Source organism: Mandrillus leucophaeus, unplaced genomic scaffold (genome assembly GCF_000951045.1).
Source record: "Mandrillus leucophaeus isolate KB7577 unplaced genomic scaffold, Mleu.le_1.0 Scaffold566, whole genome shotgun sequence".
Classification (NCBI taxonomy): Eukaryota; Metazoa; Chordata; class Mammalia; order Primates; family Cercopithecidae; genus Mandrillus; species Mandrillus leucophaeus.
Window position 1 is genome coordinate 1,594,854 of NW_012106097.1, and position 58,891 is coordinate 1,653,744.

At 37.9% G+C, this 58,891-nt stretch overlaps 1 protein-coding gene across 1 annotated transcript; it reads left to right on the top strand.

Annotated features, from left to right (window-relative positions):
• The first annotated feature begins 3,830 nt into the window (after positions 1-3,830).
• Positions 3,831-33,482, top strand: SLC2A2 (solute carrier family 2 (facilitated glucose transporter), member 2). The gene is made up of 12 exons (XM_011998305.1): positions 3,831-3,928; positions 11,776-11,868; positions 15,686-15,948; positions 20,324-20,448; positions 23,144-23,259; positions 24,237-24,399; positions 24,885-25,072; positions 27,676-27,780; positions 31,411-31,512; positions 32,186-32,389; positions 32,479-33,001; positions 33,327-33,482. The coding sequence occupies exons 1-11, from the start codon at positions 3,914-3,916 to the stop codon at positions 32,677-32,679; spliced, it is 1,575 nt and encodes a 524-aa protein (XP_011853695.1). The 5' UTR covers positions 3,831-3,913; the 3' UTR covers positions 32,680-33,001; positions 33,327-33,482.
• Positions 33,483-58,891: the final 25,409 nt, after the last annotated feature.

The following is a 58,891-nucleotide window of genomic DNA, read 5'->3' on the forward strand; positions in this document are numbered from 1 at the left end:
AAGTCCTATCTACTTTACACACCGAAATATATTTTGAATGTGGACTTCACTTTCTCTGCTACCACTATTAGCCTTGGTGGTCAATAGCAAGCATGAATTGTTCCAATTGTACCTCTCCTCTTCCACAAATGCTCCCATCCAATCCACCTCTCACTCAATGGCATGAGTAATCTTAAGACATATATTGGATCATATGGGATCACTCCCATTCTTAGTTATCTCTGGTGACTTCCCATTGCCCTTCACCTGAAGCCCAACTTATTCCCACAGCCTACAAGGTCTTGAGGTCTCAACCAAAAAGGCACCTCTACAGAGAATATTTTTCTGAACATCTTTTCTAAAATGAGTGCCCCCTGTTCCCTTCCCCAGAACTCTTTAGTTTCTTTCATACAATGTAAGCCCCACAAGCGCAGAGACTCTACTCTGTTTTGTTCACTGTTATAACTGGTGCTTAGCAAAATGTTCAGCAAATACCACATTCACTGAATGTTAAATCAATAAATGTCCAAATCCCAGCCTGAAATACCCCTTCCCCCAACACAAGAAAGCACGTGACAACCTTTTTGGACTTAATTTATTAAATAAGTACTTGTTGAGTGTCTACTATGTACCAGGCACTATCTTAGGCACTGGGGATAACAACAAGGTCTCCACATTCGTGGAATTTAGCTTTGGCAGGAAAGTGGCAAACAATAATAGACAAGCAAATAATAAAATTTCAAGCATAAGCATTAAGAAGAAAGTAAAGCAGAGTAACAGGCCCAAGGATGAGTTAGAGAAGGTAAGTGGTATCTATCTTAAGAAGCCTGACTAGGGAATCCTCACTAAGCCGTCATCTGAATGAAGAGAAGGAGCCAGCTACATACAAATCTAGGGAGAAGCGCTATAGGCAGAGGCTCATTGAGTACAAAGGTGCTGAGCCATGGAACGTATTAGACAAGTCTGAGGCCAGTGTGGCTGGGCCCATGGAAGGGGAGAAGGTCACAGAGCCACGCAGGGCCTATGTCAAGTCAACCTCTTGGGCTGTGGTGAGAAACATGGATTTCTTGCTGAGGGTGACTGGGAAGCCTTATGGAGACTTTTAAGCAGGAGTGTATTATGCTCTAACTTTTAAAATTAGCTACTGTGTCAAGAAGGTACTGCAGGGTAAGATGGGAGCAGGGAAGCCAGGTAGGAGGCTGTGCGAACATACGTGGAAGAGATGCAGACCACAGAGATATCTACGGAGAGAGTGTGGAAAGGGCGAGAAGAGGATGTAAAGAGTTTGCCCTCTTTTTTGGCAAGCTACAATGGGGACAAATTTGGCTCAAAAATCTTAAAATACACTGACTGTCCTTCAGGGACTGGGACCTTCCGATATTCTCGTGTACTCCTGGCTTGGCCAAGTTTGACCTCATTTAATTTGTTCCCAGGAGGTGCCTTTGCACTTAACCACACCTGACCCAACTGGAGAGGAATGCAGCATGCTGGAATAGCTGGTTTTCCTCCCCACTCTCCCCTCCTCATTTATAGAAGAAGAAAAAAACAGAACTATTCTCATTGTACTGAAGGATAACAATGAAAATAAGGGGAGGGGGAGGGGGGCCTCTATTCAGTCCTGTCACCACTTAGAACTTTTGGCATCCAATAAGATTACATTAATCTGCGAAGTAATCCGAATGGGAACTAGGGGGTTTAAAGGTATGAAGCCTACAGCTGGTTTTGCCCCGCCCAGTGGAAATCTCCGGGTGATTGCGGGCACTCGTGCACGTTATTGAATAGCGCCCACTCCAATGGCAAAGTGCAAAAAGCCTGACTTCACCACAGCCAGGAGCGCAACGACGCCAGTGAGGGGACCTGCAGCTCCTCGGTGGGCGCCAAGACACGCTCTCCTGAAAGTCTGGAATCGCGTATCACTTCTCCGCAGGCAAAAGCAATCAGTGCAATCGATGTAACTGAATCGTACCCCTTCCCCGCACGGAGATCAAGTTTTAGCACATCCCAGATGGTGCAGAGATTACTCATTCATTTCTGAGAAAGAGCAGAACCATAGAGGCCTTGGCTGAACCTGAGGAAACTGATCAGAGTGCCCCCAAAGGCTCGCTAGTGAATGGCGGGTCGCGCTCCCAATGGGAGAAGAGAATGGTTTCCTGCCGCCGCGCTCCGCGCCGGCTGAGGCTGAGCACAAGAGTAAAGCCTCACTGGCCGCCCGCGCACTCAAGGTAAATTTCGTTTCTGAAAAGGCAGGTCCAAAAGACAAAGGTTGGTAAACCGCAGCAGGTATCATTTACGACGCGGCACAGAGACGCTTTCCTGCAGAATGTCATGTCACTGGCAAATGCCATGGAACCGCTCCTGACTGTGGACCGCTCTGGCAACTGGGCGTGCCCATCACCAGCAAAAACTGATGCGGAAAGTCAGTGTGGCTACCTGGGCGCTTTAAAGTCTGACTTCAAAGCTGCTCCCCAAAGCTTGGCACTATGACACTCAGCACCTCATATTATGACTAAACGAGTTAATCCATGTCAAGTGCTGAGAGCAGCACCTGGCACCCGGCAAGACCTCAGTAAAGATTAACCATCGTTACTATTAATATTTGCTCATGCTTTTCCACTAAGAAATTATTGTATCTGCATTACATATGTCTCATCTTATATGTTATAAACACCTAGCAAGAGGAAGCTGTGACTTATTTATCTCAGTCATCTCAGAGCATGGAACTGTGCAGGGCTCAGTAAAAGTGAGTGGTTTGAATTGAATTCTCTTCTCAAACCAAACATTTCAGGTGTGTCACCTTGCAGAGGTGACAGAAATGAAAACAGCGTGGCAAAATAAAAAGGTGAAATCTGAATCTCCTCTAATCCTTCATTTTCTCACCCTGCTTCTTCATAACAACCCTCATTTTGTTGCTGCTTGTTATATTTTTGTTCTGCTGGTGACTGGCTCCATTTGAGCCTCAGTGGAATCTGTGGCCCTAGCTGCCATGCACACTTAAAGCGCAATAAATTTGATATCTCCTGAACCCCCACGCAGTTTGGATATCATAAGGGATACTTAGAAAGGCCCAAGATCAAGCCATATGAGCAGATTTATTTGAGAACTCTGCGTTAAAGCCTCCAGCAAGTGCTTCTTGACATACATGAAGCAATAACAGTAATAACAATAACCACCGCCATTTGCTAAGTACTTATTATAAGTTAAGACTATGCCAAACACTTTCACATATTATCTCATTTAATCCACTCAACAAAACAAAATGTGTGTTATTTCTCTTCTGTCAGGCAAAAATTAAAAACTAATCAGAGAAAAGTCACAGCGAGCCACTTGCTTAAGGTTATACTCCCCAGTAAAATGTTGAGATTCAAACCCAAGTCTGTAACTATCCAAAGCTCATCCAGGTAACCATTCAAGTCAACAATGGTCTCGGGCCACACAGCCCAGCTCTAAACAGAAACACCACAGCACTAATTCTCTGTGGAGCAGAGTGCAGTGTGTCTCCCATGCTCCACAACACAGCACGGCAGCTCAACATATCTCCTCTTCTACAAAAGCCTCCAAAGATTCCTCTTTTCACCTGCTCCCAATTACTGCCACATAACACATGCCTTGAAATGTGATTGCCTCTGGTTTGTAACTCATGCCTAAGGGACCTGCTCCCATTTTCTTTCCTAGTGGAACAAAGGCATTGAAGCCACAGGTTGCTAAAGCAAAGCACTTATTGATTAGATTTCCATCAATATTCAGCTGCTGCTGAGAAGATTAGACTTGGACTCTTAGGTCTGGGTAGCCCAACTCCTCCCTCTCCTTGCTCCTCCTCCTGCAATGCATAACTAGGCCTAGGCAGAGCTGCGAATAAACAGGCAGGAGTTAGTCAGGTGCATGTGCCACACTCACAGAAGACCTGGAATTGACAGGAAGACTCCCAACTAGTACAATGACAGAAGATAAGGTAAAGCAGCATTATATTCATTTCAATTCTGGTTTTCAGGAGATAGGGGAATACATTCAAGTCATATAGAGGATTTAGGGGAGGTAGGGTATAGCTACTACAGATCAAAATTAATTCTCTTTACTTTGCCAATTGAAAAACTATTTCTTATTCAGTAATTGGGGTTTTAAGGATTTTTGCTCAGTTAACTGACTAGTCTGCATAAGTTTTTTCAAGTAATTGTGCATAACCATATTACTAAAGAAATATGTCCCCTCCTAACCAAAAAAAAAAAAACAAAAAAAGAAAAAGGCAGACTAACCTAAATCTAATCATGAAAACTCATCAGGAATCTTAAAAAATGTCAGTGCAGGAGAGACAAAAGAGGTAGAAGGGTTGTTCTAGATTAAAAGGGACTAAGAAAAACTGACAACGAAATGCAACAAATGATTTAGATTGTGGAAGGAAGAAAAAAACAGCAATAAGGGAACTTTGGAGACAGTTGGGAAATTTTAAATATGGGCTGCATCTTAAATAATATTACTGTATCAACGACACGCTCTTGGTTATAATAATGGTATCTAATTATGTAGGAGGATGTCTTTGCTCTTTGTACATGCTAAAGTATTTAGGAGTGAAATGACACAAACGTCTATAGCTTATTTGTAAATGGTTCAGCCAAAACAACACACACCCAAACACACACAGAGTGAGAGTTAAACAAACGTGGTGAATGTTAACCATTGGTGAATAAAGGCGAAGGTTATGGAATGATCACTGCACTACTGTTTCAACTTCTCTCTAGATATGATACTTAAAAAAAAAACTTAAAAATATAAAGGATACAGTGTCCTTGCTCCCTTATACATGGTTCCTAAATAAACTCACCCACCCCTGTACACACAATAATATAAGTTAATCAATCTGTGCCCTGTAGAGTCTCACCTTTAAGTTCTGATCTGGTGCAAGTTACTCTGTTGAACATTCCTTTATGTCATTAGATGGCATGGTTAGCAGCACTGGCTTTGGAGTCAGCCAGACTTGGATCTGGGTTCTAGCAATGCCAGTAACCTGCTGTGAGGCCTGGGTTACATTATTTAACTGAGCTTTGGGTTTTCTCTATTATGAGAAAACAAGAACATATTGGGATACAATATACCCTTTTTATAGGCAAAGAAACTTGGGCTCAGTGACATAATATGGGATATTCAGGGATTATACTAGTAGAGTTTGGGAGTAATTAAATAAGATGATATTAGAGAGGCTTAGACAACAAACATTTTAACGTTAATAGTTATATAATTATTAATAGTGTTAAATATATATTATTTAAATAGTATTTATATTACAAATTGATTATAAAATATAAATTATAAATATATAAATACTTTAAATACGTATTATATAAACACTATTTATATGTTTATGTTTATATATAATGTTTAAATAAACACTATAAAAAACTATTTATATAGTGTTTACATAATGTGCATTTAAAGAATAATTAGCACATCATGATTTCATGAGTATTATAGCCCAGGATAAAGCTAAAGTAGTTACAACTTTAAGGTCAATATAAAGACAAATATTAAGTTAACAGCTACAGAGGTGGCATGTAGATTTGGCAAAATTCATGAAGGTAGTAATCAAATAACTAAAGTTTGAAAGATACTGCAAAAAGGAAGGTAATGTGCTTAACACAGTGTCTGGCACATAGCAGATGTTCAAGCTTCATTCAAAACTATCATTAATTTTTTCAGGGGCTTTTGAAATTATGTTGTAGATCTTTTCTTGATAACTAAGGAACTGCCTAACAATGGAACCCAGAAAGAATGAGAACTGAGGTAAAGTGCAATGTTTTTCAGCTTTGTGAATCTATCCAGACTTTGAAAGAAGTAGGATAAGCAAGGAACTGGGGTTAAGAGACCTGAGTTGTCACTCTGAATATGCCCAAAATGTTCATAGAAATCAGACAAATAACATAAACAACTTGGCCTGTGAAACCTCAGTTTCTACAACTGAAGAATGGAGGAATCAGACAAGAATCCATTGCTCTCTAAGGTCTCTTTCAACTTAAAAATTCTGTGACTCGATAAGGCCCTGGCATTTTCCAAAGTTGCATGCAAGATCACCTTTGGTTTAGCTTTTGGAGACATGTAGTTTAAAGAAAAGGGTATAAGCTTCTCCTTCCTATCTAGTCAATCAGTAGTTGCTGCAAAAACCTGCTCTGTAGGTTAGCAGTGGGGTTTAAGATCATCAGCTCTGGGTTCCCACCCTAGAGTGTCTGTCACTAGCTGTGTGGTGTTAGGTATGCTCCTTAATCCTCTCTGATCCCTGGTTTCCTCATCTCTAAAACAGGAATGATTTCATGTACTTTGTGGTATTGCAAAGATTACTGGTAAAGTATGAAAAGTTGACACATGGTTGTTTGACAAAAGAAATGAATGTGATGATAAAGACATGATTAAAGATGCATTTGTCCTGTAGCCCTTTTACTGTTTATAGGAAGACCACATTATTTATCTTAGTCTTTACAGTAATCACATTAACTATTTTTATACCCATTTCTAGGCAAAGAAACTTAGACTCAGTGATGTTAGGAGCCTAGCTGGGACTCTTTTGGAGCTTTTCTGACTCCCACATCTATCTGTTTTTTCTAATAGACCCTATATGACTTACAAGCCACAATATAAACACTACATTCTGTTTTATGTTGAAGTTCAACCATTTGCTTATTCTGCCCTTCCACATTTATCCAGCAGCATATTTTAAAATGGATATGGAATCTAGTTTCTCTAACTTAAAGTTACGAGGCTCCTAATGAAGGCAGCATTTTTTAAAGTGCAAGCTGAACACTTTGTAGCCTATGAAGAAGTTAAGAGAAAAGGCTTGAAGATCTTCTGTACTTCCCGGGTATGCGGCCTTTGGACAAGTCATTTACTCTTTCCATGTGAGCTCCCCCATACACGAAACAATAATAATAACTCCTACCTACAGGGTTGCTGAGAAAACAGGCAAACCATTTAGAACCTCAGAACTTGGACAGGTTAAGATCCTCTCTAATTTCTTGCTATTTTCAGTGGCACTTATGTACTTTTTCTTATGTCAACTTCTTGGACATTATAGTGGATGAATGAAGGTTGACAGGGCTTATTAAGACTTGGTCGTTTTCGGAAATTTCCCCTCTTAGAAACAAAACCTCCTCTGACCAAGTCTAGAGCCAAGCCACATAGAAGGCTGACTATAAACATTACTTCTTTTCATTTCACAACATTGGAGAAAGAAGAGGGGGAGGGAGCCATTTTAACATGGAGTTCAGAGAGGGGAATTAAACCTGAAAATAAAAGATAAAGAAAAAGAAAGCAAAAGGAAATGCCATCAAACAGTTTCAGAGATTTTGATATTTGGGATAATCACTTTTGTTGGAAATTCTCAGAAATTCAAGTGACCTGCTTAAAATGGATGAGATTGCTCCTTATCTGACCAACCTGGTGAAATTTTCTTGGGGAGTTAAAGTAAGGAACTGCAGGCCCTGGGGTGGCAGGACCACAGCCAACCCTCAAAAAGAAACCAGGAAGGCCAGAGGACAAGGACTTTAATAACACGCTAAGATTTCTAAACGTTTAAAAACTCTCCTATCTCTTTCATAGTTGCTATTTTTGTTATTCTAATAAAATGAGAAATTGATCTTAGAGGCAGCTCCAGAATTTCTATAGCAAGGACTTAGAACAATTTGATTGGAAAGGAATAGGATGGGAGATCCAGCATCTTTAAAAATTAGCTTTCACTTTTGTCAAAGTAATGTGGGACTTTGTGACTTAGGCTGCGTATGTAAAGTGACAGGGGAGAACTAATGGAGACGATAGGGGAGTAAATCTGCTGCAGCTATTGCTATCACCCCAACTTCAATTTGTGTCGCCTCTGCTCACCATTAGCATGGCTGCTGATTGGACTCTTAAAATAAGGAGAAGTAAATTACATGTTTGTGTGGTAGAGGGACAGGGAGAGAACCCCCAGAGAGCAGAAACCCAGGGATGAAGTAGCAAGTGGCGGTCACTAAGAAACTAAGTGCCACAGAAGAAAAGAAAATGCAGGGATGACATTGGGGAAGTATACTGTGGTCTTGGGCTTGGTGGTGGGAAGACCTGAGGTTCCTCTTCAGCTCAGCTACAGATAAGCAACTGAGTAGGCTTTGCCTTTTTGGACTTTTGTCCAGATACCTCACCAAAAGTTTCTACTGGTAGGTAGGGGGAAAGGGATTTGTGTGGTAGGTGGTGGGAAAATGTGGTTGAGATTTCTGGGTGTTTGAAGCCAAACAGCAAAACACCCACAAGTGGTAAATTCTGTGGATATGTATGCTCTTAGCTTTTTTAATTTATAAAGATTATGGTCCTAGATTTTTCAGATGTGCTTGACTTTTGAATGTCTGTATCTGACTAATGAAGGATGCGAAATAACCAAGAAGTTAAAAGCATAAGATCTGGAATCAAGTCATTGTTCTTTTATTTACTAGCTGAGAGATGTTAAACTAATCTAGTTATCTATATAATGGGGACATGAATGGTGCTGCCATGAAGAATGTGGTAGGCAGGATAATCGTCCTCCAAAGATGTCCACAGCTTCATCGCCAGAACCTGGGAATATCTTGCTTTATGTGGCAAAATACTTTACAGATGAAATTAAGGTAATATTGTCAGTGCCAGAGAGATGTAACATGAGAAGGACTTGACGTTCTCATTACTGGCTATAAAGATGAAAGAAGAATACCAGTAGCCAAGGACATTTGGTGGCATCTAGAGCTGGGAATGGCCCTTAGTTTATAACCAGGGCAAAACAACAGACTTTAGACCTATAACCGTAAGGAACTGAATTCCACCATCAACCCAAATTTTCTCCAACAGCCTCCAGAAAGGAACACAGCCTACCAACAACCTGATTTTAGTCCAGTGATACTTGTACCAGACTTCCATCTACAGATGTTTTTTGTTGTTGTAGAGATGGGCATCTCGCTATGCTGCCCAGGCTGGTCTTGAACTCCTGGCCTCAAGCAATCCTCCAGCCTCAACCTCCCAAATGCTGGGATTATCGGCATGAGCTGCCCTGCCTGGCTAAACCTTAAGATAAATAAATTTGTGTTGTTTAAGCTGCTGCACTGGTGGTAATTTGTTATGGCAGCAATAGAAAACTAATAAAAGAAGTAAATGAGATAATCCACATAGTGAACAGGCATGCAGTAAGCATAAGTAGTATTAGGCTTTGAATCTGTTTGCATTGCATCTCACATCAGATAGTCCTGATTTTAGTGATGGAGAGTATGAAGGAGGTGGGTTAAAGCCCTCCCAGGGTACTCCTTATCCCCTCACGTCTGACAATGGTTACTACCTGTAAAAAGGATGAAAATCCCTATCCTTGGAAACAGCTTGAGGGGAAAAAGGATTTAAGGAGAAACCACCAACTAAGTAAATAAAACTCCATCTTAGCTTTGGCTATCTAAGCCACTCACTGAGTTTTAGATGTCGAGTTACATTTTAGAGGATAATTCTAATAATTTTTCATAATCACATAGACCATATATCATATACTGTGTGTATGCATTTTATGTGTAATATATATAATTCATATGTAATAAACATAAAATGTTAAGCTATATCTTATATATAAGATATAAATGATATATAAATATATATAAGATATGTGATAAATATCAGATGTAAATGATATATAAATATGTAAAATAAATATACATATATATTTTGAGACAGGGTCTTGCTTTGTCACCCAGGCTGGAATGCAGTGGTGCAACCATAGCTCACTGCGGCGTCGACCTCCTGGGCTCAAGCAATCCTCCCACCTCAGCCTCCCGAGTAGCTGGGACTATAGGCATACACCACCATGCCTTGCTAATCTTTGTATTTTTTTGTAGAGATGAGGTCTTGCTATGCTACCCAGGCTGGTCTCGAACTCTTGGGCTCAAGCCATCTGCCCACCTCAGTCCCTCAAAGTGCTGGGATTACAGGTGTGAGCCACTACGCCTGGCCAATTTATATCGCATAAACATATTATACAATATTATATATCACATATATATTATTCTTTTGGGCAATATATATGTATCATATAACCATATCTTTGGGGCCAACTTTGAAGTCCTTTCTTTCAGAGAAGGAAGTGTTAGGAGGGAAAGTCTGTACAGATATCTGCAATATTAGTGAAAGGGGTGGAAGCCTTGTAAACCTACAGATTCCTCATCCCTGCCCCAGAGATTCTAATCCAGTAGAAGGTCTGGGGCTGTCTCCAAGAAGCTACATGTGTAACAGGCTCTCCAAGTAGGGTCTGGTTTTAGAACTACTGGACTAAATAATTTCATGGACTCCCAGGGTGGTTCTGTGATAATACTTTGTAAAGCTTCTGATCTCCAGCTTTTCAGGGTAATGAGGGGTCCTGGCTAATTTGCTATTCTTTATACTGGGGCTTTATACCAGGATAGGGGGATTTAGTATCACCCTAAAATTTAGAGAAAAACTGAAGCTCCTATAAGGGAAGTGGCTTGGGTCATATACCCACTAAGAGAGTGAGAACTGGAATCCATGTTGATGTGACTCATTCATTTACACAACAAAGTTCCTGCTATATCCCAAGCTTTTAAAAAAAAATTAAATTATGTAAATGTACATGAAATATTTTCCTTACGAAATGTCTAATCATATGAATACAAGAAAAAATTTCCTTCACTCTCCTTCTCCAACCTCACATTCCTCCTCAAGGACCATCAACTCATTTATTCTTCAAGAAAACATTCTATGAATTATATACACCATACACAAATCAAATAACTGTTTTATTTTTTAAATCAAACAATTAAACTCATGTTTAAGCCTTTAAAAAAAAGTTAGATTACATAACTTCCTTCGCCACTTATAAGTCAGTACACATGATCATATTATTCCTTTGAACTGCTGCATAGCATATGGTATGTATCTGATGTATGTGTTATGATGTATCTGAATCTATTTGACTATTCCCCATTGAACAATATTTAGGTTCTTTCTACAATTTTGCTATCACATGAGTTCATGGGGATGAATGTTCTGCCCCTTTTCTACACAGTTTCATTGTAGCTACATGGAGTTGGGGAGAAAATAATGGCCCTTATCCTACAACTCTAGGCTGAACTAGATACAAATCCTGAAAAGTAGCCTTCCCTGGATGTTGATGCAGAACATGATAAAGGCTAATGCCTCTTATATGAGTATTGAGGTGTTTTTGTCACCATGTCAATGTCCAAAAGAGCTCCCCATCTCTTTATTACTGCTGTCTTTATTTTACTGCTCCCAATGATATAATGGCTCTACCTTGGTGGCTCCTTTCCGTCAGCAGCTATTCTAGTTCTCAGTCCTGATTCTGAATATATATATATGTATCTCAACATATATATATCAACAAATATATATATATAAAACAACAAAGTTTGGATTTTCTGCATGATGACTATTTGGGTGGATTTTTTTAATCAAGTAATTTCAATGATTTTTCTCATATATTTTATACATCCCTATTCTGGTATCCAGTGAATAGACAGGAGAGGTATGTTATTCTCATACACATATATGGAAACTTTTTTTCCTCCCCTGGAAGAAGCTGTCCCAAACTTCTTTGAGTTTTAGCAGCATAGGGGAAATGATGAATGGCTCTCACATTCTTGTATGAACACCACCTGCCAGCCTGGAGCACAGGGCATACTGCAAATCCATACTGAGGGGAAAGAACCAGCCTATGGAGCCTGTAAGAAGTTCAAGCTGCAGCCTTGCAGAAAGATGGGAAACTAAAATTGCTTGGTGTTTCCCTGCCCTGTGTCTCTCCCCCTGCAGGTCACTGGGACCCTGGTTTTCACTGTCATCACCGCTGTGCTGGGTTCCTTCCAGTTTGGATATGACATTGGTGTGATCAATGCACCTCAACAGGCAAGTGAAATATGTACAAGTTCTCTTTTTGGCAAGTTCTGTCAGTGATAGATATCATATGTTCCTCATACACAGAGATAAAAGGTGTCCACGTGGGAGACACAAGGTCATCCTGGCCTGTCAGGTACGATGTGCACTGTTCCAAAGCTGATAACTTGGCCTTGACTCCTCAATTAACAATCACGGGGGGAAAAAAAAGGAGGCAATAAATAATTCTTAATCTCTGACTATGCTATTTGCTGAGCTCACAGAAAACTCCAGGCAGAATATCATGTGCTGAAGGAAACTTCAAAAAAAAAAAAAAAAGAGAGCTCATTGCAACATTCATTCAGAGCTCTCAGGCATACATGAATGAAAAGTGCCAGGGAATAAGGATGTTTCACTCAGGGCACATTTTTTGAGCACCTGCTTATTTGCATCAGGTACTTTAACATATGATCTCCCCAACTGGATCCTCCCAACAACCTTATTATGCCCATTTCCAGTCTATATTAAAACCTTAAGAAGCCCTAAACTAAAAGAGATTATGGTCCTTCCCCCACCATTCCTGTCTTCAATAAGTGATCCAAAGTAAAGTAATATAAAACTTTAGAATAATATTCAAGAAGTTCAACAAAGTTTGGATTTTCTCCATGATCACTCTTTGGGTGAATTTTTAATCAAGTTATTTCAACCATTTTTCTCATATATTTTGTGCATCCTTATTCTGGTATTTAATGAATACACGGGAGAGGTATGTTATTCTCAGTTCCCACAGCCCATAAGTTGGGGAACCAGGACTTCATTCCCCTCTGCTCTAACTAGACTGTGAGGTCATTGAGGGCAGGACTGATGAATTGTTCCTCTTCCTATCACTGGTGCCAAGCACAGTAGTTGGCATAAAGAAGGTACTCAATAAAGAGGAGTGAATTAATGAAAGAGAGAAGAGGAACTTGGGGAAGAGGTGGCATAAAGTGAAGGTACAAACATTGTTTGGATGCCTTCTATAAGTCCATTATATTTCCTCTGCTTCTTTTAGAACATCAGGCCCCAAGGAAAATGAAAGATACTGCAGGGTGTGGATATGTGAAATACGCGCTGACCATATTCCATCACCTGAAAAGGGCTGCTTCCTACTGAAAGATGTGCTCCGATTAGGTGCCACAATCATCAGGAGTGTGGCAGGCTAAGAGATCCAGGGCATAGTGCTGGGGATCAAGAGACGAGGGTCATATCTCTTTTGTGTGGGTGATGACAACACATGCCAATTTAGCAGGTTTCCGGGAATTTAACATCATTTAACAATTTAACACTCAACATCACCATGACTTGATTAATAGAGCCCCTTCTCTTTTTGTGGAAGACTTTATCACATCATTAATTAAACCATCCCTGGCCGGGCTCAATGGCTTACACCTGAAATCCCAGCACTTTGGGAGGCTGAGGCGGGCGGATCACCGGAGGTCAGGAGTTCAAGACCAGCCTGACCAACATGGAGAAACCTCGGCTCTACTAAAAATACAAAATTAGCCCAGCATGGTGGCACATGCCTGTAATCCCAGCTACTCGGGAGGCTGAGGCAGGAGAATCACTTGAACCTGGGAGGCAGAGGTTGCAATGAGCCGAGATTGCACCATTGCACTCCAGCCTGGGCAACAAGAGCGAAACTCCATCTCAAAATAATAATAATAAATAAAAATTTAAAAAATTTTTAAAATTAAACCATTCTCTCCAGTCTTAAAGGGAAGCTTAGGCTAAGGTTTCATATCCTTCAATCGAAGTCCCAGAGCCAGAGCTGAAAACAGCGATCCCCATGCTGGCATCCAAGTTAGTGCTCTCTCTATATACAGGCCCTTCCTTTTGTGTTTAAATTGCTGCTGAAACACCATTAAGTAAGAGATTTTTAAGCCCTTTTTTATCAGCTGAATGACATTTAGGATTATTTGAAAGGATTTTAAAATCACACTTTCGTATGGTTATGAAAATTACACATGCCTACTGAAGACAGTATTAGAAAAAAAAATACTCATAATTATTCTACCAGAATGAGCAAACTGCTGAGAACATTTTGGATATTTCCTTCCAGCTTTTTTTTTTTCTATGCATATTATTCATATAAGGCAGCCTTCTAGTGAGGCAAATGTTTTTGTTTTAGTTTTTTGAGACAAAGTCTCACTCTATTGTCCAGGCTGGAGATTTTCACTTCAACGTTTGCCTCCTGAGTTCAAGTGATTCTCCTGCCTCAGCCTCCTGAGCAGCTGAGATTACAGGCTCCAGCCACAATGCTTGGCTAATTTATTGTATTTTTAGTAGAGACAGGGTTTCACTACATTGGCTAGGCTGGTCTCGAACTCCTGACCCCAAGTGATCCGCACACCTCAGCCTCCCAAAGTGCTAGATTACAGGCGTGAGCTACGGTACCCGGCCTGAGACAAATGTCTTGATCAGAATTCTTTTATAAGAGGATGCTCAATTATTCACCTCACTCAGCTGGCATTACCAAATAGGCCTTTGCCCATAACTAGTCACCCAGAGCAGCTGCATTCCAGGTCCTTTACAGAGAGTACCCTCCCAGCTCACTGATGCTAAATAGTGACCAAATCATCATTGAGAGGAAGATGAGGCCATCTTCCTCCCATGTCCTATAATTCATCTGAATTATATGAAGCACATTACAAAATATGGCTCCATGAAATTTAGTTTTCAATGTTGTTCATTCTGTTACAAACTTAACTCTATGAGGACCCACAGGAGAAACTTCCTTCAGGTCTCAATGCCTTCTCAAGGGCCACTAAGTTATTGTTATCTTAGGAATTCATCAATAATATACCTGGTTGTTTTCCTCTCTTTGCCCTGGTGGCTAGGAAGTTTACTGGTAAATTTATAGCTCACTTCCAACAAAGATATACCACCTAGTGTTTGAATTCTGTATGCTAACTTTATTTTTGACCCTCATCTTAACTTTTCCAGTCTTTTTTCTTATATCCACTTTTATGATTCTGTTAAGCTATGTATATGTCAATTTAAATCCTGCTGTGCAGAAGTAATACTAGCATGAAAATGTATCTTTGTAGCTTGCAGAATATATATATTTTTTGAGACCCAGGTCTTACTTTGTCACCCAGGCTGGAGTGCAGTGGCTCCAACTTGACTCACTGCAGCCTCAATCTCCCAGGCTCAAGCAATCTTCCCGCTTCAGCCCCCCAAGTAGCTGGGACTACAGGCGTGTGCCACCATGCCTGGGTAATTTTTAGTATTTTTCGTAGAGATGGGGTTTCACCATGTTGCCCAGCCTGGTCTCAAACTCCTGAGCTCAAGCAATCCACCCACCTCGGTCTCCCAAAGTGCTGAGATTATAGGTGTGAGCCACCATGCCCAGCCTAGCCTGCAGAATAGTTTCCATTTCAATAGTTGCCAATATAAAAAATTTGAAAAATTTTACATAAAAACTCAGATTTCTGACTTTCTGTTAAAAAATTAAAGGTCATCCAGCACCAGTTTCACATTTGCAGCTTCCTTCTGCTCTCCAGTTCTACAATCCTGACCATTCCGTATTAGTCCCAAATAGTGGAAAATGTATTTTAGTCTCCCAGTCATCAAAGTACTGCATGTTCCCTTCATTTATTTGTTTCTGCCTGGTTCTTGTTGGCAATGGAATTTATAACGTCTATTTTATAGGATATGGCCAACTGTAAACAAATCTATCCATGTTTATATGTATATAAAACACATAATTGAGATGGTACTATTTAAACACATAACAAACACTTTAAAGACAAAACAAACAAAAATACATAGAATGTTTGAAATAGTAAAGCTATTTTTCTTTATCTCCTAGATAATAATATCTCACTATAGACATGTTTTGGGTGTTCCAGTGGATGACCGAAAAGCTATCAACAACTATGTTACCAACAGTACAGATGAACTGCCCACAATTGCATACTCAATGAACCCAAAACCAACCCCTTGGGCTGAGGAAGAGACTGTGGCAGCTGCTCAACTAATCACTATGCTCTGGTCCCTGTCTGTATCCAGCTTTGCAGTTGGTGGAATGATTGCATCATTCTTTGGTGGGTGGCTTGGGGACACACTTGGAAGGTAGGCAAATTTCATAAATAAGCATAAACAGAAACTTGCGTATTTTCATTTTCTTAACATTTGTTTAGAAAAATACTATCTTTCTTCTTGCGGAACAGCATTAGAGTTGTTTTTTCAACTCATGACCCTATGAGGCATATCAGTGTTAGATCAAACCAATGAAAGTTTGATTAATTGTTCGGACATTTATACCAAACGTGATTTTTGTGTGTATTTCTAGATAATTGCTTTGATCCTCTAGCTTTGTAATTTATAAAATATACTAGGAGACCACTACACAAACGGTTAACTCAGGAACTCAGCAGAAGAGACTAGAGTTTTTAACCTGGGAGTCCACTGTTTGTTTCACCAAATCACACTGTTTCTCAAACATCCAGTTTTCCCTTTTTAAATTAGAATTTGGCATTTGGATCAGTCAAGTACAAAGGTTCAGTCAATATCCCCAACTCCCAGTTGCCCAATGTACTTGGTATGTGGTTTCTGGCTGCTGGTCCTGCTTGCTATCTCAAAGCCCCAACCAGAGATGAGGCAAGAGATACCTCCATTTATCACTTGGGTGTCTGTTAGGTTTTTTGGATTAAAAATATCAGTGGAACTCCTTTACCCTCAAATTTTACTTATTCATGCAATGTACTACAGCTGTTGGAATTTCCTACCCTATATAGAGAGGAAATAAAACCAGAGTATCAAATGATTATTTTTTAGATTTATTTTTTCTCCTATTTGAGCCCACCTTTTGCACATTACCTTTTTTCTCATAAAAATAATATATGAAAAATTTAGAAAAATGAAAATGCCTTTAAAGATGTAAATAACAATTTAGGCAACTAGTTTAATAATTCTGAATTACGATTCACTTAGATTTTTTAATTCTTATTATAAATTATAATTTTTAGCTCTCTATTAAAATTCTGATAACTCTTCCTCTTATACTGGAGCTTTTATATAATATGACTATAAGTTTTCTTAACTACAATATCATGGTAACCCAAGTTGTATTATTATTTTTATTTGAAATGGCGTTTTCTCCACCATAAAAGACAGTGGTCAGTTTCTTACCTTTTAATCAACTTGCTGATGTTCAGTTGAACTTTAAATAAGAATCTGTAAAACACAGATTAATAAACTGAATTTCATCATTTAAAAAAATTTAAAAATAATTTCAGTGTGTATCAAGTTGCTTTAAGTAGTAAGTGGAGAATTCTCTAGATTAATTATTTATTTCTGAAGTAAATTATTCCCTAGCAAGTAGACTCAGACAAAAGGAAAAAGGAAAAATAATTAAAAAAAAATTTTTAAAGTAAATCAAATTAAGCAAAATTAAATTACGTTTTAAAATATGAACAAATCATTTAGCAACTACTGATATTTTATACTACTTCTCATTCCTGAAGAAAAAATGTAAACCCTGGTTGCCCCTCATTTAGAGGTAAGATTCTGATAAGTTCAGTGACTTAACCTAAAACATTTAATTAGTGTTAACATTTAATTAACACTTAATGGAGCCAATACACAAACCTTCTGAAGTCTTAGGATTTGGCATCAACAATGGTTATACCTCAAAACAATATCAAATGACCATGTATCAAATGACCTATGATAAACAAAAAGTGAGGTTTCTTCTAGCTTTTAGTAGAAAAATGATCCTCCTTGAAAAGCAACCCAAAAGTTCACAACTTCAACATCAAAATTAAGAAAAAAGTTATCAGTATCCCCTATAAAATTATCTTTCTAGACTCATTGAGAAGTGACATGATTTTCATTATTACCAGTGTCATTTATCCATCAGTTAAAAGTAAATAAATAAAAATGTAATACTTCCATTATTGCCTTATAAAAAAAGTGTTTCCTTGCAATTGTGTAATAGTCAATAGATGTCTGCGGCCACCATTTTCTAGTTTTGGGTTTGCAAGGCCAATTTTTTCAACCTGTGCATTTACAGTTTAATTACCAGGGTATGGTAGAGAAGACTATGGTCTGTGCAATCCACACTACCATGAGTAAAGGAAGCGATGCATAGCTTGCCTTTGAATGCATGCATTCTTTTCCATCAAAAATGGAACTCATTAAAATGAAGCATTACCCTTTGGTTTCACACAGATCAAGTCCAAGATCTGTCACTTAATAGCTGTATGAAAATAAGCAAGTTATTAGGTTCTCTAAAATGTTTTCCTCCCATCTGCAATGTGAAAACAAAAATAATACCTACCTCATGGCATTATTGTGAGGATTTAATGAGAACAAATATAAAAGGTTTAAAACAATGCCTAACATATATTAAGCAAGCAGCAAATGTGGCCTCATTTTGATGATGATGATGATGATGATGACCACAATGACCATGACCACGACAATAATGAAGCCTATACTATCTGAAGTATTTAGAGTCAAATTTTAAGAAATATACTTAGGTAGAATTAAGTTTCTTTTTCCCTGATTCAGCTATTTCATGTATTTTTAAAATTATTTATTTGTGGCCATTTCTCATATCTGAACAGACATTAAAAGAATTTAAATTATATAAAGTGCTCCTGCATCCTTTGGTGATAGGGAAAGGGGACTTTTGGGCAATCTGGCATCCAAGATTCTTCCAGGCTATTTCTTTTATGACTTTTTATCTTTTTTCCCCTAATAAAAGAGACTATTAGCTAGGAGGTAACAACTGGTTAAGGTCAATTATTGAATTTGCCTGCCCTCTGTCCCTGTGTAGATAAAAAGCATTTCACAATAGTCTAAACTACTAACCACCCCTTAACTGTTTTTCTACTCTGTAGCTCTGGGGCTAGCCAGCTCTAAATCACTCTGTTTCCCTATACCCATTTCATACTGCTGCTGTAATGAATTATCCCCAATTTAGTGGCTTAAAACAACACAAATATGTTTTCTCATAGTCTTGGAAGTCAAAAGTCCAAACTCAGTTTTAGTTAGCTAAAGTCAAAAGGTCAGTAAGGCTGTTCCTTCTGGAGGCTCTGAGGAAGAATGCATTCCTTGCCCTTTTCCAGCTTGCAGTGACCAACTATATTCTCTGGCTTGTGGCCCCTTCCTCCATCTTTGAAGCACAACATTCTAATCTCTACTTCTGTCATCACATCACCTGCTCCTCTTCTACCTTACTCTTATAAGGACACTTGTGATTACATCATTGGATTCACTCAAATAATTTAAGATAATCTCCCCATCTCAAGTTTCTCAATCACATCTGCAAAATCTCGTTTGCTATGTGAGGTAACATTTACAGGGTCTGGGGATTATGCTGTAGGCTGCTGGGAGACATGATTTAGCCTATCACGTGGATGTTAGACAATCACTGCAGTATATGACTTTATAGCTTTATGCTCCAGAAAAAAAAAAAAAAAATCTGTTGGTGTTAAAGACACTTGCATAGAAAAAGCCCACCTATCAAAGTTTGAAGCAGTGAAATAGAATATAACAAGGACGTTTACATTTCTTTTGGCACAAACATTTTCACACCTGTCTACTCAGACATTTATTGGCCTTACTATTATCTTTTTGACTGCAAAAAAAGGTTTTCTGTGTACCTTGCTTTCCCATTAATTAGAAATAAAAGGAACGGATATCTGCAAATGTTGTCAATTTTCATCTGATTAATTTTGAAAGTGTTTTTGTTGCTACTGTCAGCTCTATTATGTATTTTACACTGGTCACTATTAATTTATAGATTTTGGAAATATGCTGGCATATATTAAAATAAGGATAATTATAATTCTCTAGATAAGGCTTAAAGTAAGTTTTAAATTACTTCCAAATAATTTATACAAAAGGAAATTTAACTTTGAAAGTTCCTTTCCTATCTAGATCAATTAAAAACCTGTGCCACTGAAAGAAAAAAAAAAGTTGTAGGTTACAACTACAGAATTGAATTTAGCTGTCACCAGGCAATTATTCTTTAAAACAATCAACTTAGAGAAAACTTAGTTAACTCTTTGAAAAACTGTCAGAAGTGTTATCTTAAGCTAGTCATCACCGCGATTGAATCATCTCTATCAAAATGTAGAGACTGCGCTGGAGCCTGGGAGGTCAAGGCTGCAAAGAACCATGATGGTGCCTTTGCACTCCAGCCTGAGTAACAGAGCAAGCGAGACCCTGACTCAAAATAAAAGAGAAACATGTAGAGATCAAGTGGATGCAACCTAGGTTCTTTCATCATAAATCTTGCTTATTACTAATACTTTAGTCCATAGATGAGTCAAATTAGCAATCTTGGTTCAAGATTCCCCAACTAGGTTTTACAGCAAAATTAAAATAATTGCTCTTAAGTTAAAAAAAAAAAAAAAAAACTCAACATGCTCTGAAAGCAAATAATTCTAGCAAGTTTTGATGCTGAATTTATATTCCTTGCTTTTTAAAATTTCAGAATCAAAGCCATGTTAATAGCAAACATTCTTTCATTAGTTGGAGCTCTCTTGATGGGGTTTTCAAAATTGGGACCATCTCATATACTTATAATTGCTGGAAGAAGCATATCAGGACTATATTGTGGTAAGTCTCTCTCTCTCTCTCTCTCAAACACACACACACACACACACACACACACACACACACACACCCCTACCTTTGTCTGAAAGTAACTCTAAAGGCGGATGTGGTAGCGTTCAGGGATATTTTTGAGTCTAGGGTGACATCACAGAGGGAAAGGCAATAGCATAAAGTTGAAATCCAGAGTCAGGGGGGTTTGTGACCAGTAAGTAGGAATTATGATGCTATCAAGGTCCTTGTCAATGGGAATGACATCATTTCTAGTTGTATGATCACAGACAAATTATTTAACTCTGATTCTCAGTTGCTTCATTTATTAAATGAAGTGGATAATAATATCTACCTTACAGGGTGATTGTGAGAACACATGTAAAATGTTCCGCATAGAATCTGACATACAGTAAGCTACCAGTAAATGCTAGCTGTTGTTATTACTGCTGCGCTATAGCAGACAGTGGGAGACTGCTATACCACGACCCTTAATTCTGCCCTTATGGAATACCTGGCTGCCATGTCTCCATCTCTTCTATCTGACAAGACCTTAACACTCTGAACCCATCTCTTAGACCACATTCCCCAGCCCTGTATGATTCTAGACATGACCGAGTGAAGCATTACGGTGGTGGTGTCTATAGGGAGAGGGAATCAGACAGAAGCAGCTGATACTTAAAAGTTCAGAATAAAGGAAAGAGGTTCCTCTCATGAACTTTATTCTGAATAGTGGGAATCACTAGTTTTTAGAGACAGCTTTTCAAACATTCAGAAGCAATTAATTAGCAGACGTCTGAACAAAGGCAGAATCATTCAATCTCTCTCTAAAACAAATGGCTAAATCTTTAACTTCTGCCAATGAAGCTCTGATTTTGATGGTGCTAGGTTGAGATTTTAACCCATTTTCACAAATTATAGTTGCCTTTCAAGGCACTTCTATCCATGGGGATGGGGAATGAGTCGTGAGGACATAGATTTGTATATAAAAGTATTTTTAACACTTTTATCTACAGAAAAGACTTGAATTCCATGTATCTTCAATGATCAGTTGAAGCAAAAGTCTAAAATACGAAGTTAACAGCCTAATTAAATCTCTTTTTATTATTTTCAATGTTAATACAAATAACTGAAGGTCAGTGTAGCTTTATCAAGGTAAAGAGTCAACCCCAAATGTGGAAAGAGCTTTGGATTCAGAGCAAATAAATTCTGGCACTGTCTCTGCTTGGCCTTAAACACTAAATCTGAGCCTCAGTTTCTTCTCTCATAAAATGCAGATAATAACACTATGAATGAAGTCCCAATTATGATTCTTCTTTCTTTTCTCTCCATTTAAAAAAATACAGTGTGAAAAAAATTATGAAATATTTTTGGTAAAACTGAAAATAAATGCTATAAATACATTGCAAAACAAACTATAACTAGCATAGTCAACCAACTTGAACTCCCCAACCATCTTCTAATATTATGTTTGGCTGTATTCTGAGCATTAAAGTTCCTAAAAATTATAGGAAATATAATTTGACTTCAAGTTCATGTGACTTCAGACCTGTGAGCTTATCTACATTATTCTGTTTTTCAGGTATAGTATTAGGTATTACAGAAAGATAGTACAACTTAGAATAGAGGCAAATAAATTGAGTTTTTTAATTTAAGATCAACAGGCTACACATTAAAAGTCATCTGTAAAATTCAGCTGAAATATAGATGCCATATCACACATATAAATGTTCATTTGAGATATTAAGAACAACTTGAAGCATTAAAAGATGTATTTTGAAAACAATTGTCAAAGCATCTTTTACACAAAGATCATCCATTTCAATTTGATAGGCAGGTAGTTTCTAAGAAGAAGCCTCTACAAATCCTGTTTTTAAATATTTAAGAAAATGCCAAACATTTAATTCACCCTTGCCTATTGATAGTCTCTGAACTTTTTATGCAATCAGCAAATGGCTGGACACTCCATTTCCAGCACAGCTGATTACATGTGCATTTAAGAAAGCTTCAGAAGGCAGAATGACCTAGTGCTTTCAAATGCTCTGTATTCATTTAAGTACCAAAAGTCTTTCTTCAAATATAATTTTTTCTGAGGCCTAATATTTGAATAGAATAAAGGAGCTGAGTTTCTCTGGTTTCTAACTGGGGAAGAGTCCATAAGATCCTTAACCTCTTCTACCTCTCTGCACCTCCCCTTCCCCCTCATCACCAACCCCTCTAACATTGTGGAAATTCAGTTAGGGCATATTGTTCTCACACTAATGCTCTGTTGCTTGTGATCTTTGGCAAGCTGTTTCTCACATCTATCAAGAGGCTGGTGGAGATATGTTCTGATTTCCTTTAATCTCATGAGCCCTGATTAAGAATATTATTAAAACATTCTTCAATTTCTTTTCTGAAGACAACCTAAGGCATTATGATGTAAACTAAAAATTAACATGAATTTTAATTAAATAAGATGATGTAATGAAGAACTGCCAAATACATGACTAACCATTTCTTTCTATTCATATTTCCAACTACAACTACATTTGGGGTCATATCAAATATCTCTTGCACAAACTATATCTATACCTAGGAACAAGGGTTCATCCTTCCAGTGAACTCAGGGAGGGGCTTTTATTCAAGATATATACTGTACTTAAACCAAATTGTTGTTATTGAGACAGTCCTGGTTGCACTTTAACATTTATGTTCATGTTTCATGCAGGGCTAATTTCAGGCCTGGTGCCCATGTATATTGGTGAAATTGCTCCAACCACTCTCAGGGGCGCACTTGGCACTTTTCATCAGCTGGCCATTGTCACGGGCATTCTTATTAGTCAGGTAAAAACTCCCCATCCTTATCCCCTACTGCACCCATCTACTTCATCCTCTGCAGTACCACTACTACTATTGCATCCCCTACTGTACTTCCTCCACTTCATTCATCTTCTCCCTCCCTGACTGTCCACTCTCACTATAGACCAGCACAGAAAGAGAAGCCAGTTCTACCAGTGGTAGCGGAGGTGGTGTAGAGACATAGACTTTTTCACTCAAAGGTAAATTATGATCACTCATCACTTTTCCCCTTGGAATTGTTGGTGGGATAGTACTGGAGGTGACCTGGCAAGCCAGGTCTTAACTTCAGAGCTATTCTAGAGTTAAACTATTCCATTTAGATTATAAGAAATAGAAAACTTCAAGGATTGGATTGCCTGGGTTGCCTTTGTTTTAAACATCTTACTTGGGAATCTAATATGTAAGTCATTGCCACAGGAGCTCCTGTTCATTTGAGTCTATACTTCCCTTCTACCCTATGGTATCAGAGGGAGTCTGGGACCCCACGCCTATGACAATCCAGAGGGTAGTCTATAAACTATTGCCATAGGAATCACCAAGATAGTTCTCATCACAGTAATTGTTCTATCTATGGAACCCCTTTCTATTTAAGTTCTGCGTAATATAAGAAGGAAATACCAAGCAAAGGTCCAAAGTCATGGCTGATTTTAGCACAACCAGATTCTATCTGGTTGCCTGGAGAATACAGCTACGTGTTGCTTTAGATATCAAGTATATATTTTTGTTTAAGCTTGGTTGATTCTCATCCTGACTGTCCAACTGGAGTTGATGAAAATGAACCTAGGTTAATTCCTTATATAGCAAATAGTTCCTAATTTAGTTAAAGTGAGACACGATAGTTAATAGTTTCCAAAGTTGTCAGAGACTACTATTAAATAGTCAAAGTACTTTTTCAACAAATTGGTGTAAAAGGTAGATCCAAAGTATTATGTAGTTGATATGCGTCCTCTTTGCATTTTCAGATTGTTGGTCTTGAATTTATCTTGGGCAATTATGATCTGTGGCACATCCTGTTTGGCCTGTCTGGTGTACGAGCCATCCTTCAGTCTCTGCTACTCTTTTTCTGTCCAGAAAGTCCCAGGTACCTTTACATCAAGTTAGATGAGGAAGTCAAAGCAAAGCAAAGTAAGTCTGTGGATGGTTCTTCTTTCTTCCTACTGTTTGAGCGTTATCAGCTCATGTAAAACAGTGTGTTATATAATGTAAAACAGTGCCTTCCACATGAAGCTAGTGATTAAATGTAAGAAGAACGTGCAAAATCGCTTTTGTATGACTAGTGCATGTCATTTGGCACCCATAGGCATTCAGTTAACCGAAACCAGAAATCCATATACAGGGTATTAGACTCAGCCAGAGGTTTCTCAAAGATCCCTCCAGCATTATGCTTCTAACATAATGAGGATCTAGTTGTATTTGTCATAAGATGAAGCCAAATGTTCCGTTTTTCTTTTAAATCAAAGAGCAGGATTTAACAAAAAAAGAATTTCCAACACCCATGCTATTAAGTAATAAAACGGGGCATGCAGAAATGTAGCTCTTTCATTAACATAAAAATAAATTTCTTTTTGTTTTGACTTGAGTTGTTTCAACCCGATCATTTCCCGGCACAGGCTTGAAAAGACTCAGAGGATATGATGATGTCACCAAAGATATTAATGAAATGAGAAAAGAAAAAGAAGAAGCATCAAGTGAGCAGAAAGTCTCTATAATTCAGCTCTTCACCAATTCCAGCTACCGACAGCCTATTCTAGTGGCACTGATGCTGCACATAGCTCAGCAATTTTCTGGAATCAATGCGGTAAGTTTAAGAACACCCACTAATTCTTAAGAGCACAGTGAATTAAAACAGGGAAGACAAGGGGTACAAGTTTAAATAGCTAAAAGATATTTTAAGGTATTGGCATCATGGGTCTTGCTACAACAAACATACATTGGGCATTAATTTTCATTTTGCTTCAAAAGTTTTCTAAAATTACTTAACAATATTTTTAAATGTCAACAGTCAATGGTACTGTATATCTATTAAGGTGAAGGCAAAAAGCAAAAATCTTAATACATCCAAGGAGAGAAAAGGAGAATAATTATACAACCCTCCCCAAAAAAACTGCAAGGAGCTTCTACAGTTGAGTATTGAAATTAGGATTTCTGATAGCCCAAGTCAAACGGAATCCATGGTTCCTTTCATCTGTTTAAATGAAGTATACCAGATAGCCAGGTGCAAAGAGCAGTTTCCTGCCATCCAAGAAACTCTCACTCCATTTGAGGAGATAGTACACAAAATAAATAATACAGTAAACTGGCATGCTATTGGTGACTAAGGGTAGTAGACAACACATGATTGAAAAACATACTGACCATTAAACTAGCTAGCTTTTAGGTCTTACATTGAAACCCCCGCATCATGCAGACTAAGATGGTTCTACTGGCAATTAACTACTAGAGGAAAAAATTAAGCATTTGTCAAGACACTAGATAAAAAACAAAACAAACAAAAAACACTTCTCCCCTTTTGTTGCTGTTAAAAATGTAAATTGGACATTTGCTGTAGTGAGCCAATGCCAAATCCACATGGGACACTTTGTGGGTGACTGAGATATGGGCAAACACTTGGGGGAGGCAAAGGAAGTAATTCCCATCCATTGAAACAAAATGAGACCTGAACCTCACTCCACAAACTCAACTGTGGTCTCCGTCCTCCTTTAAGAGGTCCTTGATGTTTATCTTTATTAATAATCTGTATAACTTTGAGGCTCAGAGACCAAAATCATATCTCCTATCTCAGTTCTGTCTGTATATTCAATGGCACAAAATTTAATTTCTCTGAACCTTACTGTTTCAGCTTCCATCCCAGTGCCTGACTTAAAGAGGAATCCAGGAAATGTTGAACCTGAGGCTGTTGGGCAGCCTAAAAATGGTGGGATAGGGTGAAGTGTGCTGTAGGCCTCTATGCACTGAACACAGTTGGCACAGTCCTCTACCTCAGTCCTGTCTGCGGGAAGAGGTACCAGCAGCAGGACATGTTAGGTGGGGAAGGAATGACAAAGGATAATGGATAACAGAATGACCTAAAAGACATAAATATCTAAACATAACTAAATTTTAAAAGGCTATTAGAAAAGTTGTAAACAAAATTTCTCCATGTCTACTGAGACCAGTGAAATTTTCTGGATTAAATGCAATAGCAACTAGATCTCTTACATATGCTGGTGAGACTGTAAAATTGTCATAACTTCTTTCAAAAACTATTTGGCAATATCTATCAAAGTTGAGTATATGCCTATACCATGGTCCAGCAATTCTATTCCTAGTTATAAACGCATACATATTCCACCACAAGGATTGTACTAGAATGTTCCTAGCAGCACTATTCATAGTCACTATTCATAATCAATAGCTAAAAGACATTTAAAAATGTTGACATCATGTGTCTTGCTACAACAAACATATATTGAGTAAGCATTAACTTTTGTTTTGCTTCAAAAGTTTTCTAAAAATACAATTTTTTAAACTGTCAACAGTCAATGGTACTAAATGTCTATTTAATATTAAGGTGAAGGCAAAAGGCAAAAATCAGAATAAATACAAGGAGGGAAAAAGAACAATTACACCTGAACCCCCTGCCCACACCTCCCCCCTCCAAAAAAAAAACTAAATTGCAAGTGGCTTCTAGAGTTGAGTATTGAATTTAGGATTTCTGATAGCCTAATGAATAGTAAATTATTCATTTAGGAATGGCAGCTACCTAAACACTCATCAATAGAATCGTAGTAAATCATGGTATATTAATACAATAAAATACTACATAGTAATGATCATGAACTGTCTACAATGTACAATAAGGATGATTCTCACAAAGGTAATGTTGAATAAAAGAAGCCAGGCACAAAATGATACATATTATGTGGTTCCATTCACATCAAGTACAAAAGTAGGCAAAATTTATCTATGATGTCAGGAGTTGGAAGAATGGTTTCCTTGAGATAAATGATAAAGGGAGATTTAAGATGCTTCCGGAGGGGTGGAAATTATTTATCTCTTGATCTCAGTGCTAGTTACATAGGTGTGTTCAGTTTGTGAAAATTTATTAAGCTGCATATTTATGTGTACTTTTCTATGTATATTATACTTTAACAAAATGTTTCAATGTATTTACAAAAATAAAGAAAATGCAGTAGCAGAATTCTCAGCCAAATATAAGGAGGACATTTAAGCAATCAGAAGCTTTAAACACTAAAGGAAGGCTGAGGGTTCTCTTCCTTGGAAGAAGAAAATCTGTAGGAAGTTCTAGGGAGCATGGCGCCATAGAAACAACTAAAAATAAACAATCTAAAATATTTCTTGCTTTAAAGACATCAGTGCCAGACTTCTTAAGATTAAGGCTAAACTGTTTTTACTTTGCAGATTTTTTACTACTCAACCAGCATTTTTCAGACGGCTGGTATCAGCAAACCTGTTTATGCAACCATTGGAGTTGGTGCTGTAAACATGGTTTTCACTGCTGTCTCTGTAAGTCAACGCTCTAGATAAATACTCCGCTTGTTCCTTAGTCCAGAAATTGCATGTGTGTGGCGGGGGTAACTTGGGCTCTAAAAGCAATCAATGACATTGTACACATGCTCTAAGTGTGTAAACCCAAGTGAGTCATGAGAAGAGTCCTGTTTGAATAAGCCAACCACTGCAATGAGATTAGGCATAACTGAGAGGGTGAATCACTGGTTCTCTGCACTGCTGGGATGCCATTTAGTCACTCATTTGTGAATTTGTAACTCACTTGGGGGCACAGAAAACTTCCTCCTTGTGCAGATTCCTAGGTTCCTTCTTTTCTCTGTACATAAACCCCTTGGGAGTAGCTGACAGCTTGTCATTTCTATTGATATTGGATGGTCTACTTAGATTCCTCTTTTTACATAGTTCAAATTCTTTTTTTACCATGGGGGAAAACATATAAAAATATGTTTTGGGGGAAACATATTTTTCTTGGGGAAAACATATAAAAATAAACAAACAAGGCCCTCTCTAACAGACATTTAACCCTTTAAGCAAAGTTAAGCAGACTCAGCAAATGGTATTAAGTCATTGGGCAGAGAGCTTCCAAGTAGTTCACAAAGTTGTGGCTTCTGGTGATGCATGAGAGTATGTGTGATATTATGAGGGAAGTGACAGCATAACTAGAAATGTTATTGCTTTCTTCCAACAACAACAAAAGGTCATATACTCTTCTTAAAACCAAATAACTTTCTATAAGAAGTGATGGTTCTTATATATTGAGAATATATAGGAAATGATGGTTTCTATATATTAAGAATATATAGGAAGTGATGGTTCTTATATATTAAGAATACATAGGAAGTGATGGTTCATATATATTAAGAATATGTAAGACATATATATCTTATATATTCTTAATATATAAGAACATGGCATTTCATTATGTGGGAAATACATATATGTATATATAATATACAATATATATAATATAAATATATATATTCTTATGTAAGAATACATAAGATATATTCTTAATATATAAGAACCTGACAAGAATATCTAACATAATAATCTAAGAAGTAAACAAGCAACGACAAAGACAAAAACTCCCCAACTAATGTAATTCACTGTAGAATGAGAGTCATTGAGCTTATTTTTATCTTTATTCAACAAGGTAAAAATAGCAAAAAGTATATTTTCAATTTTGGTCACAATACTATACTCAATATAATTTAGTCACTTGTTTTTCATTCTCCACACATGAACTCTTAACTATTACCTTAGGGTGATCAATAAATTACAGCCTGGCTACCCAGATCAAAAGGCAGGTTTGTCCAGACCACATTAAACAGTGCTGGACCTTGGAAAGAGCAGGAAAAACAGATAATAACGAAATGCCAATGATTCTGTAGACATACCGTTAGAGATAAGGCCTGTTCAAACCAAAAGGCCACTCTAAATCAATCAAGACCTGTTTCTGAAGTGCAATCCAAGGGACTATTCACCCTTTTGTCTCCTGGAATAATTTTTACAAATTATTCAACATATTTTTTATAATAGATTATTATTAAAACATTTTGTGTATAATAGGATTTTCTATGTAAAGCATCAAATTGTCAAGATTGGGTAGCCTAAATTCTGAAAAAATCTAAAGGGGAGACCTCTGTAAAGTTTCATTTTTGCACCCTGCTCCCAATTCCACTCATGTGGGAGGAGTTGTTTAAGACAGTGTCCTAATTATTTTGAATATACCTTTTTAGAGTTCATCCTTTGATTCTGTGAAACTTTTTGAACAGGGTAGTGACATAATCTTTAAAAATCACTCCTAATCATTAATTAAGCCTCCAGCACTACAGATCACATTTAAAATGTTTAAATATATTAATTTTTGAAATATTGTTTTAAAGTTCATAAAGTATAAAAAGGATGGTCCCTCAGTCATCCAGTTTCTCTCCCCAAAGTTAACCAATGTTACCAAATTGTGTGTGCATTTTCAAATAAAAATATGCAAATAGAAATATGCGCCAAATATGTTAATGTTTCACCAAATTGGAAGAACATCAATTTGTTTTTGGGAAGAGTGACTTTCCCAACTCCACACTAATTGTGTTCCACATCCTATATTTTCTTCCACACTAACGGGAGGGTAGAAGAGGGCCTGTAATCTTGACAGAAAAAAAAGCAGAAAGAAAAATGCAGGGAACTAGAAGGCAGGATGACACTGAGAGAGAAGCGGTGACTACCAAATTGCAACTAAGCGCCCAGGATTTGTGTGAGGCACTGTGGCAAAGATGAGGGTTCTGACTGGGCAGCTATCTCCAACCACTGACCATGTCTCACCCCTTGTCACACTCATCCTGAGTGCACACCAGGCCTCAGGGACACAGGCCAACTCAATTTTCAAGACGTGCAGTTTCAGAGTTTATAGTAAAGGAGCTTGTTCACAAAGAAATGCTTCTATTTTCTTGGTAGCTTGACATGGTGGCACCAAGTCAGTTTTGAACATCATAATAAAAGAGTTATAAAGAGATATTTAATGAACTTGAGAAAAGTCTGTTTTTTTCCAACTTCCTTCTCAATAATTAAATATGTGCTCTTTGCTTATCATCCTATCTGAAGTGATTTAAAACTCTGATATGAGCGTACCTCTGAGAAACAGGCTTTCACTGTAGGTGAAATGTTTCTAAGATATCTTCAGAACCAGAGCTCACTATACTAAAGACATTGGATTGTTATTGATTTACTGATAGGCTGATGAGCCAGCCAATTTGCTCACCAGGCGCCAAAGTGAGAAATTATGACAGGAAGTTTTGTGGGGGGTGAGAGGGAGAGTGACTCACCAGTCTTGGTAATATTCCAAGGATCAGGCAAGAGTATAACAAACTCTGGTCTTGGCTAATTGTAAATCTTAACCATTAATGCAAAGGTCCACAAAACTAAAGGAATCAGTGACGTATCTCCTCAGTTAAGATAAGAAAGCATTTTAACCCTTTGCTTTAAAGTCCTAACTTTTAAGATGAATAGTTCACTCCTGGCAAAAGATACAATTAAGCATACACAGAAAAATGCAGGCCTATTTTGGTACAATTATCAAATTCCACATGTTGCCAGGTGAGTGGTCATAATAGGACTTTATTAAGCAGTGAGAAAATTGGACGAGACTATTGACACCTGAACAGCTGTACTGTTTCCGGTGTCAGTAGTGCACAGACCCTTGTAATTATAACTTAGGATAGTTATCAGAAAAGAAGTTAATGTCATGTTTAAATGTGGAACCTTCACATTTTAAATGTACAGGACATCTACTGGGAGAGACCCCAGCTGTACAGTCTCTGAATATTGTACCCAAAGTGATAATCCTGGAGTAGTGGTAACACTATGTTTCTATCTCTATAATGGCCTATTCAAACCAATGTGACTAAATTAAGCGGATATTTGATCATTACCCGCTGTCCACTGAGACTAGCTCTGCCACCTGGGGCAGTCACTTCCCACCTCGATCTCACTCCTGTAAAATGGAAGGGTGGAATTGCTTCCTATCTGTTATATAAATTAAAATGACCTCTTTGGCAGTAAAAATGATTTAAGTAAACAGTCAATATTTTGTGACTCACAAAACTGAGATAATCTTCTTTAAAACTGTCCTAGGTATTCCTTGTGGAGAAGGCAGGGCGACGTTCTCTCTTTCTAATTGGAATGAGTGGGATGTTTGTTTGTGCCATCTTCATGTCAGTGGGACTTGTGCTGCTGGTAAGTTTGGTGCCTACACTGAGGTTTTTCATTAACATATGATGGTACCTGGCACCTCTGTGGTCCAGGTAAAAGTGCTTTGTATTCAAAAATATTTGAGACTGACTTATGAAATAAAGCCAGAGCAACAGCATAAAATCAAAGGAGATACATAAAGAAAAGATGAACTAATTTCTTGGGTTTAAGGCTGAATATCAGCATGTAAATTCTGGTTGACATCCAGGGAGGCCATGTACCCATGGCTAGAGCATAGGCTCTGGATTCACCACCAACTGGGTTTTAATGCTGACTCTGCCACATGGCTTCCTGTGTGACCTTGGGCATGTACCTGAACCTCTGCCCTCCTGGCATTCTCATCTACTACTTCACAGGAAGCTATACATCTTGTCTGGAAACCTTGTATGAGTAGGAGCAAAGGTCACTGGATCCTTGCCCTGCCTCTTTCCCAGGAAAATCCTAATCCAGAGGATTTCCTTATAAGAAATCTAAGTCTAAAGAGTTAAGCATGATTCAGACTAGAACAATTTCTCTCAGACTAGAATAACTTAGACTTGCTTGAACAAAACACATTAGAAAAAGATGTATGCCTGCCTCTGAACTCAGAGGCTACTTAGCTAAAGGAAAAAGCAGCTAATGATCTCAGTCCCACTATTGTTTTTGTTTTTTTCCTCAGAATAAGTTCTCTTGGATGAGTTATGTGAGCATGATAGCCATCTTCCTCTTTGTCAGCTTCTTTGAAATTGGGCCAGGCCCTATCCCCTGGTTCATGGTGGCTGAGTTTTTCAGTCAAGGACCACGTCCTGCTGCTTTAGCAATAGCTGCATTCAGCAACTGGACCTGCAATTTCATTGTAGCTCTGTGTTTCCAGTACATTGCGGTAAGCAGCCTAATATTTCACAGATTTACTGAACAGAAGAGAGGGTCAAACAACTGCTAACTGGAAGTCTGTGTTTGCTTTCTATCCAGGACTTCTGTGGACCTTATGTGTTTTTCCTCTTTGCTGGAGTGCTCCTGGCCTTTACCCTGTTTACATTTTTTAAAGTTCCAGAAACCAAAGGAAAGTCTTTTGAGGAAATTGCTGCAGAATTCCAAAAGAAGAGTGGCTCAGCCCACAGGGCAAAAGCTGCCGTAGAAATGAAATTCCTAGGAGCTACAGAGACTGTGTGAAAAAAAAAAAACCCTGTTTCTCGACATGAAAAGAAACAGTAAGGGAACCGTCTGTTTTTAAACGACGATTCCTTGAGCATTTTATGTATACATCTTTAAGTATTGTTTTATTTTTATGTGCTCTCATCAGAAATGTCATCAAATATTACCAAAAAAGTATTTTTTTAAGTTAGAGAATATATTTTTGATGGTAAGACTATAATTAAGTAAACCAAAAAGGCTAGTTTATTTTGTTACACTAAAGGGCAGGTGGTTCTAACATTTTTAGCTCTGTTCTTTATAACAAGGTTCTTCTAAAATTGAAGAGGTTTCAACATATCATGTTTTTTTTTTTATTTTATTTTATTTTTTTTTTTGAGACGGAGTCTCGCTCTGCCGCCCAGGGTAGAGTGCAGTGGCCGGATCTCAGCTCACTGCAAGCTCCGCCTCCCGGGTTCACGCCATTCTCCGGCCTCAGCCTCCCGAGCAGCTGGGACTACAGGCGCCCGCCACCTCGCCTGGCTAGTTTTTTGTATTTCTTAGTAGAGACGGGGTTTCACCGTGTTAGCCAGGATGGTCTCGATCTCCTGACCTCGTGATCCACCCGTCTCGGCCTCCCAAAGTGCTGGGATTACAGGCTTGAGCCACCGTGCCCGGCCTCATGTTATTTTTTTAACACATAACTAGAAACCTGAGGATGCAACTAATATTTATATATTTGAATATCATTAAATTGGAATTTTCTTACCCATAGATCTTATATTAAAGGAGATATGGCTAGTGGCAATAAGTTCCATGTTAAAATAGACAACTCTTCCATTCATCTCACTCAGCTTTTTTCTTGAGTACTAGAATTTGTATTTTGTTTAAAATTTTACCTTTGTTCTGTATTTTCATGTGGAATGGATTACAGAGTATACTAAAATATGTCTATAGAGAAAAACTCTCATTTCTGGTAGGCTTATCAAAATATTTCAGCACTCATAAAAGAAAACCATTTTAGTTCCTTTATTTAATGGACAAATCTTTTGCAAGATGTAACGCTAAAAGGGTTTCACCTGATCATATAGCCTGGGCCATCAGTTAACATTAACATCTATTATAAAACCATGTTGATTCCCTTCTGGTACAATCCTTTGAGTTACAGTTTGTTTTGCTTTTTAATTGAGCACAGCCTGGTTTTCACATGCACTCAATCATGAGTCAGACATTTGGTATATTACCTCAAATTCCTAATAAGTTTGATCAAATCTAATGTAAGAAAATTTGAAATAAAGGATTGATCAGTTTGTTAAAAATATTTTCTGAATTATTATGTCTCAAAATAAGTTGAAAAGGTAGGGTTGGAGGATTCTTCAGTGTGGGCTTCTGAAACTTCATAAATGTTCAGCTTCAGACTTCATAAAAATCCCTGTTTAATTTTCCTGGAAAGACTAATTGTTTTATGGTATGTTCCTAACATAAAATAATCGTCTCCTTTGACATTTCCTTCTTTGTCTTAGGTGTATACAGATTCTAGTCAAACTAGAATCATATTCTATGGCCATTGCTAACATGGCCATTACTAACATGCATTGTACACTATCAATCTGCCTTTACCTACATAGGCAAATTGGAAATACAAAGATGATTAAAGAGATTTTAGCTTACAGTCAATTTTACAATTATGGAAATACAGTTCTGATGGGTCCCAAAAGCTTAGCAGGGAACTAACGTATCTCTAGGCTGTTTTCTCCACCAACTGGAGCACTGATCAGTCCTTCTTATGTTTGCTTTAATGTGTACTGAAGAAAAGCACTTTTTAAAAAGTACTCTTTTAAGAGTGAAATAATTTAAAACCCTGAACATTTGCCTTGTTTTCTAAAGTTGTTCATATATATGTAATTTAGCAGTCCAAACAACAAGAAATTGTTTCTTTTCAGTGTGATTTGTTTTTCTTTTGGGCCAATTTGGGATAAACTATTTTCACTTGGGATTTCAGGATACAGTCAAAATGAGCTTAAATAACTGAGGACATCTTTGTGCTAAACTGTGAACTCTGGACAAAAATATAGGGTCTCTAAATAGGGCAGGAGCAGGAAAATGGCTCCTGGTTGGCTCTTGTATGCTTCCTCAGCAGACAAGATGGCCTTTGGGATGCCGATGGCCTTTGGGAAGCCCAGTGTTAACAATGATAAAGGAGCTTAACACTTTTATAGGCGATATATGTGATTTAATCAAATCACTACTCCTGATCTCATTTACTAACAGAATAAAGTGGTAAACATTTAAATTAAAAATTCCAAAGACCACTTTTAGGTGCTTATTCACTGTTTTGGCCCACAAACATCAGAAATTCAGACCCTGAAGTTTTCTGCCTCAGAGAAATTTAAGTACCTTATATTGTTCCCCCTTCTACAACTTTTTCCTTGCAGAGATACATGTGAGTTGAAAAGAAACATTAAAGGGAAACAAGAAGCTGATAAAGCTTTACAGGAGGACCAAATAACTAGCTTGCTATAATAAAAAATCATATGTCTTCAATGGTATACATCATAATAAAAAACAAAATTGACACTACTTAATTAGATTTAATCCCAGGGAAATTAGATGTGAATTTGAACACCTAACTTTCCAGGTCCTCCCTCATTTTTGTGGAAGTGTTTGTATACTCTAATGTCTTTACAAATGTGATTTTTCTCTTAGCTTGTTTGAAGTATGAGAATTAGAGTTTTTGGTCTGGCAGTCACCTGCTACATCTAGGATTGCCCACTGTCATGACTCCCAGGAAAAGGTCCTATCTTAGTTTCCTCCTCCCTACTTTCCTCTACATGGTCAGCACTGTAATGCAACTAAGATGTAGTAAGGCATTGCTCCCTCCCCCTACACTTCAAGGAGTTCACAGTCTAATGGGGAGTTCAGGAAGGCCAGAATATTAATATCCCCATTTGTGTCTTTTGCCTTCCATGGACCTGGGTTTCGAGCCCTCTCTTGTAAAATGGGCACAGTAATATTACCTACCTCAGAGAGTTGTGAGGATTAAACATGAAGTGCTAAGCATAGTGCCTGCTACAAAGAAAGTACTCAATAAATGCTACCTAGAACTAGTATTCATAGCCATACTGTTAGGATAAAGAATTATCATATACGAGATAGTTCCAAATTTTTCTTTTTAAAAAAAGGAGTTTTATAAGTTCAAGATAATATTTTCTTGCTTCAAAGAAACAATCTCACAACAATGAGGGAATGGGAAGAATCAGGAGATTGCTTACCTGGCAGGGGAGCTATCACAATCACAAAGGTGGTTTTCCCAGGGCAAGGCTCATCCATTATACTCCGGATGTGCTGACCCCTGCCATTTCCCCAAATATGGGAAACCCAACTGCATAGTTTGTAGTAGTGGGGGACTGTGTTCATGCTCTCCCCTGAAAAACACAACAACAACAAAGAATCAGAAGAGATACTAGGCTATCTAATTCCTAAATCCAAACCTGATATTCCTTAAGTAAGATTATAAGAGTTTTTATTGTATTTTTTGAATTTGCTTTTGTATAAGTTATGTTATTTTTACAGGATCTACATGTACTATTATTTCTTAGAATAATACTAATTATAAAACAAAATTCTGTATATCACATTTAAATGTAATGTAATAGAATTATAATCACAAGACAAGACCAAACTTTGTTGATAATCCTCATTAATTGCCAAAGAGGTATATATATGTAGGCCAGCATACATGCATAAACTACTTCTTATTGCTAGTTTAATTGTTCCATATGTAGTAAATACAGCAGTTCAGCAATATCTTGTGCTGAACTGACCCTGTAGAGTCCTAAGCAGAGGTGATGAGTCAAATGTAAATACATATATATGTTTTTTTTTTCATGGCAATTATGTATTAGTGACCTGGGGAGAAAAGGTTTATTGACAACCACTCTGATCCATCTGCTGCTATTTTTACTGCTAATTTGGTGCATGATCATGAAAAGAAACTACTTTGAGTTAAAAGTATATATATACAATAGTTTGATATCAATAAATACATTTCTGAATGCTTAGTGTTGCTTCATTTATATAGAAAAAAACACACTTTAAAAACTGATATTGGTTTATTATGTATAGTCATTTCCTTCTGACAGTACCTTCCCATTCTCATTTTAGAAATAAAATGTGAATGATTTTTTAAGGCCAAATTTTATTCCCATCTGGCAGTTGTTTTAATTATAAGTAGTAGAAAAACTAACCTGAAGATTAAATAAGAACAGTAGAAGAGAAATGAATGACTCTGTTTGATGAAAATAATTTAATTCAGCAAATAGTTAATTGAGTTCTTTTTATGAACAAGATACTTTGTTAAAGTTCTGTGACACATACAAAGCTTAGAAAACATAGTCCCTACCCTCAGTCACTTGCATTCTCATAAAAGAGCTAAGATTTGAAAACAACTAGTTATAGTACTATAAGGAGTGTCGTAAGAGTACAGAAAGTACACATCAGTGGTTTTCAAATTTTTAAGTTGACACATTAAATTTTTTGTCAAATATTTGAAAATCTGCAAAAGATGCAATTTTTCAGAATATAGTATATATTGGCATTTTTTAAAATTACTGTGCTGTTTATTTATTCAATTGAATTTAAAAACTATAGTAATTTGTTACTATCCGCCATCAAAAAACAAAGATATTATGTATAAGCTTTTCATATATATATATACACACACACACATGCATATGCCTCCAGCTACAAAGGACAATATTTTTTTTTGGCTGCATAGTATTCCATGGTGTATATATATATATCACACTTTCTTTATCCAGTCGGCTATTGATGGATACTTTGATTCCATGATTTTGCTGTTGTGAATAGGGCTGCATTAAACATACAAGCTCATGTGTCTTTTAGACATAGTATTTTTTTTCCTTTTGGTAGATGCCTAGTAGTGGGATTGCTGGGTTGAATGGTAGTTCTATTTTTAATTCTTTGAAGACTCTCCACACTGTTTTATTAATACATAGATGTACTAATTTACATTCCCACCAACAGTGTATAAGCATTCCCTTTTCTCTGTGTCCATGCCAACATCTGTTGTTTTTTGACTTCATAGTAGCCATTCTGACTGAAGTGAGATGATATTTCATTGTAGTTTTAATTTGCATTTCCCTGATGATCAGTGATGTTGAGAATTTTTCATATGTATGTTGGCCACTTGTATGTCTTCTTTCGAGGACATGTCTGTTCATGTCCTTTGCCCACTTTTTAATGGATTGTTTTTTCTTGCTGTTTGTGTTCTTTGTAGACTCTGGATATCAGTCCTTTGACAGATCCATAGTTTGCAAATATTTTCTCCCATTCTGCAGGTTGTCTGTTGACTCTATTGCTTATTATTTTGTTGTGCAGAAGCTTTTTAGTTTAATTAAGCCTCATTTACCTATTTTTGTTTTTGTTACATTTGCTTTGAGGTCTTAGTCATAAATACATTGCCTAGCCCAATGTCCAGAAGAGTTTTGCCTAGGTTTTCTTCTAGGGCTTTTATAGTTTTAGGTATTACATTTAGGCCTTTAATCCATTTTGAGTTAATTTTTATAAATAGTAAGAGTAAGGGGTCCCATTTCATTCTCCTGCATATGGCTAGCCTATTTTCCCAGCACCATTTATTGAATAGGGTATACTTTTCCCATTGTTTATATTTGTCGAAGATAAGTTGGTTTCAGGCATGTGGATTTATTTCTGCGTTCTCTATTCTGTTCCATTGATCTATGTATCTATTTTTGTGCCAGTACCATGCTGCTTTAGTTACTATAAGCTTGCAGTATAGTTTGAAGTCAGATAATGTGATGCCTCTGACTTTGTTCTTCTTGCTTAGCATTGCTTTGACTATTCAGGCTATTTTCTGGTTCCATATAAACTTCAGGATTGTTTTTTCTAAATCTGTGAAGAATGATGTTATTAATTCGATAGGAATTGTGTTGAATCTGTATATTGCTTTGGCAACTTGATCATTTTAATGATATTGATTCTTCCAATCTATGAGCAAGAGATGTTTTTCCACTTGTTTGTGTCATCTACTATTTTTTTCATCAGTGTTTTGTATATTTCTCCTTGTAGAGGTCTTTCACCTCTGGTTAAATGTATAATCCTAGTTACTTTCTGTGTGTACATGACTATTGTAAATGGGATAGAGTTCTTCATTTGGCTCTCAGCTTGAGCATCATTGGTGTATAGATATGCAACTGATTTTTGTACATTAATACTATGTCCTGAAACTTTACTGAATTGTTTATAAGGTTTAGCAGTCTTTTGAAGGAATCTTCAGGACTTTCTAGGTATAAAATTATGTCATCAGCAAACAGAGATAATTTGACTTCCTCTTTTCCAATTTGGGTGCCTTTTATTTTTTCTCCTGCCTGACTTTTTTGGCTACGACTTCCAGTACTATGTTGAATAGAAGTGGTAAGAGTGGACATTCTTGTCTTGTTCCAGTTCTTATGGGAAAGGCTTTCAACTCTTCCCCATTCGGTATGATGTTGGCTGTGAGTTTGTTATATATAGCTCTTATTATTTTGAAGTATGTTCCTTCAATGCCTAGAGTCTTAAGGGTTATTATCGCAAAGGGATGTTGGATTTTGCTGAATGCTTTTCCTGCATCTATTGTTATGATCATATGGTTTATGTTTTTGTTTTCATTTTGTTTTTATCATTCATTATTCATATTCAATTTTGGGTTTTTTTTAATTTTTATTTTTAATTCTGCTTATGTGGTTAATCATATTTATTGATTTGCATATGTTGAATCATCCTTGCATTCCATGAAATAAAACCTACTTGATCATGATGAATTATCTTTTTGATGTACTCTTGGATTTGGTTTGCTAATATTCTGTTAAGGATCTTTGCATTTATGTTCATCAGGGCTACTGGTCTGCAGTTTTTTGTTGTTCTTGTGTCCCTGCCTGATTTTGGTATCAGGGATACTGATTTTGTAAAATGAGTTATGGAGAAATCCCTCTTTCTCAATTTTTTGGAATATTTTCAGTAAGATTAGTATCAGCTCTTCTTTGTATACCTGGTAAAATTTGGCTGTGAATCTGTCTCGTCCTGGGCTTTTTTTGTTGGAAGATTTTTATTATTGTGTCAATTTTATTAACTGTTATTGGTCTGATCCAGATTTCTGTATCTTTCTCATTCAGTCTTGGGAGGTTGTATGTTTCCAGGAATTTATCCATTCCCTCTAGGTTTTCTAGTTTGTGTGTATAGAGGTACTTATAGTAACCTTTGATGATCTTTTATATTTCTTTGGTATCAGTCATAGTGTTACTTCTATCATTTATGAGTGTGCCTATTTGGTTTTGTTTGCTTTTTGAGACAGGGTCTTGCTCTATTGCCCAGCTGGAGTGCAGTGGCACGATCACAGCTCACTGCAGCCTCAGCCTTCTTGGCACAAGCAATTCTCCCGCCTTACTCTCCCAAGTAGTTAGGACCACAGGTGTGCACCACTGCACCCAAGTAATTTTTTAAAAGTTCTTTTGGGAAGACAGGATCCCACTATATTGCCAGGCTAGTCTTGAACTTCTGGGCTCAAGCTATCTTCCCACCTCAGCCTCCCAAAGTGCTGGATCACCGGTGTGAGCCACCATGCCCAGCCTGTGCTTATTTGAATATTCTTTTTTCCTGGTTAAAGTAGCTAGCAGTCTATCAATTTTATCTCTTCAAAAAACCAACTTTTTGTTTTGTTGATCCTTTATGTCATTGTTGTTGAGTTTTGTTTTGTGTTTTTTTGTCTCAATCTCATTTAGTTCCACTCTGATCTTTGTTACTTGTTTTCTTCTGCTAGCTTTGGGGGGTTTGTTTGTTTGTTTGTTTTGTTTTCCTATTTTTTTTCAAGTGTCTTACTTTTTCTTCTTCTCCCTCAGGAATTGTTTTCCTGATTTCTTTGTGTAGGTTTTCATCTTTCTCTTGGATCTCACCGAACTTTCTTACAATCCAAACATTAAATTCTCTATCTGTCATTTCAAAGTTTTGATTTGGATTAGAATCCATTGCTAGAGAGCTAGTGTGGACCTTGGGGGATGTCATAATATTCTGTTTCTTCGTAGTGCTGAAGTTCTTGTACTGGCTCCTTCTCATCTGTCGAAGCTGTAACTTCTTATTTCTGAATTCACTTTCATTTGGGTGGATTTTTTCTTCCCTCCTTGAGAGTGTGACTATTACATATATTGGGTAGGGTCCTTTGCTTTGCTTCTGTATTTTTTCAGTAGGCCAACAGTCTGAATTTCATGGTTATAGATAGCCTTAGGGTAGTGGTTTTCTCAAATGCTAGTTGTAAGTTGTAGTAGCAGTGTGATGTGAGTGTGTGTGTGTGGCCGGGCACACTGTCTACTACAGACAGGGGGAGGTGGACGTCTCAGGAGGTTTATCTCATTCCCCAGTCAGCAGGAATTATACAAAGTTGTGCAGTTCACCCTACCTGCTATCAGAGAGCACTTGTGGGTAAAAGCTGGTTGAGCACTGTACAATAATGTCAGCAGAAATTGTGATGAGTTGTACAGTTTGATCTGCCAGCCAGTAGGTGGTACTTGGAGGGGAGAGGCAGTTGCAGTGGTGGCAGTACAATTTTTACTTGACCTTTGTTGATTGTGGAAAGTACTGGGGTGTCTCTGGCACTGGGCAGGGTACAGGGTTCCCAGGGGTCCCTTCCCAAGCTCTGCTGCTAAGATAGCTGCAGCAGGCAAAACTGGGCTGGTCCAAGCACCAACCTTGGTGGGGGCCTGAGGAAACTCTCAGGCCATGGGGTCACTCCTTCAGGGAGGAATGGAAGTGCCTCTACAGAGCCCACTCAGGGGAAAAGGGGCAGCCCTGGGTTTTCAACCCAGCAGGAGGCTAGGGCACACCCAGCAACAAGTCGAAATGGTTGGGGTATTCACAAGTCTTCTGTGCCCAGATTTTCAAGGTATTCCAGGTGTTCCAGACCATGAGACTCCCTGTGCAGAAGCTGTAGCTATCAGGTCATACCTTTCGCCATCCAGTCTCACAAAGGGAGGGATGCCCAGCTCCCCACACCTCCACATGAACCCACACCATACTTTTCTCTGTGTTTTGACAGTGGGGTCTCTGCTCCTGCTCAAAATCAGGCCACAGATCTAATCTCCATACCTCTCCATAGTGAGTTCAAGTCCTGAGGACCTGGGACAAGAGCAGTGAATTTGTCCTCTTGCTCCTGAAGGTCAAGCACTGGCTGTGATAGGGGGATGAACTGCTCCCAAGCCACCAACAAACCACTCAGGGGGAGCAATGGAGGATATACTGTGACCCTCCACCCCTACCCCTGCAGGAGGCCAGGCAAGTAGTCTTGTAAAGGACCATCAGGCATAAGGGTATATGATTCAAATGTAACCCCATCCTGTGGTAATGATGACGAGGCCTATCTTGGGCATGTGAGCATGTCCTTGCCCTGCTCTCTCTCAGTCAGCAAAGAGCAGGAACTGTAGCCACTTAGATCAAGACACAGATACTTTGGGGTGGGTAGGTGACCAGAGTCACATTTTGCTTCAGTTGCCTAGCACACTGACGCTTTTTGGGCTTCATGCAGATTCAAGCACTGCCTCTGTGTGTTCTTCAGGCAGTTCCCTCTACCAGGCCAAAGGTCTGTTGGTGTCAATGGGAACTCCTGTAGCTAGTATCTCAGAGGTCCAGAGCAGGAACATGGTGCCTTGAGGCTCCTTTACTCACTCCTTCTTTGGGTCTGGTCCAGGTCCAGGAGCAGGGTCCTGATGCCCAGTGATGCTGAGCAGCCAGCCCCACTTCCTTCCTCTTTAACTATGGTGTCTTCTGTCACCTCTCTGTTAAATTTTGTTTTTTTTCTCTTAAAACATCTGTTCAAAGTGTGAAGCATTACTCAATATTTTGGTTCTTCTCCATGAGAGAAGACACAATCCAGCTGCATCTAGTCAGCCATCTTTTAATCTCTCTACAAATCTTGATAAAATCTATTTTATCAAACTGTAAAAGTACTTATTTTAGAAATACATCTCAATGAGAAATGTGGGGTTATTTTCAATTAATTTATTTATTAATAAATGGATACACCTTATTGCTAAGGTAAAGCAGTATTTAGCACAATTTCTATTATTACTTTTTGCTAATACAGAAGTTTTGAAAATCTTGTTTTTGTTAATAAGTAGATGGGACTGGAAGGACCAATGTCATTCAATTGCATAAATCATTTCCAAGTTATAGCCAAAAAGCTTATAAAAATTAATCATAAAAATAACTTTAAATAATCTATCAGCTAATAACTCAGTTGGGCTCTTCTTCAGTTTTTTTTGGAAGAACATACATTGCAAAAGAAACTGTTAGTCTGTTGTTACAGTCGTTCCCTCACTTATTTTCTGGGCAAAAGAGCTTTACTAAGACTTAACAAAATATTAATTATATTGTTGAATCATTTACTTAGAGGCACTCTGATTAACCTGATATACTCAGAAAGATTTGGGAGAACTGAAATATTATTAATTTTATGTATTTTCACATATATAAAATAAAACTCTTCTATCCTATCATATGCTGTATTTCCATTAAATTATTAGAACTTGGATTTTGCTTGTTAGCTTGTTCAGTTCATGGAAAATGTCTGTCATAACCTAATGAGCAAATCCAGTCCTCATCGTCAAACTAATTTTCCACATCAGACTTACTTTCTATCTGACTTCATTTTTCAATTCCAGTAAGTACCGTAATACTTACCTGTAACAACTATCTCCTATCTGAATCCCCATGCTTACATAGGTAAACATTGATGAGGCATGGATACTTGCCATAAGCCTGTCTCCCGCATTTCTTACAGTTATTTTGTTTTCTTTACCTTTACTGATCTTTCCCTCAGGAGCAATGTACTTTAAAAATGATTAGGTAAGGCCTGCTAAACAAAAGTGGATATTATCCAGTTCTACAATGCCTGAATTCAAAATATCCTAACCCAGACCAAAATATACAATTTCTTATGGCACTTTAATTAAGGCAGGCAGCATAGGTAAAATGATTTCCAATTATTCTTTATTTGGCCCTCTAAAGGTTTAATACTCTGAGTGCACCGTGGTGAGTCAGAATCCAATGAGAATTATGACTTCATTTTGCAAAGTGGGAGGATAATTATGAAAGGGGTATTAGAAAGAACTAGCCTAATACCCAACTGCTGCCACATTATTGAGCATGAAAGCAAACATTTTTGCCCACCAACAAGGGATAACATTTTCAATTTTGAAAGTAGTTATACAACTTATTCACCAACTAAACACTATTAGAGGTAGGATTGAAGGTAGGGAAAAAACATAACAAAGAATCAGCCCAGAGGAACCACCATCCAAACAACGGGGTTTTGAAAGAGGAAAAACAAAATGGAGGGAAGGAAATTATTAAACATACATTATATTGACATTTTGCTGAACTGAAGAAACAAGACTTGAGATTGAAAGTTAATTGTATGACAAATACAATAAACAAACAAACCCCAAAATTTCATCATGAAATTTCCAAACAGCTGAGATTAAGAAAACATAATAGCACATAAACACATCTAGAAAGGAAAGCCAGATCACATACAAAGGAACAAAATCATAAAAACATACAATAGCTGATCAGCAACTACAGAAGCTAAAAAGCTGAAGAGAAATGCCTTCTGAAGAAACTCTGAAGAAAACCCATTTTGAATCTAGAATTCTATCTCTGGACATACTGATAATTGAGTGCAAAAGTAGAATAAAGATACCTGTAGACATGCATGGACTCAAAATTTTACCTCTTTCAGACATTTTCTCATGAAACTTGTAGAAGGTATATCCTACCAAAACAAAGTAGGGGGGGAAAGGAAGACATGGGATTCAGAAAAAGCAGAGTTACGAAGCTCCAAGAGAGAAGTCATAGATAGACAGTCAGCGTTAGGGCCTAGAAAGCAACCAATTCAAGTTGAAGCAAGGAAAATAAAGTTCTAGGGAAAAACAAAACTTAAGGATTATCTGATGTGTGTGGCTACATGAAGAATAATTTGGAGCATTTAGAAAAAAATAGTGACAAATACATAGAAAATATACATATGAAAATATAACAAATACATATGAAAATATACATATGGCAAATACATATGACAAATACATATGAAAATATAACATAATTATTAGGTCCTGCAAAGAGAGTGGCATAGGAAAGAAAACATTATAATACCCTACTTGGCTTGGCAGTGAATGATTATTTACATAATTATGATTATTTACATATTTATCCATAATTGTTTATATAATTAAAGACATTGTTACAATCCTTGTTTTGGAATAAAATTTATAGTAGGACTATATTATGAGATATGAGGAGAAGAAGAATGAGAAAGTATGGAAAAGAAAGCTCAATTATTGTTTATCATAATAACTTGTCAACACAAAACAACCCAAATCAATAAAGCAAGAAATACCAGCAAATATACTGGTATATGTGCTGGTAATTTTTCCTTTGCCTCTCCAAATCTATTTCTGTCCTTTCCAATGGGAAAGTGTGAGAAAGTGTGTGTAGACAGAGGGAATAAAACAAATTGAGAAATAATTTTAGGGTGAGTGAGAGGAGAATAAGTGGACCATAAGAAACTTTGATATAAAAAAATCACAGGTAGCTATATTAGAAAGGAGACAGAAACGTGAAAGGAGAATCAATAAAGATGTAGAGACATTTTTAGACAGAGTAAGAAAGTTGAGGTTGCTTGTATTAGGTGGACTAGCTCTTTTCAGCAGAGAAAGTATTACATAAGCTCATACCCTGAGCAGGTATGGGCTCCTATAAACCAGCCGCACTGTAAACTTGAGGCCTGATTACAGAGTTATCAGCTGAGTCATCTTGGGTGGATCAAATAATCTTGTAAAATTTCAATCATTTACTACCACATAAAATGAAAATAAACGTAGCATGCTTGACTTGTAGGATTTTGTGAGACAGAAATAATTGTTAAATTTTAAAAATTGAGATGTGCTATGCAACATTTAGTCTTCAAATGGTACATTTGTCTGCTTGGGCTGCCATAACGAAACACCATAGGCTGGATGGCTGAAACAACAGTAATTTATGTCTCACAATTCTAGAGAGTGGAAAGTACAACATGAAAGTACCAGCCTATTTGGTTCCTGGTAAGGGCTCTCCTTCGGGCTTTTAGGTGGCCCACTTCTCCCGGTGTACTCACATGGTAGAGAGGAAGAGAGCTCTGGTGTCCCTTCCTTTTCTTATAAAAGCATCAGTCCTACTGATGAGCCTGATTCTTATGACCTCATTTAACCTCCTTATAGGCTGTACCTCCAGATACAGTCACATTGGAGGTCAGAGCTTCAACATAATGAATTTTGGGGAGATACATAATATTCAATTCATAACAAATGGTTAAGAGCTTTTATCTCCAGGAGAGAAAAAGAAAAGACACACTGTGGGAGGGTGGGAGTAAAGGGGCAATCTGCTTTCAAGAAATTAGCATGTTTTGATATTAATCTATTTTGAAGAATGAAAATGTAACCCATTTTTTGTGTTGTTTTTTTTTTAGACAGAGTCTCGCTTTGTGGCCCAGGCTGGAGTGCAGTGGCCGGATCTCAGCTCACTGCAAGCTCCGCCTCCTGGGTTTATGCCATTCTCCTGCCTCAGCCTCCCGAGTAGCTGGGACTACAGGCACCCGCCACCTCGCCCGGCTAGTGTTTTGTATTTTTTAGTAGAGACGGGGTTTCACCATGTTAGCCAGGATGGTCTCGATCTCCTGACCTCGTGATCCGCCCGTCTCGGCCTCCCAAAGTGCTGGGATTACAGGCTTGAGCCACCGCGCCCGGCCTCCCATTTTTGTTTTCTTTTGATGTTGTAGCCATTAAATAACATTGAAATACTTTCACAAAAAAAAAAATACCCTTCAGTTTTCAAAGGACTCTTAAAAAAAAAAAAAAGATATTTTGGAAAACAAACAAGACTGGAGACAACTTGTATGGCAGATACTGGAATTTAGGCTTGCCAGATAAAATACAAGACACCCTATTATATTTAAATTTCAGAATCTCAGTATGGAACCACAAAAGACCCTGAATAGCCAAAGCAATCTTGATCAAAAAGAACAAAATTGACATCAATTCACTAATAGATTTCAAAATATATTAAAAAGCTATAGTAATCAAAACAGCATGGTACTGCCATAAACCAGACACACTGGGCAACGAAATAGAATACAGAACCCAGAAATAAACCCACATATCTATAGTCAATTGATTTTCAACAGAGGTACCAAAAACATACAATGGTGAAAGGATAGTCTTGTCAATAAATAAATGTTGGGGCCAAATACAGTGGCTCATGTCAGTAATCCTAGCACTTTGAGAAGCCAAAGTGAGAGGATTACTTGAGTTCAAGACCAGCTTAGACAACACAGTGAGACCTTGTCTCCACAAAAAATAAAAAATAATTAGCCGGGCATGGTGGCACACACATGTAGTCCCAACTACTTGGGAGGTTGAGACAGACAGATCGCTTCAGCCCCGCAGTTTGAAGCTGCAGTGAGCTATGAACATGCCACTGCACTCCAGCCTGGGTGACAGAATGAGATCTTGTCTCTAAAAGAAACCAAAAAACAATGAATGAATGAATGAATGAATGAATGAATGAATGAAGTTGGAAAAACTTGATATCCACATGCAGAAGAATAAAATTGGACCCTTATTCCATCCCTTATACAAGAATCAACTCAAAGTGAATTAAAGATATAAACACTAGATCTGAAACTATAAAACTACTAGAAGAAAACATAGGGGAAAAGTTGCAACACATTGGTCTAGACAGTGATTTCTTGGATATGACCCCAAAAGCACAGGCAACAAAAGCAAAAATTGATCATAGGATTTCATCAAACTAAAAAGCTTCTACACAGCTAAGGAAATTAACCGAGTAAAGAGACAACCTACAGATGGGGAGAAAATATTTGCAAATCACACACTGGATAAGAGGCTGATATACAAAATATACAAGGAACTCAATCTACTCCATAACAAGAAAACAAATAACTCCATTTAAAAATGGACAAAGGATCTAAATAGAAATTTCTCAAAAGAAGGCATACAAATGGCCAAAAGATATATGAAAAATGCTCAGTATCCCTAATCGTCAAAGAATTGCAAATTAAAATAACAATAAGATATCACTCCATACCTGTCAGACTGGCTGTTATCAAAAAGAGGACAGATAAGAAGAGTTAGTGAGGATGTGGAGAAAAAGAAATGCTTGTACACTGTTGGTGGGAAAGTAAATTAATATAACCATTTTGGAAAACGACATGGAGGTTCCTTTAAAAACTAAAACTAAAATTACCATACGATCCAGCAATGCCCCTTCTTGTGTATATACCCAAGGGAGTTGAAATCAGTATGTCAAAGAGATGTTTGTACTCCCACGTTCATCACAGCATTATGCACAATAGCCAAGGCTTGAAAACAACCATGATGCCCATCAAGAGATGAATGTTTAAAATGTAGTGTATATAGAAAATGGAATACTATTCAGTTTTTAGAAAGCATGAAATTCCATCATTTGTGACAACATGGATGAACCTAGAAGATATGATGCTAACTGAAGTAAGCCAGGCACAAAAAGACAAAATTCTGCATGATCTCACTTACATATGGAAGCTAAAACAGTCAAACTCATAGAAGCAGAGAGTAGAACAGTGGTCACCAGAGCCTGTGGGTGGGTTCAGGTAAATCACTGATCAAAGAATACAAAGTTTCAGTTACACAGGAGGAGTCGGTTTTGGTGACCTATTGCACATAATAACTATAATTAATAATGATGTATTTAATGTATTGTAATATTTAAAAATAGCTAAAACAGTGAATTTTGAATGTACTAATTACAGAGAAATTATAGGTATTTGAGGTGATTATGTTAATTAGCCTGATTTGATCATTCTATAATTTATACATGTATCAAAGCATCATATTATACTTCATAAATATATACAATTATTACTTGTCAATTAAAAATAAAATTTATAAAAAATAAATAAAATTTCAGAATCTTGTTTTTCTTTTGAGACAGGGTCTCACTCTGTCATTCAGGCTGTAGTGCAGTAGCACAGTCTCAGTTCACTGCAACCTCTGCCTCCTGGGCTCAAGTGATCCTCCCACCTCAGTCTCCCAAGTAGCTGGGACCACAAATGCCTGCCACTACCATGCCTGACTAATTTTTGTATTTTTGGTAGACATGGGTTTCACCATGTTGCCCAGGTTGGTCTTGAACTCCTGAGCTCAGGTGATCCTCCACCTCAGCCTCCCAAAGTGTTGGGATTACAAGTGTAAGCCACTGTGCCTGGCCAAATTTCAGAACTGCATGCAATATCTGGAACATACACTAAAAAAAAATTGGTATATATATGAAATTCAAATGTAATTGGGTGTTCTGTTTTTTCATTTGCTAAATCTGGTAATACTAAAAAGTTTTCGTTATAAAACTGTGGCATGGTAAAATATAAATACACAGGCACAATATTAAAAACTCAGAAACAGGCACAACTATACAAAAGTAATTAACACGTAACCAAGTGTGGCAGCACAAGCCTGCAGTCCCAGCTAGGGACTCAGGAGGCTGAGGTGGAAGGATCAATAGTGTCCAAGAGCTCGAGTCCAGCCTGGTCAGCATAATAAGACCCTGGCTCTAAAATAAATAATAATAGCAATTAATACTTGATAATGTAGGTATTTTAAACAAGGAAAAAGTATATATAAGTTAATGTTGCTGCACATGTATTTGCTAGTTACGAAAATAAACTTAAATGCCTACCTTATGCTAACCAAAACAATTAGTGGCACATGGAGAAAAATGCCAAATTTATTTTTGTAAGAGCCAAAAGAAAATGTGGATAAATATTTATCTGACGTTGGGGTGCAAATGATCTTTCTAAATAAAAGCAAAAAGGAAAACAACTGTAAGAGGGGAAAAAAATGAGTTTTTCCTACCTACGAATTAAACATTTGTATACGTTTTGTAAAAATAAAAAATAAATAACAAAGTGAAAAAAAAATTCACCATGTATAACTAAAGGAAGATACTCTTTTTTTGGCAGCGGTGGCGTGGGGAACAGAGTCTTGCTCTGTTGCCCAGGCTGGCGCAATCTTGGCTCACTGCAACCTCCAAGGCATACATTTTTAATGCCTAAATAATGAGATGCCATTGTTTACCCTGTCAAATTGGCAAAGCTAAAAATGGTAAGGTTGGGTATCCCTAATCTGAAAATCCAAAATCTGAAATGCTCCAAAGTCCAAAACATTTTGAGCATCAACATGATGCTCAAAAGAAATGCTCATTGCAGCATTTTGGATTTTCAGATTAGACATACTCAACTAGTAAGTATAATGCAAATAATCCAAAACATGAAATAATATGAAATCTGAAACACTCTGGTTTCAAGCATTTCAGATAAGGAATATTCAACCTATATTACTGAGGTTGACAAAAGTGCTAAGAAAACAGGACCCTCATACACTGATGGAAGTATAAATTGGTATATGTAGCAAAAATATATTTCTGTAATGAAGAGTAAGAAAACATATTTTCAGATGAAGAAAAGTCAGGAGATTTTTGTTGCCTGCAGACCTGTTCTAACGGCTTAAAGGAAATGATATTTAAACAAAACAAAACAAAAGAAAACAAAAAAACCTGGGAACTTCAGGAATGAAGGAAAAGCAAAACCAAAACAAATAACATCCAGATAAAATACTTTTAAAAACTATTTTCATCTTAAGTTCTTTAAAACACATATATGTTTTGCTGCTGAAAGCAAAAATTATAATATTATCTAGTAAGATTTTCAGTGCATATAGATATAATACATATGACCACTATGACATAAGGGCAGAGAGACAAAGTAACCTGTATGGTTTTAAGGCTTCTACATTTTACTTAAGTTAGTAATATATTAACCTTAAGTAGACTGTTAATAGTTAAACATGTTGTAATTCTTACAGCCACCATTAGAAAAATAATACAAAGACATATGACAAAAAGCCAATACATAAGATAAAATGGAACACTTAAAATCAATAAAATGGTAGACATAAATCCAACTATAGCAATCAATAAGTATAAATGGTCTAAATGATTAAAAGACAGAGATTGTACAAGTGGGCATTACAATAAGACTCAACTATATTCTACCTACAAGATATCCACTGTAAATATAAAGACATAGGTGGATTCAAAACAAAAGAATGAAAAAAAAAAAAGAAGGAAGCTGGAGTGGCTATATTAATACCAGATAAAGTAAATTTCAGAACAACAAATACAATGGAAGATAAAGAGAGATCTTACATAATAAAAGGTCAATTCACCAAGAAGATATAACAATCCTAAATATGCATGCACCTAACAAGAGTTTCAAAATACATGAAGAAAAACTGATAGCAACGAAAGGGGAAAACATAGACAAATCTACACTGTAGTTGAAGACTTTGATACCCCTTCTCAGCAACTGATAAAACAAGTAGACAAAAAGTCAGGAAGGATGTACAAGACCTGGCCAACAAACAAATTAAGCTACTGACATTTTAAAAACACTTTCCTCTTTAGCAGCAGAATACACATTCTTTTCAAGTGTACATGAAGGATTCACCAAAATAGATCATATTCTGGACCACAGAATATATCTTAACAAATGTAAAAGAATTGAAATCATACAAACTATACTTTCTAACCATTAAAAATTAAATTAGAAATGAATAAGAGAAAGATACCTGACAATACCAAGTGCTATTAAGGATAGAAAGTACCTGGAATTCTCATTCACTGCTGGTGGGAATGCACAATGGTAGAGCCATTTTGGAAAACGGTTTGGCAGTGTCACAAAGTTAAATATGCACTTAACGTAAGACCCAGCAATCTCACACCTAGATATTCACCCAAGAGAAAAGAAAATTTATGTCCCCATAAAAACTGGTGTGGAAATAGTGGCTTTTTTCATAAATATCAGAAACAGAAACGCCCATATGTCATTCAACTGATAAATGGATAAATTATAAGAATACTTCTCAATAAAAAAGAATAAACAACTGATACATGTAACAACATGCATGAATCTCAAATGTGTTAGACTAAGTGAAGGAAGCCAGACTCAAAAGGCTACATAATCTGATTCCATTAATATGATACCTATAAAGCATATAAATATAGGACTAGATAACTGAGTAGTACATGCAAGGAACTGGGGTTGACACATAAAGCAGCAGCAATTTTGGAGAGTGATGAAACTGTTCCTTATCTTGATTGTGGTGGTGGTTTACTGAACCGTATATTTGTCCAAACTCATAAAATGAAATACCAAAAAATGTGAATTTTAATGCATGTAAATTTTTTAAATTAAATTTAAACGTTTGAAAACATTTGGATAAAATGAAAAGCAATGAACTTCTTCTCAAGTCACTTGAGGAGAGGTTTTTTCCCCATGTTTTCTGCTTGTGGTGAGTCATCAAAACACGAATCAAACCAAACCAATTAAGCCTGTTTGTTCTGTTACGTCTGGGTGATTTGTGGCAGAAGAAGAATATGCCAATCATCAAAATCCAGAGATAATCCTAAAGCACAATTTGAGCTTCCCTTCATAGCCTCTGCACTGACACTCAAAACCTCTTTCCAGAACTGCCAAGGAGGCGTGATTGAGTTTCAGCATCATTTCCAGGCCTCCCCAGGTGGAGCCATTAATAATCAGTGAAATGACCCAAAAAATGAAAGCACTGAAAGGGAACATGAGTTTCAAAACTTTGCCTACACTGCAAATTTCTGAATGATTGAGAACTGAATATAAAGCCCATGGTACCATCTTCCCTGCCTCACATCCTACCGCAGCTCCAAAGCAAAACTCAAACCCATAACAATGATCTTAGGATATTGTGTAACCCTGAAGAGGTCAGGGTGAGGCTGGCTCGGTCCAGAGCTCCCATCAGTCTACACAGTCAAGAACATTTGTACTCAGAACCTCTGAAAAACAGTTTCAGTTTAGACTTGTTCCCAAGCAACAACGATGATTACTTTTATCTCTTAATGTTATAGTTTAACTAATTCACTAATGATTAAGACAATTTTAAAGACCAAGTAGGCCCCACTAGCTAAATGGCTGTTGCACTTTAGTTAACGTGCAAAGGATGTCCACTGCCTGCAGTTAGCTAATAACGCGTTATAATTAATAGTACTTGGGAAAAGTGTCCTGTCAGCGGGAGCCCTGAGGCTGTTTTCCTAATGCGCCAAGATGATCTCCATCAGGCTTCTTCTGTTTCATCAAATAAGCAACTGGTGCTGTCCCTACTCTCATTCTTTTAATTCTAAGAATAATTTGGGTTCTAATTCCAGAAACTCACAGCACGTTCTTCATTAGAATTTCCTTGAACCGGCATGTGGGGTACTGTGATGATAAAAGTGAATAACCCCCTTCTTATTTACTCACCTCAAATTCTGCTTTGCAAAAGCACATCTATCTCAGCAGGAGGGCATCAGCAAGCAAAAACCCAGGGGAAGTCAGGGTAATGATTCATCCACCCCAGTACAGATTTCTTCATTTGCTTGCATTATCTCACACTCTTCTCATGAATAGTTCTTTTTATATAATTTTTATTTTCCTGTGTATAGGATCTTCTTTGTCCTGCTATTCTTAATAGGTTCTAAAAAGTCTATTTTGTATGTAGGAAAAATAATCTTGGATGTCTTATACATCACCTGCCACCACTTTCCTAGAATAAGAAACAGGTGATGGTTTCTGAGAACAGAGCACTTCACTGAAAGCCAAGCAGATGAGGAGCAAGTAATAGCATGACAACATGGCCAAAGACCTACCCTCGTCCCCTGCATTATTATTACTGTCAAATAAAAAACCTATGTAAAAATATTTTTTGAAAGTCAGTGCCCATCCTCAAATTCACTTTCCCATCTCTGTCATCATCCCTTGCCCACCTCACATTCCCAGGAAAGTAGTACAAGATGGATGAACAAGGTAGATGTCCTTCATTTGCACTTCCCGAAGGGAGAAAGCATCTGAATGCTGTAAATACAGAACTATGAAAAGGAAAAAAACTCAAGATAAGCTATATACAAAGTGAGACAGAATCATTTTCCTATTGGTTCTACAATTGTTATAAAATTTCATTTTATATCAACTTAGCAATTACAGACCAATAAAAAATAAATAAATAAATAACCTTCCAGTAACTTTGTATGTGAATCATCTGGTGGACAGTCTAATTGTGTAGTCTAGGCTGTGGGGTAGAGTGTTCTATGAATGTGAATCAAGTCTACTTGGTTGATAAGGTTGTTCAGATCTCCTATATCCACACTGATTTTTCTATCTACTTGTCCCATCAATCACTAAGAGAGAAGTGTTGAAACCTCCAACTACAACTGTGGATTTGTCGAGTTGTATAACCTGTGCCACTGTCATACACACTCCTCCCCAACACTTTTACAATTCTAAACTCTACTATTAGTACTACCATATTTTAATGAGGAAACTGAGGCACAGAGAGGTCAAGTGAATTGTGCAAGGCCACTCAACTAGTAAATGGTAAAGCAGGATTCAAATTGAGGTAGCCTGAATCCTGCTTTACCATTTGCTAGTGTGGAAGCCCAAGTCCATGATCTTCACTTCCACAAAACCCTGTATCCTGACTCATCTATGAATTTCAAGAGAAGCTAAGACGAAACCATGACTTTATTTGCTCTTTACAAGGTGTTTGTGGCACAAGCCAACTTTTAGGGGAGCTCAAACACCATCCCTCTCTCTACTCTTTCCCATCTCCACCCCCCACTCAACACAATCTCATTCACCCCTCAAGGAGCACTGATAGAGAACACTCCAAGAATGTGTTGTTGGGACTTGCAGCTTTTGGTCAGAAGAGGGTAAAAGCCCTTGCTTCAGTAAGAAGGGCTCTTTGGGTTAATTTCTCTCTTTCCAGCTTTTCTTGGTTCTCATCTCCCTTAGCTTTGTTCTCTTCCAGGATGATGTTGAGGACAGGTCTGAGCTCTGCCTTAGGAAGGGCTCCCCAACCCTAAAGAGGACTGGAAGGTACAGAAAAGCCAAAACTCCTCTGAGGTTTAGCAACTCACCTGTCCTTGCTTCTTTTTGTCACCAGTGTGGTAAGACCTCAGTGGTCAAGTATGGAGTGTGAGCAATGAGGGAGGGGCAATGAAAATCTGTTTTTGGATTTGGCCTTATGCTAGAAAGGCAAAAGGAGTCCTGATTCTCACACAGTTCAGCGTAGTTCAGCAAGGTCAGGATGCCTCATAGGATTTGTGGTCAAATTTACTCAGGAATGAGCAATGCATACCCTCCTAGAATTTGGCTTCTATGTATGACTCTCTCAGGATTCCTGTAATGGTGGGCTACTGGCTACCTCTGTTTTCATCAGACATAAACTCAAACTATACTATTCTCCACAGTAATGGAAAAACCACTTTTAAACGAGAAATGTAAATCCTTGTTCTGAATATGGCAGAAGGACTATTCTGCTGTAGGCCTCAGAGATTTTTTTTTCCAGACCTGAGGGCCCTCCCTTCCTGTTTAGATTAGGGCAAAATTTGAATCCAATGCAGGGTAAGCTAAAAGTCTCAGTGAAGGCCACTGCACTGGGTATCTTCAAAGCAAGAGATGACTCATCACTTTCTTTATTCTACTGAGGATGAACGGGAAGGTCTAAACTCCAAGCAAAGCTGATATTCAAGCACTTCGGAAGACCAGCCCCCAAAGGCAACCAGACAAGCCCGGCAAAGTGGTGTAATCTTGACACATTTACCGTGATTCAGGGTCTGACCTCAGTCTTGTGGGCTCAGAAGTTATTCTTGTGGGTCCCAGAGCTGCCTACTTCGGGGATGCAGCACATATGGCGATAAAGAACAGAAACTCCTGGACTGCTGGCGACATGGTCAAATAGGAACAGCTCCAGTCTGCAGGCCTCAGCGAGATCGATGCAGAAGGCGGGTGATTTCTGTATTTCCAACTGAGGTACCCTGTTCGTCTCATTAGGACTGGTTGGACAGTGGGTTTAGCCCACAGAGGATGAGTCAAAGCAGGGTGGGGCGTCACCTCACCTGGGAAGCGCAAGGGGTCGGGGAATTTTCTCCCCTACCCAAGGGAAGCTGTGAGGGTCTAAGCCTGAGGAACTCTAGCACAGATACTGTGCTTGTCCCACAGTCTTCACAACCTGCAGACCAGGAGATTCCCTCTGGTGCCTACCCCACCAAGACCCTGGTTTTCAAGCACAACACTGGGCAGCCATTTGGGCAGATACTGAACTAGCTGCAAGAGTTCTTTTTCTTCCATACCCCAGTGGCGCCTGGAATGCCAAGGGGAAAGAAGCGTCCACTGCCCTGGAAAGGGGTGCTGAAGCCAGGAAGCCAAGTGGTCTGGCTCAGCGGGACCCACCCCCATGGAGCCCAGCAAACTAAGATCAACTGGCTTGAAATTCTCGTTGCCAGCACAACAGCAGTCTGAGGTCCACCCAGGACATTAGTGTGGGGAGGGGCGGCTACCATTGCTGAGGCTTGAGTAGGCAGTTTTACGCTCACAGTATAAACAAAGCCACCTGGAAGTTCGAACTGGGCGGAGCCCACTGCAACTCAGCAAGGCCACTACGACCAAACTGCCTCTCTAGATTCCTCTGGGCAGGGCATCTCTGAAAAAAAAAAAAAAAAAAAAAAAGGCAGCAGCCTCAGTCAGGGACTTACAGATAAAACCCCCATCTCTCTGGGACAGAGCACCTGGGGAAAGGGGTGACTGTGGGCAAAGCTTCAGCAGACTTAAACATTCCTGCCTGACAGCTCTGAAAAGAGCAGCGGAACTCCCAGCACAGCATTCCAGCTCTGCTAAGGGTCAGACTGCCTCCTCAAGTGGGTGCCTGACCCCCATGCCTCCTGACTGGGAGATACCTCCCAGTAGTGGCCAAGAGACACCTCACACAGGAGAGCTCTGGCAGGTGCCCCTCTGGGACAAAGCTTCCAGAGGAAAGATCAGACAGCAATCTTTGCTGTTCTGCAGCCTCCACTGGTGATACCCAGGCAAACAGGGTCAGGAGTGGACCTCCAGCAAACTCCAGCAGACCTGCAGCAGAGGGGACTGACTGTCAGAAGGAAAACTAACAAACAGAAAGGAATAGCACGTCCACTCAAAGACTCCATCTGAAGGTCACCAACATCAAAGACCAAAGGTAGATAAATCCACAAAGATGAGGAGAAACCAGAAGGCTAAACATTCCAAAAACCAGAACGCCTCTTCTCCTCCAAACTATCACAACTCCTAGCCAGCAAGGGAACAAAACTGGGTGGAGAATGAGTTTGACAAATTGACAGTAGGCTTCAGAAGTAGTAAGAAACTCTTCTGAGCTAAAGGAGCATGTTCTAACGCAAAGCAAGGAAGTTAAGAACCTTGAAAAAAGGTTAGACAAATTGCTAACTAGAATAACCAGTGTAGAGAAGAATGTAAATGACCTGATGGAGCTGAAAAACACAGCACAAGAACTACGTGAAGCATACACAAGTTTCAATAGCCAAACTGATCAAGCGGAAGAAAGGATATCAGTGATTGAAGATCAACTTAATGAAATAAAGAGAGAAGACAAGATTAGACAAAAAAGAATAAAAAGGAACAAACAAAAGCCTCCAAGAAATACAGGACTATGTGAAAAGACCAAATCTACGTTTGATTGGTGTCCCTAAAAGTGACAAGAATGAAACCAAGTTGGAAAACACTCTTCAGGAGATTATCCATGAGAAGTTCCCCAACCTAGCAAGACAGGCCAACTTTCAAATTCAGGAAATACAGAGAACACTACAAAGATACTCCTCGAGAAGAGCAACTCCAAGACACATAATCGTCAGATTCACCAAGGTTGAAATGAAGGAAAAAATGTTAAGGGCAGTCAGAGAGAAAGGGACTCCCACAAAGACAGGCCCATCAGACTAACAGCGGATTTCTCTGCAGAAACCCTACAAGCCAGAAAAGAGTGGGAGGCCAATATTCAACATTTTTAAAGAAAAGAATTTTCAACCCAGAATTTCATATCCAGCCAAACTCAGTTTCATAAGCAAAAGAGAAATAAAATCCTTTACAGACAAGCAAATGCTGAGAGATTCTGTCACCACCAGGCCTGCCTTATGAGAGGTCCTGAAGGAAGCACTAAACATGGAAAGGAACAACCAGAACCAGCCACTGCAAAAACATACCAAATTGTAAAGAACATTGACACTATGAAGAAACGGCATCAACTAATGGGCAAAACAACCAGCTAGCATCATAATGACAGGATCAAATTCACACATAACAATATTAACTTTAAATGTAAATAGACTAAATGCCCCAATTAAAAGACACAGACTGGCAAATTGGATAAAGAGTCAAGATGCATCAGTGTGCTGTATTTGGGAGACCCATCTCATGTGCAAAGACACACATAGGCTCAAAATAAAGGGATGGAGGAATATTTACCAAGCAAATGGAAAGCAAATAAAAGCAGGAGTTGCAATCCTCATCTCTGATAAAGCAGACTTTAAATCAATAAAGATCAAAGGAGGGGCATTACATAATGGTAAAGGGATCAATGCAGCAAAAAGAGCTAACTATCCTAAATATATATGCACCCAATACATGAGTACCCAGATTCATAAAGTAAGTTCTTAGAGACCTACAAAGAGACTTAGACTCCCACAGAATAATAGGGGGAGACTTTAACACCCCATTGTCAATATTAGAAAGATCAATGAGACAGAAAATTAACAAAGATACTCAGGACTTGAACTCAGTTCTGGACCAAGCGGACCTAATAGACATCTACAGAACTTTCCACCCCAAATCAATACAATATATATTCTTCTCAGCACTTCATCGCACTTATTCCAAAATTGACCACATAGTTGGAAGTAAAACACTCCTCAGCAAATGCAAAAGAGTGGAAATCATAACAAACAGTCTCTCAGACACAACGCAATCAAATTAGAACTCAGGATTAAGAAACTCACTCAAAACCACACAACTACTTGGAAACTGGACAACCTGCTCCTGAATGACTACTGGGTAAATAATAAAATGAAGGCAGAAATAAAGATGTTCTTTGAAACCAATAAGAACAAAGACACAACATACCAGAACCTCTGGGACATATTTAAAGCAGTGTGTAGAGGGAAATTTACAGCACTAAATGACCACAAGAGAAAGCAGGAAAGATCTAAAATTGAC

What these genes read in the sequence shown, in the direction of transcription:
- SLC2A2 (XM_011998305.1), top strand. An exon ending in AATTTTCTGGAATCAATGCG is followed by an intron (nt 25,073 to 27,675) that starts GTAAGTTTAAGA and finishes TTTACTTTGCAG; the next exon opens with ATTTTTTACTACTCAACCAG. An exon ending in TGTGTTTCCAGTACATTGCG is followed by an intron (nt 32,390 to 32,478) that starts GTAAGCAGCCTA and finishes CTTTCTATCCAG; the next exon opens with GACTTCTGTGGACCTTATGT.